Source organism: Brachionichthys hirsutus, chromosome 16 (assembly GCF_040956055.1).
Source record: "Brachionichthys hirsutus isolate HB-005 chromosome 16, CSIRO-AGI_Bhir_v1, whole genome shotgun sequence".
NCBI lineage: Eukaryota > Metazoa > Chordata > Actinopteri > Lophiiformes > Brachionichthyidae > Brachionichthys > Brachionichthys hirsutus.
The window spans coordinates 10,390,364-10,450,271 of record NC_090912.1 but is presented as its reverse complement, the minus strand read 5'-3'; the positions used below and the strand labels follow the sequence as shown (position 1 = coordinate 10,450,271).

The 59,908-nt window shown below is 49.1% G+C and overlaps 7 protein-coding genes across 15 annotated transcripts; 1 reads left to right on the top strand and 6 right to left on the bottom strand.

Moving 5' to 3' along the window:
• Window positions 1–2,725: 2,725 nt before the first annotated feature.
• Window positions 2,726–14,184, bottom strand: LOC137905824 (rab11 family-interacting protein 4A-like). Its single transcript, XM_068750088.1, is given in 14 exon segments — window positions 2,726–2,842; window positions 2,939–3,082; window positions 3,162–3,308; window positions 3,385–3,522; window positions 3,670–3,751; window positions 4,073–4,213; window positions 4,304–4,407; window positions 5,881–5,989; window positions 6,063–6,098; window positions 6,448–6,573; window positions 6,775–7,178; window positions 8,415–8,503; window positions 8,601–8,688; window positions 14,032–14,184. Coding segments are annotated over 14 exon segments (1,878 nt in total).
• A 649-nt stretch (window positions 14,185–14,833) lies between these two features.
• coil (coilin p80) lies at window positions 14,834–20,683 on the bottom strand. The gene is made up of 7 exons (XM_068750220.1): window positions 20,433–20,683; window positions 18,391–19,366; window positions 18,122–18,211; window positions 16,528–16,575; window positions 16,378–16,447; window positions 16,062–16,150; window positions 14,834–15,216 (listed from the first exon to the last, which is right to left on the bottom strand). The coding sequence occupies exons 1-7, from the start codon at window positions 20,681–20,683 to the stop codon at window positions 15,169–15,171; spliced, it is 1,572 nt and encodes a 523-aa protein (XP_068606321.1). The 3' UTR covers window positions 14,834–15,168.
• A 2,574-nt stretch (window positions 20,684–23,257) lies between these two features.
• Window positions 23,258–29,296, bottom strand: aldh3b1 (aldehyde dehydrogenase 3 family, member B1). Its single transcript, XM_068749609.1, has 9 exons — window positions 29,135–29,296; window positions 28,834–28,944; window positions 28,551–28,671; window positions 28,149–28,234; window positions 27,983–28,064; window positions 27,037–27,429; window positions 26,713–26,879; window positions 26,535–26,634; window positions 23,258–23,997 (listed from the first exon to the last, which is right to left on the bottom strand). The coding sequence occupies exons 1-9, from the start codon at window positions 29,294–29,296 to the stop codon at window positions 23,810–23,812; spliced, it is 1,410 nt and encodes a 469-aa protein (XP_068605710.1). The 3' UTR covers window positions 23,258–23,809.
• Window positions 29,297–31,279: 1,983 nt separating this feature from the next.
• Window positions 31,280–35,508, bottom strand: LOC137905884 (serine/threonine-protein phosphatase 4 catalytic subunit B). Of its 9 annotated transcripts, XM_068750167.1 has the most exons (11): window positions 35,384–35,508; window positions 34,567–34,766; window positions 34,069–34,120; window positions 33,943–33,993; window positions 33,500–33,601; window positions 33,224–33,397; window positions 33,015–33,141; window positions 32,911–32,927; window positions 32,738–32,824; window positions 32,342–32,447; window positions 31,280–32,075 (listed from the first exon to the last, which is right to left on the bottom strand). In XM_068750167.1, exons 2-11 carry the CDS (start codon window positions 34,674–34,676, stop codon window positions 32,062–32,064), a joined length of 840 nt encoding a protein of 279 aa, XP_068606268.1. In that variant the 5' UTR covers window positions 34,677–34,766; window positions 35,384–35,508; the 3' UTR covers window positions 31,280–32,061. The 9 variants fall into 9 exon arrangements, with proteins under 9 accessions (XP_068606268.1, XP_068606269.1, XP_068606262.1 ...); XM_068750168.1 differs by lacking the exon at window positions 32,342–32,447; XM_068750165.1 differs by lacking the exon at window positions 31,280–32,075 and having other exon boundaries at window positions 32,262–32,447.
• A 462-nt stretch (window positions 35,509–35,970) lies between these two features.
• On the bottom strand, window positions 35,971–44,588 carry cln3 (CLN3 lysosomal/endosomal transmembrane protein, battenin). The gene is made up of 15 exons (XM_068750063.1): window positions 44,458–44,588; window positions 44,335–44,371; window positions 43,376–43,504; window positions 43,227–43,281; window positions 42,929–43,008; window positions 42,557–42,642; window positions 41,985–42,057; window positions 41,734–41,877; window positions 41,344–41,483; window positions 39,735–39,787; window positions 39,577–39,645; window positions 39,406–39,461; window positions 39,227–39,320; window positions 37,905–38,045; window positions 35,971–37,108 (listed from the first exon to the last, which is right to left on the bottom strand). The coding sequence occupies exons 1-15, from the start codon at window positions 44,507–44,509 to the stop codon at window positions 36,992–36,994; spliced, it is 1,326 nt and encodes a 441-aa protein (XP_068606164.1). The 5' UTR covers window positions 44,510–44,588; the 3' UTR covers window positions 35,971–36,991.
• A 1,856-nt stretch (window positions 44,589–46,444) lies between these two features.
• On the top strand, window positions 46,445–49,542 carry LOC137906062 (tryptase-2-like). Its single transcript, XM_068750354.1, has 5 exons — window positions 46,445–46,496; window positions 46,569–46,743; window positions 47,478–47,755; window positions 48,005–48,144; window positions 49,354–49,542. Exons 1-5 carry the CDS (start codon window positions 46,445–46,447, stop codon window positions 49,540–49,542), a joined length of 834 nt encoding a protein of 277 aa, XP_068606455.1.
• A 225-nt stretch (window positions 49,543–49,767) lies between these two features.
• dus1l (dihydrouridine synthase 1-like (S. cerevisiae)) lies at window positions 49,768–58,043 on the bottom strand. The gene is made up of 13 exons (XM_068750065.1): window positions 57,557–58,043; window positions 57,331–57,439; window positions 57,152–57,202; window positions 55,997–56,109; window positions 55,745–55,827; window positions 54,449–54,552; window positions 54,208–54,355; window positions 53,490–53,586; window positions 52,450–52,538; window positions 51,751–51,920; window positions 51,626–51,663; window positions 51,448–51,523; window positions 49,768–50,904 (listed from the first exon to the last, which is right to left on the bottom strand). Exons 1-13 carry the CDS (start codon window positions 57,851–57,853, stop codon window positions 50,723–50,725), a joined length of 1,557 nt encoding a protein of 518 aa, XP_068606166.1. The 5' UTR covers window positions 57,854–58,043; the 3' UTR covers window positions 49,768–50,722.
• Between the last annotated feature and the right edge of the window lie 1,865 nt (window positions 58,044–59,908).

Genomic DNA, 59,908 nt, shown 5'->3' with positions numbered 1-59,908 from the left:
CGGCGTCTTTGGCTCTTTCTTCTACCTGAACAGAGACAGGGCCGCTTTGTAAAGAGCTTCTTCCGAAAAGAAAAATATTTCTTCTGTGAATTGAGCGTTTTGGCGGCGGACATTTGGAAACACACGGTGCACTACCGCCGCCTGCTGGAGCGGAGTGTGATGACGCGGACCGCGGTCAACAGGCTGGGCCTTTCCGCTTCTCACGAAATAATTCTAGATTAAAGATTTTAAAATGAAATCAATTAAAATATGATGATTAATAAATTTGTAAGAAAATGCTATTTTTCAGACACACGTTCTTGGATCTAAAGAAATATTTTTAAAAGTGCAGAGTGATGGAGAGAATGTGGAAAGGAGGTGAAGAATCGTGTGCAGGCAGGCTGGAACGGGGGGAGGAAAGTATCAGGTGTGCTCTGTGATAGGACGAAGGGACAGACGGTGGTGAGGACAGCCATGATGGACGGCTTAGAGACAGTGGTGAGGACAGCCATGATGGACGGCTTAGAGACAGTGGCTCTGAGGAAAAGACAGGAGGCGGGGCTAAAAGTGGAGGAGATGAAGATGCTGAGGTTCTCCTTGGGAGTGACCAGGTTGGACAGGATTAGAAATGAGACAATAAGAGGGACAGTGAAGGTCAGAGAGACCAGACTTTGATGGTTTGGACATGTCCAGAGGAGAGACGGACTATATCGGTAGAAGGATGCTGAGGATGGAGCTGCCAGGGAACAGGACTAGAGGACGACCCAGGAGAAGAGACATGGACGTAGTGAGGGAGGACATGAGAGTGGCTGGTGTTGGGGAGGACGATGCAAAGGACAGGGTGAAGTGGAGAAGGCTGGGTTGCTGTGGCGACCCCTCACTATATCTGGATGCACACCAGAATTTAATAAATGGTCCATGCCCCACCCCTCCACCAAGAATAGACACAAATCCTGTTACCTGTTCTTGCAAAATGAAACAGGAGTCAAAGTTGAGAATAGAAGTGTGAACACTTACCTGAGCCAAGACAGCAAGATATTTCCTAGATATGAAGCATGAATCCGAACCAAAAATCCTCTAACTTATTCCCTTTCACAGGGAAAATGGGAAAAGGGGAAAAGGGGCCGCCTCATTGCACATTCATTATCCTTTGCTCTTGTGTGACAGTAATTAAAAGCATCAGGCAACGTCATCTGCCGTCATCGCTCGGACACAACGGCGTAGAAGATGAGGGAAGACATTTATTCTGGTCCCCAGTTTCCACGCTGGAGAGACGGGAGACAAGCAAAGGCAGCAAAGCTCCGTGCCAAAGTGACGTGACTTTATTTACACGTACGTGATCGCTGCATGTGAACGAGAGCCGCGTGAACGCCGACGTTGTGACATCATCATCGTCGTCGTCGTGTTAAGCATCGCTCCCGGGTGCGGCGCCGTTCAGTGGGCGGGGCAACACATCTACAGCGATTCACAACAACTGACAAAAACGCCACGAGCAAAACCTGAGCGGCGTAGACAACGAGAGGAAGAAATGACTTGATCAACCGAGCAAAACTGGGGGGGGGGGGGGGGCTACACCTCGGATGTGTCGCCAGCGGGGCCACGCACAGACAGACGAGAGTTCACGGACACACTACGGACTCTCTGGAAGAACCAATTCACCTCCATTGTTTGTTTTTTGGGAGGAAACCGGAGAGAACCCGGAGAGAACCCACGCAGAACCCGGTACGTTGGTGCTGTCGCCTCACAGCAAGAAGGTGGCGGGTTCGAGTCCCATCTGTGTGGAGTTTGGATCTTCTCTGTCCACCCAGCGTCTCGCGTGTCCCATCCCAGGGACAGTAGAAAGACGTTCTGGCTTCAGGAAATGAAGCTCATGTCATGAGTTTCGTTCCATGTTCAGGGAATAATGATGGAATCGTCTATAAACTGGTTCAGATCGTTAGGAAGCAGATTTATGGTGGAAATCTTTAGACACAACCTACAAAAGATTCAGATATAAAATAGAGTGATGCGCTTTGTTTGTTCTCCACCTCACTCAACGTGCTCCATCCAATCCGCCGGCTGCTCCTCCTCTTGCTTGCTAGTTTCTATCTCAGCTCAATGTCATTCAAACACACTTTGCTTTTCCAAATGGCCTTCGGGTCCTCCGAGCTTTGAGGATCCTTCGAGTTGAACAAAACGAGCCGACGATGACTTTCCTGGTTACCGCTAAAGTCCTGGTCCCGTGCGGAGTGACCAGCGGGACACACGCGCGTCCGAAGCGTCACGCTTCAGCTCGGTGCGGTCAGAGCACGAAGCAACATCCCATAATAGCACGCGCTGCCTTCAGGAAGCCGTCCCCGGCCTGCTGTGATTATGCATGGAAACATTTACTGAACATAAACACATGTAATCTATTACTCTTGAACATTTAGTGACGTTTATTGCAGCGCTGCAGCAGGAGACTCATCCTGACGGCTGGACCAGGAGGAGGAGTTTACGTTTATGATGATTATAATCTGTTTTTGGTGTCGTTTGTAACGTCTCTCTGGGGACTACAGACGTCCAACTCATTCATGTGGACCGTCCCTGCTAGACGCAGGACACGTCCCGTCAGTGTGGGACTCTAACGGCTGGAAAAGCTCAGAACAGTTTAAAAATTAAAGCAAGCGGCTGAGCGCTCTCAAGCATCGCGACGCTAACCTACAAGCTAATGCTAACGGGAGGTCTCCACGGCGACAGGCATACGGGGGGGGGAGTGTGTGTGGTGTTAAGCCTTAATCTCCAGGATGGAGGGGTTGTGATCCAGAATGGCCAGAATGATTTTGTCCATGTACTTCCTCAGACGCAGGTTGATCTCCTCCTGCTCCTTCAACGCGTCCACCAGCTGGGGGGGGGGACACAGGGGGGGGGGGGGGGGATGCAGATGACCATGAGGCCACCTCACATGAAACGTCATGGTTACAGCCGGCGGCCGACTGACCTCGTCCCTGGATGCGTTGTCGATCTCCGCTGCCAGACACTGAGCCTTGCTCTGGCAGCCGAACGGGCTCCGGGCCTCGTACAGGCTCAGGCTGAGGATCTGAGCGTTCAGGTCATCGTTCTGGTCCCGGAGCTTGTGGTTCTCCTACGGAGCGAGAGGAGAGACGGCGCTCGGGGTCAAACCGCGGCGCCCTGCTGCGTGGAGTTCAGCATCGATTCGGTACCTGCTTCAGTCTCGTCACTTCCTGCTCCATTTCCGTCTCCCGGGCCCGGGCGTGGCACTCAGACAGCCCCTTCCCCGTTCCTGGGTGCTCCATTTCCAGCTTGAAGCACAGCAGATAGTCCAACTCCCGGCGGAGATCGTCGATCAGCTGCAAACAAGAACTTTGACTAGATGGACCTCCGGAAAGTTGTTCGTGGAGCCCGTCGGCGCCCGGAGGCCCTCACCTCCTGCATGGCCTCCTTTTCCTTCTGGAACTCGTGACGGTTGTGCCAAAGCTTGTCCATTATCCTTCTGTAGAGGTCCACCTCGTCTTTCAGCCTCAGACTCGTGTCCTCCAGCTTGTCCGTCATCTTCTGCTTCTCCTGCAGAAGGCGGTAGCGTCCCGACACGCCACGGGTACCGCGCGGTTCCTTTGCAGTTACCGTTTACTCATCGCAAACATCGGCGTGAAGTCGGACGGGTTCTGGTTCTGATCAGAACCGCCCACGATCGATGATTCAGCCACTCACCTGGTCCAGCTTCTCAGTCTGAGACTTCAGTCTGCACACGTTTATCTTCATATCTCCATTCTCTTCATCTAACTGCTGCACTCTGTATGCACACACACACACACGCACACACACACACACACAGGTTCTGGATCAGGTGCTGGTTCTAGCTTCTGATGACCTTTGGAGACTAACACCATTCGCAGCTCAGGAGAGCTTCTCTACATTGCCCAACGACCAACGAGCATTTATCGGGGGGACGTTGCTCGGCCTGTCAGAGACAGCGAGGACCAGGCCGGCTGCTCGGCACCTCTTTATGCGCCGGGGTTTTGTGGCACAGGTGAGCTCCAGGTGAGCTCCAGGTGAGCATCTTCCAGCGTCTGAATTATCTCCTGACATTGGATCGTAAGACGAGGTTGAGAACCTGATACACAGCAGGTCCATCTCCAGGTTCCGGTCTCTGTCCATCCTGCTGTAAGCTTCCTGGTGCCGTTTGCTCTCCTCCTCCAGACCCTGATCAGCTCTGGCCTCTGCATCCTTCACATGTTCCTCCAGCTCATGCACCCTGGGACGGAGACGGAGACATCAGGTTCAACTCTGTATGTTGGTGCGATGCAGACTATGCAAAACAGCATCTCACTACGCGGCTTCTAACCTGTGCACAAGCTGCGTGTTCTCCTGTTTGAGTTTGGACTTGAGGTCCCCATTGGCCAGGCTGTCGCTTTCCAACTCTGAAACCTTTGTCTCCAGAAAACTGACCTGAGAGAGACAAAAAGGGCTAAAGTTCATCCGCTGAGAAACGACATTCAAGACAACCGACAAGCGTCAGAGAGCTGCTCAAGACCAGGACCAATGGTGCAGAAGAAACCAGACCAGACATCTGCCGGCCCTACCTCCATGGGCGTAAAGCCTCTCGATAGAATGAAGGCTGGAGATCAATGGGGATAACATGCTGTGAAGGTTTGTAGTAAAGAAAATGCTTCAAGACACTGGATCAATCTCTGGAGCTGCGTAGATTTCACACCTTCAGTGAGAGATCAGGGTTCAAGGCCCGGGGGCCAAATGTGGCCCTCCCAGTCATCTTTGTGGCCTCCCGAGAGCTGTGTGCAGACATTTGTTTTTGTAAAATGCTGCATCTGTCACATGTTCTTAACAGCCAACATTTGTTGTTTGTTGGTTGTTCTGCAGTTCTGCTCCTCTCAACTGTGACAAAAGAGTTTTGAACAAAGTTATTGCCATAACTTGTGTTGGATGATATTTTTTATTCATTTATTATTTAATATTATTTACTTGAATAAGTTTGATTATTGATCGATGGAGTAGTGTGGTTTTCTTAACCTGATCAATTGAAAGGATTTATGTTATAATAACAGCAATAATCTATCCATATATTTTTACAACTATACAATTGAATACGCAATGTTTGTAACTTAAGTAGCGAACTGATCAAACGGAAAAATTCAGCAGCATGGCAATAACAATAGCAACACGCTGCAGTCAGGAAATCAATAATCTGCTGGAGGTGACTATTGAAAGATATTTAAACTTTTTAGTTTTTTCCAGCATGTGCTGAAATGTTGATCCCGGCTACATATGGATCAGGATCAGCACTGGACAGCTCCATAGGTAGCCGGCTACATATGGAGCTGTCCAGTGCTGATCCTGAAAGTGACGTCTTTTCCGTGGCATTGACTCGGGGAATGTTCTTTATCTTGCCCACTTCGGTTGGTTTTTTTGGTTTTGCTTTGATTTTGTATCGATTATCTTTGTTCCTGCGTGATGATTGCATTTGAATGGAACTTTTCCACATTATTAGATGTGTTCATTTATTCCCATCACAAACTTTGGTTCATACTTATGATTTTTCTCATTTACAGTTTGGCTTTATCTCTAACAATTATTAAGTTACAACCTTTTAAAAAAGTGATATCAAAACGGAATATTTTATTATAATTACTGTGGCGGCTAAAGAGTTAAATAAAAAATAAATAGTTATTTAACAGCATGTTAAGGAGTAGTTACATTTATTTTACATTAGATTACATTACATTTAGTTACATTTTTACTGTGTTTTACATCATCACTGGTCTCTGATGAGGTTCTGTTCTATTCTGTTTGGTTAAAAATTAAAAGTTCTAAAAGGAAAAAACAGCCAGTTTGCAAACGCTCTTCAGTATATTACCAAATATTAATATTTTTGACACAGTCTCGTTTGTGTGTGGATGTTGGTACCTTCTCGGTGATGTCGAGGTCGCAGGAGTCGATGCTCTCTGTGAACAGATCCTCGGTGCTGCTGGCCTGACTGGACCCAAACACGCTGTGGTTGGCATGGAACAGCTGGCTGCAGGGGGGGGCAGAACACGCTGGTTAAATGTATAGCAGCACGAGTACAGGAGGAAGATCGGGTCGCTCACCGTCCAAACGCTGTGCTGGAAATCTTTCTATTCGGGCTGAAACAAGAGAAACTCATTAGTGGCGCGGCGAGGAACGCGGCGGGGAGCGCGGCGAGGAGCGCGGCGAGGAGCGCGGCGAGGAGCGCGGCGAGGAGCGCGGCGAGGAGCGCGGCGAGGAGCGCGGCGAGGAGCGCGGCGAGGAGCGCGGCGAGGAGCTCGGCGAGGAGCGCGGCGAGGAGCTCGGCAAGCAGTTCGGCGAGGAGCGCGGCGAGGAGCGCGGCGAGGAGCGCGGCGAGGAGCGCGGCGAGGAGCGCGCCGAGGAGCTCTGCGCTTTGGGCCACCGTTAATCTCTTTCACACAGAACGTCTTGCAGCCCGATCGAGGTGGGACGACGGGTCATCCGTACCTGTTGGCCTTGAGGTTTCGGAGTCGCGCCTCCAGGTCATTCAGCAGATTCACCTTCTTGCAGCACTGAGAACAATAGATGTCCAGCAGCTCATTGTTAAACATCTTCTGAGGGGTGTGTCCAGCACTGCAACGACAAGCCAAACATCCACGCTATGAAACGCTTCTAACGCTCCTGCAGGCGGGAGTAGAGGAGGAGGAACAGACGCGGGCTCTTCTGAAACGCTGCAAAGATTCTCCTATCCCGGCCTTTCATGTCTGGTAATGCGCTGTAAGCATCAAAGCCTCACACACATTTAAAACACGTGCTTCCGCCGCAGGGACCCACCTGGAGGTCAGCGAGGAGCCCAGGTCCGAGAAGCCATTTGTCCGTGTGTCGTCTTCAGGGCAGGGGCTGCCGGGTGTAAAATCCACATCCTCCCCTTCGCCATAGTCCTCAAACTGCTCCTCGCCAGAGACGACGGACGCCGACGCCGGACCAATCCCGTGGCTCGAGTCGCGTAGCAGGAAGTGAAGGTTAGGAGGCCGTCCAAGTGACGATCAACCGGCGCACAAAACCAGCGCTCACCTGTCCTGCTGTGTTGGGTTCAAGCACCTGGAGCTGTGGGAGTTTTCAGTACTGCTGTCCATGTCACACTCCCCATCAGCGGCGCAACCGTCCCCACACGCACTGCATTCTGGGTAGGATCGTGTACACATGATAACGGGGAGGCCCAACTTGGCCTCGCCGTTCTACAGGTACACAAAGAATCAAACGTTAGCGTGAACAGAGGCACTGAGGAGGAGGCGCGGCATTAACCCTTTGTTGTGGACGATGACCTGCGTGTTGTTAACGTGTCGTCGTCGGACACACACACAAGCGTTAGCAGCTCCGAGCCACACATCAGGAGACAAGCCTCCGTCAAACACACGGATCACCGCAGCGCCAACGCCTTAGTCTCCACGGCTCTGCCTCTCCTGTTGCTAAGCAACTGCTCAGATGGACTAATCTCTCGCTAATGTTAGGGTTTTCCTTAACCCTCCCCGGTTCTTGTTCTCCGTGTGGGTGCGTGGTCAATAAAGAGGATTTGGGTCATGATTAAGATATTTATATAACATGCAGATCAATACAAGTTGGTTCAGATATCAGCGCTGAGGTTCGATCCTGTTCCGTGTGTGTGTCTCAGGTCCGAACAAAAGGGGCGCCCTCTGCGTCCGTGTCTTTCTATGTCCATGAGTCCGTCCCCCCTCAAGGTGGGGGTCCCGCCCCAGCCAATCTAAGCCCATGTTTATCTGCGTCATTATGTGTCGTCACCACGAGGCATTCAAGTGAATCAGTAATAATAATAATGTTGTTCTGTCGGCGTGTATTTACGTTGTGGAATCCCATCTAATATGGAAATTCCCTACACTAAGACTTGCGCATGCACTACAACAATAATATCTAAATAAAATATAAAAGTCATTATCAGTCACTCCACTGGCTTAAGAGCATCTGGGCCAGCATCTTTCTGAATAAAGGAAAAAACGTCCCCGTGGCAGGACACGCTCTGTGCGCACAGAGCACGGCCCGCAGCACACCGATAACCACGTTACACAGGAATCGGTTCGGTATAATGAAAGCAACGGGACATACGTTTGATACCCTCTGTCATGAGAAAGGTAAACAGTTCCTGTTAAGGACCCTGAAATAGAGGAAGTCCCAGGACACAAAGACAAAGCTTCATTAAGGTGGAGATGAATGTGTGTGTTTCTGGAGCATGCTTTATGAAGTCTGTCTGTTATAAATAAATGCTCCTCTGGGAGGGGTGGAGGGGTGGAGGGGTGGAGGGGGGGGGGGGGGTCCAACAGCTGATATTTACACAGCAGGACTGCACAGTCTGGCAATAGCCACCATGCTAAACTGTGTTCATGGTGGATCCAAACAGGTACTAGGATATGGCACACAGAAAATCATCATTCAGAAAAATACACCTTCAAAGACTGTACCTGATAAACGTAACCATTATCAGTCACCGACGGCTGATTGGAGGCAACGCCACGGGGATCCACAGCTAGCTTCAGGATCTCCTCATAGCCTGATGGGAGGAGGAGAAAGGAGTCACCCTCTGCTCTGCTTCAGGGCGAGGAGCCATCAATCATTAACAATCATTGCACCAACTTGACATTTTCTACCTTTGATGGCGAACACTCCATGACAGAAGTCTTTGAAGTTGATCCTCCCATGAACGTTAGGATCCAGACACGCAGTCAACTTCTTCACCTGGCAGAGACAGAGGTCAGCAAAGAGCTGCTTGGACAAATCAAGGCAAGCGTCGAGGATAGTCCACATTCAAGGAGGCCGTTCCTGATCAGTCCCAGCTCAGGATGGGAAGAGTCCACGTGGGCGTGTGTCGGCCCAGACCCGGAAATAGCTCCAGCACCAAGTGGAGAACGTTCCCATTTAAAGAGAAGCCTCATGAGTCCAACCCTCGATGACAGCATACTGCATGCAAACAAATCTTTCCATTGTCATTATTATCTCATAATTCCTCTGCACATTACGCAAAAAGATGTGATAAAGGTTCAAAATTAAAAATTACCTTTTAATTGTGGTCTTCCAGAGTAACCAGGTAAATAAAAGTGAATGAATCAAACAGATTCAGTGTGAAACACGAGGATGAGTGGTAAATTAGGGGGCGTGGCCATAAGCATATTAATCACAGGACAGGCGATGACTTTACTCTGGAAGGGGAGATTACAGGCGCCAGCTTGGGAGCCCCTGACCACGTCTTCACCTTTGTGAAGGATGCAGTGGGACGGCTCTGGGATTCAGGCTGCTGCTTGTGGCCAATAACCAATGAGAGTGCAGTGGGCGTGGCCGTGGGCGAGTCCACAGAGGCGTCGCTACGTTACGGTACATCAATACTGATCAAATGACCAGAGATGGGCACTAGCCAGCCAATCCCTAAATGACTATAACAGTGACCTAATTGTTAAACACAAGAACCGAATGTAAAACGAGCACCATGTGGTTCGTTCTTCAGGGAACCGCGAGACCCTCCGAGTGTTTAACACCAAGAACGTTTTCTCGGGATGAGCATTGATTTTCTCAGGAAAGAAAACCAAATCAATCAGTTCACACAATTACAGTCGGGTCATCAGAAAACGTGTTTTTCTCTTGCGTTTTCCTGGGCCTGGTGTTTGGAGTATTGCTGGATGCAGTGGCGGGCGGTCAGGGCCTGCAAGGCCTTCTCTGCTTGCCTAACATAACCAGAAATCAAGAATACATGATCATATTTATGATAAAATCAATTTAATTTTATGTATATATATATATATTCTTCACATTCATGTCATATTATATTCCAGTGATGTATTTTTAGGTGAGAGTTTTTATCCAATCAGAATTCAGCTAGCTTGTGTTGCCAGGCGGATTTCATAGCACCAGTGGCAAGTACTATCCGTCCGAGACCTTCAGAATCAGCGCTGCTTGCCGTCTGTGTTGTGTGAGTGAACGGGCTCGTAGAGTTGAGTTGATAGACAGTTGCGATAGCCAATCAGATCACGAGTTAGTGAAACAAGTCCTTCCTGCTTGTCTCACGTTACAAGTCAATAACGCGTCCTGTGATCGGCTCTTAGAGTTGATAGACAGTTGCCATAGCCAATCAGATCACAAGTTGGTGAAAGTAAGGCCTTCCTGCCTGTGATTGGATACTCCGTGTGAGAGGGCAGCGCTAGGCATATTGCGTCATCAGCTAATGCACACCGGTACAGACGGACCTTTACAGAGAAGCTAGCTCTCGTGAGCCGACGTCGTCCAACTCCGGAGCTAGCTAACCTGTCCCGGGTGGGGAAAGGATTGGTACGCCACTTCCAGGCTTCAAACGTTTGGCTTGCAGCTTCCGAGAGTCACTGCAAATTGTTCTGCTGGGAATGCCTTTTGTTTGCAAGGGATCGATTTAATGTTTGGAGCAACACTGGATTTAGGAACTTTAAGAAAGGAGAATGGATTTTGTTTTCAAATAACTGTTTTGGGGGACAGCCGTTTTGGTGAGTACCAACATTTTATTTATTTAGCATGATAACGAAATAAAATCACAGATATACCGTAAATGCAATGTGTGTAAATAATGTGGTGCGCCGGTGCAGCTGTGTGATTGTAGTGGAAGTACAACACGTTGTGTTGCAGTCTTTCTTATATTAAACTGCAAGTTTGCAATTTAAAGCTTGCCTATATTCTTGGTGGACTTTAAAACGTTTTGGACAAATAATGTTAAATTCCCTTTTATTTATAACTTTGATAGTACCACGTATAGTGATAAGTTTTAATTGCTGATGCAGTTTATTGATTTTTAAATGCTCCAGAAAAAATATACCGTGTTGTACACGATTGAGGTGATGCAGCACCCAGTAGTGCGTAAGTGTGTGTTTGTACATTATTTCTAAAGCCGTGGTGTCATAAATGATGGTATTATGAGGGGTATTTATTCAAGTCGGACTGAGTAGGACTTCACTGAAGGCCTAGGTGTAAAATGCACCGCCCGCCACTGGCTGGATGCAGCCTTCATTACCAGCAGAAGAAGAATGCAACATGGCAGCAGGAGCACACTGGCCTGGTTTCATATTATCACAGAGCAGAGGATCGTCTGCAGCCGGAAACAACAAAGCTTGAGATGTGCAACCTAATATCCTCAGTAAATAACAAACTCATAAATATTCATTACATTATACTATTACAAAAGGAGAGCATCCATCAGGTTCAATCAGACAGTTATTCCGTAATGTACACAACACTGAGTCTGACCACAGTGAACATGCAATAGAGCTCCACGATACAGAGCCCAACAATACAGAGCTCCACAGAGAGAGCCCCACAGACACAGAGCTCCACAGACAAAGAGCTCTACAGACACAGAGCTCCACAGAGAGAACCCCACAGACACAGAGCTCCACAGACACAGAGCTCCACAGACAAAGAGCTCTACAGACACAGAGCTCCACAATACAGAGCTCTACAGACACAGAGCTCCACAATACAGAGCCCAACAGTACAGAGCTCCACAGACAGAGCTCCACAGACACAGAGCTCTACAGACACAGAGCTCCACAATACAGAGCCCAACAGTACAGAGCTCCACAGACAGAGCTCCACAGACACAGAGCTCCACAGACACAGAGCTCCACAGACACAGAGCCCCACAGACACAGAGCTCCACAGACAGAGCTCCACAGACACAGAGCTCCACAGACACAGAGCTCCACAGACACAGAGCCCCACAGACACAGAGCCCCACAGACAGAGCTCCACAGACACAGAGCTCCACAATACAGAGCCCCACAGACAGAGCTCCACAGACACAGAGCCCCACAGACAGAGCTCCACAGACACAGAGCTCCACAATACAGAGCCCCACAGACAGAGCTCCACAGACACAGAGCCCCACAGACAGAGCTCCACAGACACAGAGCTCCACAGACACAGAGCCCCACAATACAGAGCCCAACAATACAGAGCTCCACAATACAGAGCCCCACGGACAGAGCTCCACAGACACAGAGCCCCACAGACAGAGCTCCACAGACACAGAGCCCCACAGACAGAGCCCCACAGACACAGACCCCCACAGACACAGAGCCCCACAGACAGAGCCCCACAGACGGAGCTCCACAGACACAGAGCCCCACAGAGACAGAGCTCCACAGACACAGAGCTCCACAGACACAGAGCTCCACAGACACAGAGCTCCACAGACACAGAGCTCCACGGATCCGTTCATTATTTAATATCGGTCCAATCCTCTCAGGCTCTGTGAATCTCCCGTTCCCATGGTGACAGAACAGAGAGATGAGGAGCTGTGAGGGGAGCAGGAAGATGAAGAAGTAGCTTCCTCTGTGTACAGCGGTTATTTTTAGTGGCGTGTTCTCGGTGCTCGGCCGCCATGACAGCTTCAAGAGAAATGCCTCTCACTGTAATGTCGTTTATCTGTGATGCTTTGCGGTTTTGAAATACTTCTGTAGTACAAATACCACCACTCCAGTGGGTTCATGTTACACAGTAGCTGCTAAATAACAAAACGCAGTTACAAAAGTACTTGAGGAATTATGAGGTATTCCTCTTGAACACGGAGGAGATCGTTTACCGCCCGACTCGAACCATGACCTCCAGAACAACTTGTGCACGAGGCAGCGTGCTTCTCGGCTTCCTCCATTCAGCCGGGCTGAGACTAAAAGCACATTCAGAGGCAAAGAATGGCTCCGGTGTGTCCAGAGCTAAACCAGGAGCACAAGACGATCGCCAACGGGGGGCGTTTCTGCTGCTAGCATCAAATATGGAGACGCTGGATCCATAGCTCCCAGCACAAAATGGACCATTCCAAGTTTGAACCAAATCCATTCATGTTCATTCCTGCTCTCTGCCTCCGTGGCTCCAGAACTTGTGATGCGACATCATCAAATGAAGGGAGCCGTACCATCCCCGGGTTCGAGCCTGTGAGCCTGGCGAGCCGGCTGGGTGCTCAGCCTGGCACCATGGCTCTGGTGAGCTCATCAACGGTCTCAGTCAGGGCCGGTACTTAACCACTATCAGAACCGGGTCATCAGAACCGCGTCTGGAACATCGCTGCTGCATGCTGGGTATCTGCTTTGATGTGAAGGAACTGTGTTGTCTTGCATTTTCTTGTGAGATGCAGACGAGGCGTTTTAACTGGTAGCCATATATTTTTACAACTATACAATTGAATATGCAATGTTTGTGACTTAATTCAGCAACATGGCAATAACAATAGCAACATGCTGCAGTCAGGAAATCAATAATCTGCTGGCGGTGACTATTGAAAGTTATTTGAACTTTTTTTTTTCCAGCATGTGCTGAAATGTTGATCCCAGCTACATATGGAGCTCAGGATCAGCACTGGACAGCTCCATAGGTAGCCGGCTACATATGGAGCTGTCCAGTGCTGATCCTGAAAGTGACGTCTTTTTGTGACTCAGGGAATGTTCTTTATCTTTCCCACTTCGGTTGTTTTTTTTGGTTTCTGCATGTCCATGACAAGACAAGGTGGTGGCTTTTTGGTTTTGCTTTGATTTTGTATCGATTATCTTTGTTCCTGCGTGATGATTGCATTTGAATGGAACTTTTCCACATTATTGGATGTGTTAATTTATTCCCATCACAAACTTTGGTTCATACTTGTGATTTTTCTCATTTACAGTATGACTTTATCTTTATCTATATATTTTTAAATTACAACCTTTTAAAAAAGTGATATCAAACCTGAATATTTTATTGTAATTCTGTGGCAGCTAAAGAGTTAAATAAAAAAATTAATAATTATTTAACAGCATGTTAAGGAGTAGTTACATTTATTTTACATTAGATTACATCACATTTAGTTACATTTTTACTGTGTTACGGTTTACATTTGGCCTTTGGAGGGCAAACATGATGCTAATGTGGCCCTCGGAGAACATGAGTTTGACACCCCTGATCTACGTCATGACTGATGCTAGCACCTCTGGCCCACCTGTGACGGTGAACACCGAGCTCAGGTGGGACAGAACCGCCGCTCGGTACCGAATGAAATGCCCCCCCCCCCCCCCCCCCCGCTAGCTAAAGTCATCTCACCTCGTCTCCCTGCCCGAAGCGGAGCCCCAGATCCATGAGGTGCTGCACCCGGATGGAGCCATCAGCATCCTCGTCACAGACGTCGAACACCTCCTTGAGCCTCCTCAGGAGAAGCCAGAGCTGCTCTGGGTCGGGGAAAGCCCGTCCGTCCATCGTCCGGCCGCCGAGCCTCGTCTTCCAGCCCGCCGGCGGCTAAACGTTCGTCTTCACGGCCGCCAATGTCGCTCCGCCGGCCCGCCTGCTGCCGCCGCCGAACCGAGCAGCACGGCTTGGTGGAGACGCGCGAGTTACGGAAAAGGACGATGATTTCCGAGCGGGACACGAAGCGCTGTGTGACGTACAGGCTGCTAATTAATAACACAGCTGCGGCGTCACGCACCTGCTGCGTTCACGCGAACACGTGACACGGAGCCGCTGTCTGTAATATAAATGTAATAATCATGCTATAAATAAACGTAATAATCATGTTATAAGCCACTGATCTGCATGTATAACGGTAATAAGCGTGTGCAATACCAGAAACACATGCGCTGTCTCTTGCACTATTTCATATGTGCAGCAGCTAAATTAAAATGTTTATGTACTACAGCCGATCTGATTAATATTAACTAGGAATACTCATTCTGTTTGATTATATTTTAAAATCCATACTTTAATCATTCTTTTAGCTATTTTATGTTTCGTGCGCGTCGACATTCAAAAATGTTTTGATTTTATTGGCAGAAATGAACTTCCATAGAACAAGACGATTACATGTGAGATCTAACCTACAGTAAAAACAGGGTTCAGTGCTTTACTCAAAAAACACGTTTATTTTAGTTACACTCTGCACAAATCAGAAAACCACTTTTTCCTGGAGTGCTGGAAATAATCGTTTATTTCTCCCACAAATTTAAAAAATGGGATTCAAATGTAACCCCAATTTAAATGGTACCATTTGTCAAAACTAGTGCCCGACCTCGGCGATGCAGTAATATTTCTGTGTGAAGTAATCTACTTAAAGAGAATAAAATAAACCATTAAGATGATCACAGTGAAACTTTGAGTCCACGTCGGAGTATTCCAATATAAAGTACACGTCAACGCGAATCCAAATTTTACGAAGCTGGTCCCAAGTTCAAGGTCCCCGCTGTGGATTTACAGGATCAGCCTCGGTTCCAGCAGGGAGTCCCATCGTTCCGTCACCTGCAGCAGGGAAGTGAAAACGTTCCCGTTACTCCGCTTCAGCCGAGATTAAAACTACGTCAGCGCGAATCTTACGTGACGACACACAAAGGGAATTTGTTTTTGTGCCCCACATTTCCCGTTTAATTGAATAATTAGTCGATAGTTGATGATAATATTTTAAAACAAACTACGGAATGATCCAAGGCGAGAGCACGGTGAGAAATGTGTTGCTATGCAGGGAGATTTCCATCAGAAGCAGCTCCGGTGAGCGGAGGAGTACAGATTAATCCCGGATTACAGGTACTGCAGGAGGGCGTCCCGAGCGGCAGATTGAACCCGATCCTTGGTGCCACCTTCGGGGCAGAGCCAGGTTCACTTGTTAACGTGCCCAATCCATACAGGAAAGGCTCCCGTCCATTGTGTAATGTATTTACATAAATCAATGAAATGTTGACATCCTTCTTTAATAGTAATAGATGTAGAAATGCTGCATTAAAGGTCCACTGGTGGTACTTTGGAGCATCGGTTTACACGATAAAGATCTTTCTCTCCAAAAGACAACCGTAGTTGTTTTGTATTTGCAGTGTCAATTAAAAGTGGGTTTTGTTTGGGGGGGGGGGGGGGGGGGGGGGGGTCATATTAGTAGTAGTTGTGCTTTCAACACATCAGTTTTTCCACATCACTACTTTACCTGCCTTACTTTAGAACACGAGCCGTCTTACAACTCAACGATTGGCCAAATCACCTAATCCAGGAAGCACAAGATGAACTCGCGCAGCGTGATCATCTTCCATTCCTGTCGGGTTCCAGCCCCCTACGCGGCGACACCGTCGCTGAAGTAGCAGCTACATGCTAAGGCTTACCAGCGAGCCCCGGGTCACTGCATACTCCACCGTCTCGGACCCGTCGGCGTTCTGATAGACCAGGTCAAACTTGCCAGGCTCTGCAGGAGCTGATGGAGAAGCAGCGAGTCACCAGCGAGTCACCAGCGAGTCCAGCCTCAAAGGGCTGGGGGCGCTGTTGTGATTTCTGAGGACGGGTTTTACTGTGGCAGCCTACGACACCGCTAACAGTGACAACGACGCACGCTAAACAGAAATCTCTAGCCTCGTTTCAGAAGCTAAAATGGCCGACTGCGAATGCGAGCCCGGAGACGGGGTCAGGTGAAATGGTCCTTACCCCGGGGGGCCGACTGCACCTCCAGTTCAACCTGTCCGGTGACGGGATCGGCCCTCACGATGCGTCCTTCCTAAAGCGGACAACGACAGCGCGGTTCAGCGCAGAGCCCCCCCGGCCGCCGACAGGTCTGGGATCAGTCGATCCACTCACCTTGTAGTGCGACACCTCGGGCGAGTAGTTCTCCGTCAGCTCCAGCAGCTGTGAACGCAAAAAGGCCGGGGTGAGGAAGCCGCGCCCAAACAGGCGAGTCGATGCTCGTCCTCAATGTCGGCGGGTTGGACAGCAAGATAACGAGAATGCAGATCTAAGTCCGCGAGCCATCGGCCGCACGCCAGCCAGGGAGGGGCCCTCAGGGCGCCATGAGGCCGAGCTGCTGAAGCAGAAGAAAGAAACCGGCGAACTTGGAGCCTCAACCTTTATAGAGAGTAAAATGCTCGTCTCTCTGACCTTGTCTCCAAAACATCTAACCTTCACTGTCCCTCTTATTGTCTCATTTCTAATCCTGTCCAACCTGGTCCCTCCCAAGGAGAACCTCAGCATCTTCATCTCCACCACTTCTAGCTCCGCCTCCTGTCTTTAGCTCAGAGACACTGTCTCTAAGCCGTCCATCATGGCTGTCCTCACCACTGTCTCTAAGCCGTCCATCATGGCTGTCCTCACCACTGTCTTTAAGCCGTCCATCATGGCTGTCCTCACCACTGTCTCTCAGCCGTCCATCATGGCTGTCCTCACCACTGTCTCTCAGCCGTCCATCATGGCTGTCCTCACCACTGTCTCTCAGCCGTCCATCATGGCTGTCCTCACCACTGTCTCTAAGCCGTCCATCATGGTTGTCCTCACCACTGTCTCTCAGCCGTCCATCATGTCTGTCCTCACCACTGTCTCTAAGCCGTCCATCATGGTTGTCCCCACCACTGTCTCTCAGCCGTCCATCATGTCTGTCCTCACCACCGTCATGTAGACCTTTCCCTTCATGCCTGCTCTTGTTTCCAAAAATGTCCAAAAGCAACCAGGGGGGTGGAGCTTTCAGTTATCAAGCTCCTTTATTGTTGAATCAGCTTCCTGTTTCGGTTCGTGAGACAGACACCGTCTCTATGTAGACTAAAGACTTTCCTTTTTAACAGAGCTTATAGTTAATCAATACAATAATCAATATGCTGTCATAGGCCAGCACTGGTGGCATTACCTCCTATGACACACTGAGCTCCTCGCTCTACTATGAGCCTCAGGTTCTGTCCAGGGTTTCTGCCTGTTAAAGGGAAGTCTCTGCTTGCCTCCAAAGTTCTTGCTCTTGTGGGTCAAGTTGGGGTCCGTCTTTCCCTGCTACTCCTGTAAAGTGTCCTGAGACGACTTCCTGTTGTGATCTGGCGCTATATCAATAAAACTGAGTTGAATTGAATTCCTCCTCCCACTCGCTTCCCACTCGGCTGCAGCCCGTCCCGGTACACGCTGGAGGTCCAGGCTTGAGGAAGCCAACAGGATGCGTTCCCCACACCAGACCCCCTGTCCATAAAGATTATGAACGGAACAGGTGATAAAGGGACGCCCTGCCGGAGTCCAAGGAACAGGTTTGACGAACCACTGGGACGCTTTAAACCGCAGCAAATGAAACCACTTCCTGTTATGATTGTTGCATACCCCCCCCCCCCCCCCCCCCCCAGACAGCCAAACGGCGCCTGGGTGACGGCCCTGGTTTATCTGGGATGCAGACACACTGCAGCCAATGAGAAGAGAGGAGGCTCACCTTGAAAGCAATCCTCTGGCCCACCTGGGGGGGGGCAGCGAGCAGCGGCAGCGAGCTGTAGTCCCGCTCGGAAGCGCCTCCCGCTCCTCTCTACAGACAAACGCAAGACAATTCGGTTTTCACGACCAGATGACATCACCAACAACTCGTCCCTTAACACCCCCCCCCCCCCCCCCCCCAACAGCAAATGTCCAATCAGGACAGAGCACAATCCTCACGATGACATCAGCATTCAGCTGCAACTTGAAACAAAGATTTCACAGGCTGACCTGGAGGACCGTTGACATGTTGCTCAGCGAATCAGTAGAGTAGGACGGCTCCTTGGCTCCGCCTCCGTTACAGCGGAACGCAGAGTTGCCCCCTCTGCCTTCAGGCCGCCCCCCCTCTCCACGGCCACGGCCACGGCTCGTCCCTCGGCCGTGACCTCTCCACGGCAACGGACTCCCTCCGCCGCGGCCCGGCTGGTGCGCTGGACGCCGGATGACCAGTTTGATCTCCTCTTCGCTGCTTGGGCTCCCGGGTTTTGTGGTCTCACCAGGAGGGGGCGCTGCTGGGCTGGCAGCCTGTTCCTGGTCACAGTTTGTGGGCTGCAGGGCTGGGGGAGCCCGCTTACCACGTGCTTTCCCTTTGGGAGTCGTAGTTCTCACCACTTTGTTTTGTGACGAGAGTTTCGTGGAGGAGGAGGAGGAGGAGGAAGAGGAGGATGATGATGAAGGGGGGTGTGGTGTGACCTTGTTGGAAGAAGCAGGAGTGGAGGAGGGAGTCTTGGCTGCCGGCCTCTTTGCAGCCGCTTCATTCTCGTCACTGCTGCTGCTGGAATCAGAAGAGACTTCCTGCGCCACTGGGGGCGAGACTTCCTGCGCCACTGGGGGCAAGACTTCCTGCGCCACTGGGGGCAAGACTTCCTGCGCCACTGGGGGCTTCCTCCTGCGTTTAACTGGCTGCTCTTCCGTCACTGGGCTGACTGGACTCGATGCAACCGCCCCGGCAGCGACAGCGGAGTCTTTTCGTCTTTTCTTTCTCTTCTCCGTCTTTCCTTGCGTCTCCTTCCTCTTCTGATCACCCAAAGTTGGACGGTCGATTCTTTCCAGGCTCTCCCCGCGCCTCTTTTTCCTCTTCTTTTTCTTCCATTCCACACCCACTTCATTTTCACACGTCTCTTCCTCTTTGTTGGATCTCGGTCTCTTTCCGTGGTTTTCGACGCAGCTGGTTTCGGTCATCCGAGGCAGATATTCCACCTTCACGCTGGGGAAATTAGAACGAGACTGAGCATCGCAGCAGCATCGCAGGAGCATCTAGAGCAGGGGTGTCAAAGTCATTTTCTCCGAGGGCCACATTAGCATTATGTTTGCCCTCCAAAGGCCAAATGTAAACCGTAACACTGTAAAAAATGTAACTAAATGTAATGTCATTTAATGTAAAATGGGCAAGATAAAGAACATTCCCCGAGTCAATGCCTTGGAAAAGACGGCACCTTCAGGATCAGCACTGGACAGCTCCACATGTAGCCGGCTAGCTATGGAGCTGTCCAGTGCTGAAGTTCACCTTCAGGATTAAGGCCCTGCGAGGAACTGGCGGCTTGTCCAGGGTGTACCCCGCCTCTGGCCTGTACTCAGCTGGGATAGGCTGCAGCAACACCCGTGACCCGGCGTTTCAGATAAACGGTTGTGAAGGTGAATGATAAAATAGGGACGTCCCGATCTCGTGATCGGAAATCGGGCCCAATCGCGTGCTTGCAGACTCGATCGGAATCAGACGTTAGCTCCCGTGCTGCGTGACATCACTTCCTGTGACGCTAAACAGGAAGCAGCTTGAAGCCAGTCACCTGGCGATGGAGCTGCTGGTCATTTAAATATTCGTATGTAATATTTCCTGCTGCACTAGCCCAAGTCCAAAGTGAACAAAGTATTTTAACCCTAACCGCTCTGTTTAAGAGTTAAACATTGAAATAAGACGAACAGGATAAAACCGGATCGTATCGGTTCAAAATCAAACGACTCAACGGAACCTGATCGGGACATCCCTAGAACGAATGTTTCAGAAAATGTGGTGCACATCAAAGAGAATAACAAATCAGATCAGAGTGCACCTAAGGGTGCTTTCACACTGCACCAAAGGAACCGAATCCTCTTGGCGCAGTGTGAAAGCACCCTAATGGAGCAGCAGGTGTTTCTGTCCCGAGCTCTACTACGAAGCTCAAACCTACATCAGACTTATTTCATCGAGCAGATCCCCATCATCAATGGAACGCGCGTAACGCGCGTAACGCTCCGCCCCCCCCTACCGCCACGCGTCACGACGCCCTGCACACCTGACGCTGTCGTTGTCCCGAACCACGTGGACGCTCTCCGTGTGCGGCAGGTAGAAGTCGTCCACGAACAGGCTGATGATGCTCCTGCGGCTGATCTCGAACCTGTCTCTGATGACGCTCTCCAGATCCGCCACCACGCGGCACGTGTTCATGTTGACGAGGAGCCAGCACATGCGGCAGCCGACGGCGGCCGGCGGAGGGTAGTCGAAGTTCAGCCGCACGCGGATGACGCCGTTACCGCGCGCGTCCATGTGAGCACCGGAGAAACACGAACCACGGAGGAATGACCCGGAACGAGAGAGCAGCAGCCGCATGCAGACCCGGAAGTTACGCACGCCTCGCATCCGCTTGCCCCGGAAGTAGTACCGTCATTGAGATTATCACTAGTGCAGAAATGTTTTTTTTTTTTTTTACTTTATTAACAAAACTCACCAGCACAAACTCACTGAAAAGATCTTATACAAAACATTCGCATTAGTGCAGAAATGTAAAATACAAAGACACGGTAACTATCCAAATGAAGTTAAAAGCACACCGAATAATGAAAGATCAGTCGGGACTCCAGGCCGGCCGCGTGTTTCAGGAGCAAAGTCCTAGAAACAGAAACAGGAACCGCTTCTCTGCTCTGGAGAACATTCTGGACTCCAGTCCAGTTTCGTTATGATCCTGTGATGTCCCCAACGTTCCCCGTGAGAGAGAGCGTGTCAGTGATGGAGACACGCCAGGACCGTTTATACACACACGCCTTCATCGGTTAGCCTTCACGCCTTCTCATCATCATCGGCTCTCCTGCTTTTTGGTTTTTGCCTGCTCAGGACACAATCTGCGTGTCTTGGACTGCGTCTCTTCCTCCCCTTGATGCCTCCATGTCCTCAGTTTATGTCATTGAACCTCCAACCTGCATCAGTTCTCGGTGTTTGGTCCAGAAGCTCGAGCCATAAACGTAAACTACAGAATAAAGGGAGCTACTGTGAACTTTCTCCCTTCACATTTTGTTCTTTCCCCCTTCCTCCTCTTCAGCTTCCTCATTTGGTGCTGCGCTGTCCACCATGTCCGATCATTGGCTCGGTTCTGCTCGTCCGGTCCAACAGCTGGACCCTGATGCTGCGGGGAGGACAACAATCCACCAACATTTAGTCAAAGTTTCCTCCCCTCACAGCTGAGCTTCGGTATCGGGTTGGTGAAGTGAAATCAGGAGTGGCAGCAGTATTCCTACTCCGCTCCCAGCCAGAGGGACTGAGCGTGAAGGTTTTCCAGGTTTTCCAGGTTTTCCAGGTTTTCCGTGGAAGACTCCGTCTGCAGCCGTGCATGGGAGCAGGTTTGTGAGAAAACAAATAAATGTTGAAATACATTAAGATGAATAAATGTTAAGTGAATTATAAGTATGTTAATGGTCCCATACCTTCATGAGTCTTTATGTTGCTGCAGACACATCCACTAGAGGGCAGTGAAGAGCCAAAGGTTGTACTGCTATAAATAAAAAATGTAAAATAAAGTGGAGGCAGCAACGTAATCCTGTCTATGAGATCATTAAACACTTCATCACTTCAAAAAAAAAAAGAAAACGTCCGCTGAAGTGGCTTCGACTCAAAAGCAGGTCCGGTTCAGTTCTGATGTCGTCACTGTTATCCGTTCTCGTGTCAGATAACTGGCCTCCATCCGCCACCTCATCGCTCCCTAATACAGCTTGCTTCCAGTCTGAGCGGGAATCACACACAGAGACATCACACACACACACACACTGATCAGCATGCAGCGATCTGCACTGCTCTGGTTTGTGGAGCAGGTTCTTCTGGGGGGGGGACTCAATCACTTCCCCCATTGATGAAGAGCAGGTTTTGTTGTGGAGTCGAGCAGCAGGAAGGATTGACCTGCAGAACCGGTCCTTCACACACCTTGGGTGTAACATCCTGTCGCTGATGAATGGATGCAGAGAGTGTGTGTGGGAGGGGGTGAGAGCGGTTAGCTATCATAACTAGTCCTCCTCTCACCCACCTCCTCCACAAATTCTAGGCTTCCCTCGACCCCAACCCTAACCCGCCCTTCCTCCCTCAACCCTAACCCGCCTACCCTCGACCCTAACCCGCCCTCCCTCGACCCCAACCCTAACCCGCCCTCCCTCCCTCGACCCCAACCCTAACCCGCCTTCCCTCGACCCTAACCCGCCCTCCCTCCCTCGACCCTAACCCTCCCTCCCTCAACCCTAACCCTCCCTCCCTCGACCCCAACGTTAATTCAATGTGTTTTTTCTTTTTTCGTAAATGTGTTACTTGTGCAATGCAGTTTTTTACTTGGAATACTAATCCTCTTCTTTAACTTTACATTTTCACCTGAGAGAAACACGGAGCCTTCATAAAATAAAAGACAAGACGGTTGACCGATTCAGCGGTACTATTGGTTAACAAGGGGGGAGTCAGCGCTCGGGAGGCTTTTGATTTGATTTTCTTTCAGAACATTTTATGCAGCTCGTCTTTGTACTTCTGTGTCAAACTTAGTTCCCTAAATGAGGAATCAATGATATAAATCTAAAGTTCTCGATGTGAGATCAACACATTATGTGAGCCCGTAAAATACTTACTGAACCCAAATCAGATTACAGCAGTGGTCCAGATTGTAGGGCAGGTTTCCCTGTTCAGGTGTCACACGAGGGTCAACCGATCACCGGACTGTTACCTGAACGTTAACGGACACGAGGCCTGTTGCCTGTGAATGTTGAGGTGTTTTTTTTCTTTTGGTTCCAAACAGAGTTTCAATACACACATTTTATATTTGTAAATGAACACAGGACTCGAACATGAAAAAAACTGGAAAAAAACGGATTTGAACAAATTTAAAACACATTTTCAGATTTATTTATAGATTTTCATGGAATGAAAATATACACAATAAATGTGAACCCCACGACTCCAAAGGGAAAATAATCAGTTCATCTAAACACTACAGAAGACTTACAGAGAGTTGAAGCAATGATGAGCAGACTGCAGGAATACAATCACCCTGTGAGGCTGGATGTATGTGATGCATAGGAACAAGCGTTGTAACAAACCCCAACGCTTTGGGCGCTCCATGATGAAGTATACGCTTCCTTACCGATGAATACAAATATTAGCTTACTTTTACGTCAATTCCCAATCGTCCAAATATGTACACAGTATTAAAAGCTCCACTATGTAAAAGGCTTTAATCCTTAACTCGTATTCATGAGACTCGCTCTATGTTGTAAAATCGCTGTCTGAGCCGAAGTCGAAGCGCCAGCCAGCCCAAACCACCGTGTGCGTTCCTTGAGCTGCTGACCATCGGATAACGTCAAAAGCATCACCTCGGTCCACCGGGGCAGGACGTCCCCCCCCCCCCCCGCGGACACTCCCGTCCGGCCATCACATGAGAGAGCAGCTGGTCTTTGGGGAGGCGGTCCAGCGCAGCCAGTACAGCTTATCCTCCGAGTACGGCGGGTACCGCAGGCCGTTGAGCCGCTCCAGCGCCCAGCCTCGCAGCATGCAGGCCTTCCGGTGGCTGAACGTGTCGAAGCTCCAGCGGCCGTGATAGTTGCCGAAACCACTGGCCCCTGGGACAGGAGCAGAAATCAGAGGCCAACCCCTGAGTCCAGGCAGCGTCCACTCAGCTGCGTGATTTTGCTTTACAAACCACGGAAGGAACATCTTTACATTGTGATCAGTGTGCAGAAGAGGGAGGAGAGACAAGCAGCAGTCGTCAGTGCAGGCCTGCATGAAGAGCGATTGACCTGCACCCAACGGTTTTAGCAATGCCTCAGGGGGTAAAAGCCAAATAGTATCCGGACATACAACTTTCCTTCTTTCACTTCAATTCAAACTACTTGATTCCACTCAGCCCTCTGAGATCATGAAAAATGACGGGAAGCATCCCGGAGCAAATATGACATCATAATAGACAGAGTTCGAAGGTCACTGTTACGGCCCCAGCCATTAGCGTTTGTTCTGGGGGGGCTTACATGGGACGCTGTACGACTCGGCAGTCACACCATGCTGCTTCTTACCATGTGCAGCAATGTCACAATACAACACACAATACTAACAAGCAACACAATCTCAGTCTCAGGCGCTCTAAACAATCACAGTCAGTTCAATCTCTAACCAGCAGAGTGCAGCGGTGCAAGGCGACTGGGCAGCGCAGTTCTGAAAGCCACCCCTGACTTGCCAAATGGGTCTAAAAACACTCTTCCACTTTTTTGGCTTTAATGGGTCAGGCAAGTTTCCGGAGTCTGTTTCAGCTTGCTGCGGGCGAGAGGCGGAGTTCACCTCGGCTGCATCTCTGGCGTATGGCGGTCTCGGTTCCCCTAGGCCGGTTGTAACAATCATCAGGAGAGAACATTCATCCGAGGTCAAACAAGCTTCTGGTTAGATTTCCAGAATCATTCCCTGCTCTCTGCCCACCCATCCATCCATCCATCCATCTTCCACCACTTACCCGGGGCCAGGTCCTGGGGGCAACAGTCTCAGGAGGGATTTCCAGACTTCCCTGTCCCCAGCCACCTCCTCCAGCTCTTCCAGGGGGATCCCGAGGCGTTCCCGGGCCAGCTGGGAAACATAGTCTCTCCAGCGTGTCCTAGGTCTTCCCCGAGGCCTCCTTCCAGTGGGACATGCAGGGAACACCTCCCCAGGGAGGCGCCCAGGAGGCATCCTAAATAGATGCCCCAGCCACCTCAACTGACTCCTCTGGATGTGGAGGAGCAGCGGCACTACTTTGAGTTCCTCCCTGGTCCTGAGCTTGTCTCAGGGTGCGTCCAGCCACCCTGAGGAGGAAACTCATTTTAACCGCTTGAATCCGGGATCTTGTCCTTCCGGTCCTGACCTAAAGCTCATGACCAGAGGTGAGAGTAGGAACGTAGCTTGACCGGTAAATCGGGAGCTTCGCCTTTCATCTCAGCTCCTTCTTCACCACGACGGACCGATACGACGACTGCATCACTGCAGCTGCTGCACCGATCCGTCTGTCAAGCTCACGCTCCATCCTTCCCTCACTGCTGAACAAGAACCCGAGATACCTGAACTCCTCCACTTGGAGCAAAGACTCCCCATCGACCCAGAGTGGGTAAACCATGGCCTTGGATTTGGAGGAGCCGATCTTCATCCCACTAGCTTCAGACTCAGCAGCAAACCGCCCCAGTACACACTGGAGGTTGAGGCTTGAAGAAGCCAACAGAACAACATTGTCTGCATAAAGCAGAGATGAAACTCTGTGGTCCCCAAACCGGCCCCTGGCTGCACCTCGGAATCCTGTCCAGAAAGATTATGAACAGGACCGATGATAAAGGGACGCCCTGCCGGAGTCCATCATGCAACGGGAACAGGTTTGAACCAAGCTCCTACTTTGATTGCACAGGGCCGGACAGCCCTCAGCAAAGGGCCCCCATACTCCCGAAGCACCACCCACAAGATACTACAAGGGGCGTGGTCAAACGCCTTCTCCAGATCCACAAATCACATGTGAACTGGTTTGGCGAACTTCCGCGGACCCTCAAGCACCCAATGGACAGTGTAAAGTTGGTCCAGTGTTCCACAACCAGGACTAAAAACACATCGTTCCTCCTGCATCCGAGGTTCGACTATCGGTGTGATTCTCCTCTCCAGCACCCTGGAATAGACTTTCCCCGGGAGGCTGAGGAGCATGAACCCCCCGTAATTTGAGCACACCCTCTGGTCCCCGTTCTTGAAAAGGGGAACCACCACCCCAGTCGGTCAGTGCAGAGACTCTGTCCCCGACCACCATGCGGTGTTACATAAACGTGTCAACCAAGACAGTCCCTGCACATCTAGAGACTAAAGAGTAAATCTCATCCACCCCCAGTGCCCTGCCACCCAGGAGCTAGACAACCACCCCGGTGATGTATGAGTCCACCTCTGAGAGCTCTGCCTGTGCTTCCGTTATGGAAGACATGGTAACGGGATTGATGAGATCCCCAAAGGATTCTTTCCACTACCCAACGATGTCCCAAAGCAAAAATATTAACTAATAAAAAGACCACCCAACAAAAATGAGTGAAAACATGACACTCCTGACAGAAGTAAGAAAGAAAATCAAAGTCTCATGAAATTGATCTTGTGTGTCTGGTTTCACACCTACCTACACCTCCAAAGGGCAACGAAGGCAAGGTCATTTGGACGATCCCGTCATTAGAGCAGAACCCACCACTGCTGGTCTTCTCCAAGACGGTGTTCACCACCTTCAAAAGGAAAGGAGCATGTAAAAACCACAGAAGAAGATCAACCTGCAGGCATCGCTGCCGATTGACTGTCCTCACAGATGAATCGTTGGAGAAAGTGTAGACGGCCAGCGGCTTCTCTCGTCTATTCACAAACTCGATGGCTTCCTCCAGAGACTCCACGGTTAGGATGGGCAGGATGGGGCCGAAAATCTCCTCCTGCATTAGAGCGTCATTTTCACTCACGTCCACCAGCACCGTGGGGGCTGTGGAAAGCACGACGACACAAAGTCTTACATTTCTGCAGAAGAAGAAGAGCACTGAAACTACAGGTCCTATGACATGTCATGGTCAGTAATGAAGTCTTTCAAGCCTGAGAGTCAGACCATGCAAGTCAGACCAACAAGAAGCCACTCGACTCACCGATGTATTTGTCCTCAAGGCAGCCTTCTCCTCCCACCACAACCTTGCCACTGGAATTCTTGAGTAATTCCATCAGTCTTGTCCAGTGTCTTTGAGACACAATGTGGCAGAAGTCAGGGCAGGTCTGAGGATCTTTGGTGTAGAACTGTTCCAGCACCTTAGAAAGTTCAGGAAGCATCGTGTCCCGGGTGGCGGCCGTACACAGCAAGTAGTCTGGCGCCACGCAGCTCTGACCAGCATTAAAGAATTTTGCCCACATCAAGCGGCGAGCCGCCGCTGCGATGTTCACCTGTCCAAATATCATGCATGGACATTTACCGCCCAGCTCCAAGGTTACTGGGGTCAGGTGGACGGAGGCGGCCTGCAGGATCCTGCGTCCTACAGTCTGAGAACCTTGAAAAAAGAGCAGGGAGGGTTCATCCTCTGGTGAGCAGGACAGCAACGTCTATGTTGTCTGGACAAAGATGCAGAATATTTGAAACCTAGCCAATGATGCCAGCGTTTTGAAAGTCACTGATCATGTCTGTATTCTTCTTCTACTTCTTCTTCTGTGTAGTTGTAGCAGCTGCTGCTAGCCTCCTTTAGAGTAGTCTTAAAGAATAAGGGCTCTGCTCCAGGATTCTGCCTGTTGCAGGCAGCTTTGGCTCACTGTGACCAGGGTGCTGATGGGTATTTAATGCAGGAATTCCATTTCCTGTTTGCCCAGTTCGACTGACAATGCCATTGCTGGAGGTATGTGCTCTCTGCTTATTGAACAGATCCAAAGTATGATTACTTTGTTTGCTTGTTAAGCTGCATCTACATGACTTAAAGCTGGAATATTTCCATGTGTACATGTACTTGGTGAATATCAAATGCCTATTGCCAGAGTCCAGCGTAAAAGACAATCCACTGAGGTCTACAAGTGAAGACGGATTTGCAGCGATCTGCACTGTGTGCGATTTACCTGTGAAAAAGATGTGGTCAAAGCGATTCTTTAAAAGGGCCGCGGTCTCCTCTGGTCCACCGCAGACGACGGCAAAACAGTCCTGTCACAACAGTCTGGTGTCAATGGGAGGCTCGGCGCTACCGTGGTGAGCGCCGGCTCATCGTCAAGTCAGCATTCCATTTACCTGAGACAAATACTTGGGGACAATCTCTGCCATCAGACTCTCCGTGGCGGCGCTGATCTCTGAAGGCTTGATTATCACACAGTTTCCTGTTTAAGAAGCCAACGTCACTCAGACAGACACGGTTCATGCTAGCTATGCTACCGCCTTTCAGGGAGTCTGGGAGTTCTCTCTCAGCTTTGATAGGCCGGCTGGGACCGTGACATCGCAGCGGATCGGAACGCTGGACTTACTGTGAAGGTAGATCCAAGTCACTACGACCATGTTGAGGCAGTCAAATGGGTTTTTAAAAACTAGCCTCAAAACTGAGCCGCAGATTAATGATCACAAGCGGAAGAGAACTAGCTGTAGAGTTCATATTCTCCGTTTGCGATGCGAGCTTTGTCACGTGGGCGTGGCCGATACCTGCAGCGATGGCTCCGATCATTGGCAAGAGCAGGAGCTGTATGGGATAGTTCCACGGGCCGATGACTAACACCACCCCCAACGGTTCCCTCCTTACGAAGCAGTCATCAAACGTAGTGGCCTGGAACAAAGATCAAAACACAGCAGGTGTTATACGCAACTACCAAATCTACTTCAAATGACTGATCAGAAGTACTACTAAAGAACATCATGTGTAGTTTGTACACACTGGTCCACGGACCAGCCGCAGGATGAACGCGCCCTCGCCACCGCCTAACCCTACCATGTTCTTAGAGACGTACTCCGGCTTCATCCAGGTCGACAGGTTGGTGCTGGCGTGATGGATCTCATTCAACACCATCTCGAACTCAGACAGGACGGCCTCGAACTTCGGCTGGTGTGGGACAAACAAAGGCATTATGGGATCGAAAGGTCTTGGTGTTATGTTCTGGAAACGACAAGATGAAACTGATGATGGAACCCGTTCCTTATCAGCCTCTCTTCTTTGCTGGTGGCTTTGTCCTGGCTGGTTTACGGACAGATGTGCGGCGTGTGCTGATGCTCTGTGACTCAGAACGCCGTACCTTGGCGAGGTCTTTGTGCATCGCCTCTATGACCCGCTCCTCGTTGTCCTTCAGCATGGACATGACGTTCTTCAGCTGACTCTGACGAAAGGCCTCTGGCTTGGTCACGCCCGAGCGAAACGATGACCGCAGCCTGTCCACAACGTCGCTGTAGGCGTCCATCCTTCCACCTGCACACATACGCACACATCAACCAAGTCTCGGCTGTTATTATTCCTCCTTCCTCTTGGAGGCGATGACATCTCGACATCGCTCACGAGCTGAAACTCGCAGCTTCTCGAGAAAGTCTCCGTGGCACGGAGGTTTGGCCGCGCCCGTCTTTAAGGATGCTACCGCTCATTGTTCTCCTGTAACCTCCATTCCTAATATCTTTTCTATTCGGGAGAGTCTCTGTAACTTCTTCAGCGGCTGCCCTCCACCTGCTCATATCCTATAAATAATCCAGGAGTTCCACACACCCTCAGAATCTGGACCTCAATCTGAAAGCACTCTTGGGCGGACTTCTGGCTCCCTTCACGCCCTGCTGATCTAAAAGCATTCGTTTATTTCTCCCGTCTCCGAGACCCAGTGCTAGCAGCGGTGCAGAAAAGGCTTTTTATCCGTCACTTCAACAGTTACAAGTCGAAGCTGACCTGCACCAATCACTTTGGTTTCGGGTTTCGCCGCTAACCCTAACCCTTTCCCAGCCTCTCAGTCAGTAGTTGGGTCAGAACCGTTCAAGGAGGGCAGGGCTTCCACTATTTAGAATACGCATTCATGTTTAAATTGTACCACTTCTGTTGATTATGCTAGAGCAGCCTGGATAAATGACTGAGACGTATTGATCACAGATGGACTTTGGACCCAGATGTGAACCCTGCATCGATGGACGTCACCAGCTTCACCAGCCCATGTGCTCTGGCACTGCCCAAAAATAACAACACAAGCAAAAGATCCTCCGGGGTGTTTCAGTCACTGATCCAAACCCACTGATGGTCCCGCGGGTGAATGCATCCCCCAGGTGAATGTCCCACAGGTGAATGTCCCACAGGTGAATGCATCCCGCAGGTGAATGCATCCCGCGGGTGAATGTCCCACAGGTGAATGCATCCCGCAGGTGAATGTCCCACAGGTGAATGCATCCCGCAGGTGAATGTCCCACAGGTGAATGTCCCACAGGTGGATATGTCCTGTGGGTGAATGTCCCGCAGGTGAATGCGTCCCACAGGCGAATGTCCAGCAGGTGAATGCATCCCGCAGGTGAATATGTCCCGCACGTGAATGCGTCCCCCAGGTGAATGTCCCACAGGTGAATGCGTCCTGCGGTTGAATGTCCCGCACGTGAATGTGTTCCGCACGTGAATGTGTTCCGCACGTGAATGTGTTCCGCAGGTGAATGTGTTCCGCACGTGAATGTGTTCCGCAGGTGAATGTGTTCCGCGGGTGAATGTCTCTCAGGTGAACGTCCCGCGGGTGAATGTCTCTCAGGTGAACGTCCCGCGGGTGAATGTCTCTCAGGTGAACGTCCCGCGGGTGAATGTCTCTCAGGTGAACGTCCCGCGGGTGAATGTCTCTCAGGTGAATGCGTCCCGCAGCGGCAGAAAGCAACCTCTGCTGTGGTCGCGCGGGCTCTGAGAGTTGCGGCATGCCGGATATCGAACACGCATTTCAACACGTCACAGCTTAATGATCGCTAACGCTGCCGTCCATCCGCGGGACCTACTTTCTGGCAACAGAACGGACATGAACGGACCGGACAGGTGAGCGGAGTCTACCTGTCGCGTCGCTGCCGGGTCCAGAAAGCGCGGTGGTTCCGGCCGTCGCTGCTTCTCAGGCTTTCGGAGCTGCTGGCGGCGGGAGGCGGAGAGGTTGTCGCTCATCCAGAAAAACCAGTGGAATAGTGGGCTGTCGTTAACGACCGGTTTACCGGCAAGACCGGGATGTCGCTGACAGATCCGGATCAGGAATGTATTCTGGACACGATCCAGAAGAATTTAAAAACTCAGTTCACCTTCCCCATTTATCCACTTACTCTTTAACCCCCCCCCCCCCCCAGATCTGATTCAAACGAGTTAACCGTTTCATCTTCAGAGATCCAGTTTACAACCAGTGACGTCAGTACGAACCCCCTCATTAGTATGCATGCCAGTGAAGCACACCCGATAATCAGCAGTGATACAAAAACTTTATTCTCACAATATCAAAAACGACAGACCTACGGAAACGTGAAGATTAAAAGGAATCGAGAGCGAAGGGGTGAACGTCGTGAGCCCCGCCGGCCGGTTCGTGTGCGATGGCGGCGAGGAGCGGCGCCGGGTGTTCGATAATGATGCACCAAAACACGTTATACTAAAAAGGGCGGGTGGAAAGTTCAATCTGCATTTAATAGTGGTAGCAACAATGATACAAAACTCAAAAACAAACAACATATGCCATGACGGATACATTTCCTACATCTGCATATTTTTGGGGAAACAAATCCTTCCAAATCCTTCTAAAACTAAACAACAATGTTCATCATTTAAAAAAAATACTACACGAGTGAGGGGGGGGAGGTCCGGGTGGGGGAAGCATCGTATCTACAGAGCGAGAGCGAAGCGGCTGAAACGAAGGGAACGAGAACAGTCACGGCCCAGAATGCACCTGGCCACCGACACCTTTCACAGCGACTGCTCCGACAGGTTTGGGCAGCGTGGCAGGTTTCCCGTCCAACCGCTCCGGGTTCAGGCTGACGGCGCCGCCCAGCAGCGGGATGGGGGGGGGCGACGGGGGGGGCGGCTGGCGAGTAATGGTACCGGAGAGTCCAACATCACGGCCGGCTGCTCAAACACGTCACAGGAAATAGTCAGCTACTGGCTTCTTGGAGGGGATGCCTCTGGTCTCTTGCGGCGCTGCCTCGAAAATGATGAACTCTCTCTGTAGATGTTCATCCAGCTCCAAGATGGCCGCTACGTTGCCACATCTAAATGAGCAGAGAGAGAGAGAGAGAGAGAGAGCAACAACTGGGTAAATGCAGAGGGGAAAGCAGCATCTTGTACTGCTCTATGAAGGAGAGTAAGCCCCCCCCCCCCCCACCACACACACACACACACACACACACACACACACACACACACACACACACACACAAAACTAATCCATACTGTGATACACCTACAGACATTCATAAACAGAATCGTTTTTTTTTACTGCATGTATGACAGTAATTATTTTTTTTACAAAGATCACCACGAGTGAAGTCAGAAAGGCGATGAAGAGGATGAAGAAGGGGAAGGCAGTTGGACCGGACGACACACCTGTGGAGGAAGTGTGTGGAAGTGTCCAGGAGAGGTAGCTGTAGAGCAAGGTACTCGACTAAACGTTAGAGGTCCAGTTAGAGAAAGTGTCTTGAAGCAAAGGTCACATAGATATATTTAAGTAGCTTCATTGTATCTGCAGGTAATCAACACCCGACTGTCAAAGCAAAATAATTCGGCACAATACTAAAACCTTTTGACGAGATCTATTGTCACGTAACATAAAACTTAAAATCCCAACAGTTTAACCCCCCCCCTCCAAGTTGTGAGTGTGACTTTAACATCGTGCGGGGAGGTGTTGCCATGGCGTCCATTCACACAGGCCTACCTGTAGCAGTAATTGGGCGCCGACCACACGGTCAGCACCGTCTCGTTGAAGTGCCACTTGTAGCCCTCCATGACCAGCTGGTGGGCTCTGCAGATCATGTGGATGTCGTTGGCAGCGTTGAACTGAGCCACCACGTCACTCCCGAACAGGTAGCCGGCCCCCCTGGGACTCACCCCCCATCCAGTGGTGTCTGAGGGACAGAACATCAGTGTGTGTGTGTGTGTGTGTGGAGTACCGTGACCTTTAACCTCCACAGGCCTGGAGGCCGCCAGTATACCTTCAGGGTCCGACCACAGGAGGTCACACATGGGCCCGTCGTGAGGGACTTCCTGTTTTCGGTCAATGGTCCGGATCTGGTCCAAAGTCTGGATGGATGGAGACAAGCCGCCGTGCACGCAGAAGATCTGAGGGAACGGAGGGACACATCAAACGGCAGCGGATCGGCAACATCAAAGGAACACGCGGCACGAGCCGGGTTAGGAGTACCTTGCCGTCGATTATAGCAGAAAGGGACAAGTAGTCGAATATCTCCGTGCAGTATCTCCAGACGGTGACCGAGCCGTACTTGCGGAGACATTCATCGTAGAAGCCGTACACCTGTGTGATTTGCCGTGACTCGTGATTTCCTCGAATCAAGGTTATCCTATCTGGATAACGTACCTGAGGAGCAGAGCAGACAGGAGGGAACTGGGAGACCTGCTCAACAGTTCACACACACACACACACACACACCGGTAAAGTGCATCAGTTCCACCCCCGTACCTTAAGCGCTAGCAGAAGGAGGAACGTCTCCACGCTATAGAAGCCTCGATCCACGAAGTCGCCCATGAAGAGGTAATTTGTCTCTGGAACGTCACCCCCGACCTGTTTTATGGGAAGGTTCAGAATGGAGACCCACAACGACGACAGCAGTGACTGGTTCGGGTACTTCCTGCCCCCCCCCCCCCACAAGCCCGATGTACGTACGTCACACTTCAAAGCATCCAACGGCATGCGGCTACCACAATAACAAGACATTGTAAAAGAAGCCCCTCCCCTTCCCGCGAGCAGCTGGAACGAGTACATTAAGGGACGCTATCCTACGACAGGGACAATTCCTAGATTAAAATGATATTTTCTGCTACGAAAATTCAAGTGTGTCACACTGAGGCCATGCTAGAAGGTGAACAACCTACTGACAGGCAGAAACTATAAAGGGAACTTACTCTGAAGAGCTCTTTCAAGTCATAGAACTGACCGTGTATATCGCCACACACCTATTTAAAGAAAAACAAGACGGAATATTACAACCGCACTCGGGACACGAAGAGACAATTCAAAATGTCACTCACTGTGACGGGAGAGTCGACTCTCTGGACGTTACTTTCCTCAACCAGAATTTCTCTGGAAACACACAAGCACATTCCGCTACAGTACAATATCCAGCCTTCCTCAAAGTATTTATTCAAGTATTTATTTTCAAAAGGTATAGCATTTTTATCTTTGTGTCACATTAAACAATTATTCTCAGCGTTAAGATGACGATAAAATAACGAAAATTGCTTTTCAATAATGAAACTTCACGGCGACAGAACGCATTACCACCGCATATAACAGTGTAATAATGCAGTAATTAGTCAAAGTGTAGCTTCCAACAACACAAATCAATATAAAATGCGTTGATCATATAATAAAGTTAATCGATCTTCTCCAGAATGTTGAACTTAATGCTGCACAAGCGGTGTAATTACAAACGTGCTGTGTACTGACTATCTGCGCTCTTGTCCTTCTGACACTAGTATTACACAGTAATAACCCGGTAATAACCCTTTCCCATCGCTCTCCGTTACCTGGCTTTGGCACACAGTGCTTTGACTTCGTTTTCTTTGATGAGCTCGCAGCGTCTGAGCTGCTCGATCTGTCGGTCCAGGTCGCTGATGTCCCCCATGGTGACGCACATAGGGAGGGCTGCTCGCAGGCTCCGGGGGGTCGCGAACTCTCCTTCCTCGGGGGGGGGGGGGGGTACAAACACTCCTTTCTTCGAGTGTCACTGTAACAACGGACGTTTTGGCAGACTCTTGTTAAGGAGCTGGATGGAACGAACATCGCACCGATCAAAAAACCAACCGAAATAACCCAAAAACAATGTATGGAGGGTACGTTAGCCGAGTGACGCAAGATGGGCCTCGGCTTCCTCAGAGCGGCTTCCAACTCAACAATAACGATCATTTTAACAGTATGCGAGAAGTGTACTTCCTCGACTTCAATAAAATACAGACCAAAACCGACCAGCAATTCGTTATTCGTCAAGAAACATAAGGCCTATGGGTGTAGCTAGCGGTAAGCTAACTATTAGCATTTTAGCTGACACCACTGCAGACTACGTCATCGAGCAACTCTCGTTGCTAACTTAGCTAACCCCTTTTGGGGCCTCGAAGATCAAGATAAAAGCTCCATTTTGACCACCGCTTCCAATTTAGTTTACAAGCGTGTGGTGTTTATGAATAAATACGCATGTCGGGATACTGACGACGTCGTTGTTAGCCGGCTAGCCATAGCTGTAGGAAGGCTAGCGCTGCTTGGCTAACTTCGTGAGCGAGCAAGCTAATGCTATCAAGAAACGATCAAAAAGATAACCAAAAGGCCGCGAATATATAGAGTAATTACCGTGGAGTAAGAGATGGGTAAACGTTTCATTCCATGGATCTGCGTCCGTTCGCGGTCCACCGGATGTTCTTCCCCCGGTGTCTGCCGGTTCTCTCGGGAACGCTAACGACTTCTGGGGAACTTCCGGTTCGGGGACGCGCGTCGCTCCCAGTTTCCGGTCGTCTGAGTTCAGCGTGACAAAACTAAGGAGCTGCTCTGCTGCATGTCAGGAAACGACACAATGCCTGTACCGTATACTACTACTACTATATTTCGAGGTATTTCTTTCCAGAGCTTTGAGGCATGAGTGTCATAATTGAAGTACTTGTACTCACATGTAATTGAAGTAAGTACATTAAGCTTTAGTTTAGTTTTATTTCGAGACGCCCTCCAGATAAAACATTCAGCCTCTGGTGTTTTTAACTGTTGACAAATATTCTTGTATCCATTGATAACTCTGTGCAGCTCTACTACTGTTCTGCTTAATGATCTTTCTCATTGTAAAGATTAAAGGATTGCAGACAAGGCTCCGTTGTTCAGAAGGGCCCCAGGTGTGCCTTGTATATGAAGTATTCATCAAGGTAAAAATAATAACCACAGTACGATCATTGAGCTCTCTCATCTTTATAGCAAAAACCACATTTACATTTGTTAACAAAAACACAAGCAGTAAAGTACAGAACCAAGAAAAAATGTTTGGGACACGTTAAAATCTGTTCTAATCTGGATCCATGAACCTGGAAACATTTGGCCTTATATTTGGTTGAAACATTCTGAAGTTGTACAATCTCAGCAACACAATGCTATTTGCTGCATTTATTATTGACTTACTGCAATGCTTTTCCAGAAGTATTTCCCTAAGAACGTTTTTCCAGCCCGGTCGGCGTCCAATACGGATTCTGATGACGAGCCCGAGGACGAAGAGAACGTCCACCAGTTTACAGATTTGGGTCATGATTTCTATTCGCATCAATTTACAGATAGCTGTAGTCCAGAACAGGCTACTGTAGCTTTTACTTTTGTATTTTTTTTCCCAGTAAAAAATATTTATGAAAAATTCCCTCACAATGACAAGCACTCAGAGAGCACAGACCTCCCCCAAGCAGCTCGTTCCCCTCCTAACTGGATCTACACCGTCCACACGGTGATCTGGATCAACGTGAATCAGAGCTGAAATGTGTATTTTTAACTGATTTTTTGATCCATAAATGGGTTTTAATGTTAAAATGTAAGATTGTAACAGTGAAATCCTCGCTCTGCCTCATCCAACGCCTCGGTCCCTTGCTCCCCAGCCCGGCGCCCCCCCACAGGAGGCACATCCTGCGCTGTAACAGCCCTGATCCTTCAGGAGACACGCTTCCCTTCTGTGTGGTGAAACGTCTTCAGTAATGTTGGTCCAGACGACACGGCCCAAACAAACGGCGACCGGAGCCAATGACAGCAGGCTCGTTACATTAGCTTCATAGCCGGGCTAGCCTCGCCTCCGGATGCTCGGCTGCGCTGAGTCAATATCCGATGGAGGAGTAAAATCAGAGGGTCTCCGAAGCGCTTCAGACACACAAAGAACCCTGTAAATGGAATGTACCCACGTCTTGGTTACTCATGCTGCAGGTCAGCGTGTGGGCGGGGTCAGAGCGAGCAGAAGTATCTGTGCACAGGGAAGGAGGCGAGTGCTGCCAGAGCGATGCCCAGACTGTCTCCTACACTGGCAGCAGCCAAGGAGAACTCCCTGTGTCTGTCCTCACTCTGGGGGGGGGGGACACACACACACACAGAGACACCATAGCTGTTCAGAGAATACTCGACATACGGAGGCTTCCCATAGCATGTCGGCTTCACTCTGAAAAAATACATTATCTGCGTGTCAGATATAGCGTGCATACACACGCACACACACACACGTGTGTGTACAAAGATCATTTAAAGTGTAATAGTGCATCTAGAAAATAAAACAGAATGCTAAACATTTCTATGAGGTCTAAAGGCATGCGTGTCAATGATAGATGCGTACATAAGGACTTGTGAAACACTGGAGACAGACAGACAGACAGATAGAGGGACAGAGAGACAGAGACAAACAGACAGTTAGATAGAGAGACAGAGAGACGGGCAGACAGGTAGATGAGAGACAGACAGACGGGCAGACAGGTAGATAGAGAGACAGACAGACAGACGGACAGATCACATCAGAACCATTTATCAGAGAAAATTCGAGGTCTAAATTGTAACCACGGAAACAGGAATAAACAACAAAAGTGCTTCAAAATCAAAAGGCGTCACTTCAATACTTGGTTATTGTACTTTTAAATGTTTTGAGAAGACCTATTCAACAGTTTGACTTATGATCCATGAAACGAGGACGGATGGAGGGAAGGGAAGAAGAGATTCCTCCTCCTCCTCCTCCTCTTCCTCACTGTGGCAATGGGATAGAGAACAAACTGAGACCTCCTTTACTGAAAGCAGATGAGCAGGAGAGGAGAGCAGCGGAGGACAAGACCGACCCTGGTGCTGATGGGCGTATGAAGGACGAACTTGTCCTCACCTCCTTACTGATGAAGTAAAATATGTTGACGTAGGAGGCTCCGCCCAGCAGCCCCTCGTAGAAGATGATGGGAAACACCACCCAGGCATTGGGCAGGAACTGGTATCGCACCGCCAGCAGCAGCAGCACGGCATTCACCACCTGAGGACAACAGGAAGTGGGCCCAGAGGCCCTCTAGCTGTTCATTTCTTATCATTATTGATTTATTGAGATAAATGAAACCGGATCAGTAACTTTTCAGTTTCGTTCACAGTCGGGTCTCAGTTCAGTCTGTCGCTATTATTTCTGATCTCACTGCGGTGAAATGTATTGATACATGCACGTATTACGCATGCATGAATGAATCCTCTTCCGGTCTTTGGACGTGCTTCGTCCCTGCTCCTGATCTGCTATCTTTTGTCTCGTCTCGTCTGTCTTCTGACTTTTTCCTTGGACAATAACTGAAATCACGGCATTGATTAGTAATTAGTTGGTCTCTCAGTAAGTGGCAAGATGGTTTTCATCGAGGAGCGGCAACCCGGGGGGGGGGGGGGGGGGGCATGGGACCTTCGTGGCGGTCTACATAAGGGATGCCTGGGACAAACGGAGAGTCGTCTGTCTCGCGGTCCCATCTGTGGAGGACATTGGGGATATTTGGCTTACTGCTAGTGGGCATCTGCTAATTGGGATGGGAGTTGCCCTGGTGCACCGGAAAGTCTCTAAGACGGCGGCTTTTCAAGAATTTTTTATATTTCCCATTGATCTAAAAGTGCTTTCTTGGGCTTTGGGGGACCGGGTAGGGGACCCGGATCGAGGAACTGTTCCGTGACCACACGGCTCGATCCGTGGAAGAACAGGAGAGGCTGGATATCATCTTGCGCCAGCAGGCGGAACTGTATCGGCAGATGAAAACTGAAGTCTCTCCTTGGTGCTGGAAATGCAGCTCAACTGGGAACCAGCTGCCAAATCGGATCGAGTTAAATTCCCCCGTTTCACCTGAATATTGGGATTATTTTACTCCCCAGACTGTCCCCATCCCGTTTCCCCAGCGAGAGCAACACGCAGCTGGCCCATTACGTGTCTCTGTAACCATAACATCTTATCCCAAGGACGTCTGTCCCCACCAACTCTGTTCTGTACCCTGTACCCTGTACCCTGTACCCCCCACCCCCGCCACCCCTCCCTGCACGTTTCCAGTGCAGTTTGTTTGGTGTGGACTAAATGTGCATCCTATCCTAAAGACGCATAGCAGCATGTTAGCGCGCGTGTCCAACATGTTCAGACACGTTTAAGGAAACAGCCAGTCTCAGACTCCCCCCCCGTCTGCTCCTCATCTTCCTCACCTGTAGCATGGAGAAAAGAAACACCTTCCGGATCTTCACACAGCAGAGGGAGGATCGAGACACAAACACACCGATCTGGTACAGCAGCTGGTACCTGAGCACAGACAGAAGCAGCGACCGGAGTGAAGCGTCGCCCTTAGACAACGCCGCGCGGGAACACGCCAAAGAGGCCGACTAACCAGCGGTACTGCTCTGCATGGGACAAGAAGGAACCGGGAAAATACAGGAGCTCCATCTGGAAAAAGAAAACATTTTGGGATTCAATATCACAAAGGCTAGATTTCCTCTGGTCTCACGTCGTCTCACAGACCCGCAGACGGCGGTCAGATGAATGTGAGGGACCGACTTACCAAGCCCTGGTTGATGAAGTATTCAGCAAAGTAGACCAGCAGCAAGGGGACCACGAAGCTCATCAACCCCTGGACGCAGGAATGAAGAGGAACACGTCTGTAGTACCCCGACGAACACTGCAGCACGCCGCTCTGAGGTCAAGGCAGGCCTCACTTACCTTCAGGGTGTGCAGCATCTCCGTCAGGGTGAGGGGGCCTGCATTCCTGACCTCTGTTACGTGCAGTGGGAAGAGAACACAGGCCATGAGCTCCTCGGCAGCAGCGGGGGAAACCCGAGCCTGACACACCACACCGCGACGCTTCGTCACGTGCAGCGCCGTCTCAGAGCAGATAACATCCGTCACGTTTGAAGGCGTGCAGGATCCGATATCGCTGCGGACGGGTCCAACGATCGGACACCAGCGGTGGACCCGGCTGGTTATCAGCAGCAGGACGTCCTGTCATCGAACAGAACGAGTCATGCGGAGTTTCAAGTTCGCGTCTAAATACAACCACAAACGTCCTTTCAACATGTTCTAAGAAGTAAGATGGAATCCTCCGAAATGGACCAGTCCCTTTCTCTGTTATCTGATTAGATTAAAGAAGCGTTCCTGAAGCACCAGTTTCACAACTGCCGTTAAGCTGCCACCACCCAGGATGTGGCTCACGTACACGGGTTTATTCTGAGCAGTCTGACAGCCAGTCGGTAACAGATGATCACGGTCAACAGCCGACCAAAATAAATCAGGTGAGAAACAGATGAACAGGACGACGGTTCATGTTGAATCCTTACAAGCCGCCCTAACCGTTTGGAAACAGAAAGCTCGTTTCTCCATGCAGCTAATATGCTTCGTTTTAGGTGAGTCCTAGGGCGGGAGGGATCAGTCCTAGGCTAGAGAGGTAGGGATCAGTTCTAGGGCAGCAGGGATCAGTTCTAGAGAGGTAGGGATCAATTCTAGGGCGGCAGGGATCAGTTCTAGAGAGGTAGGGATCAATTCTAGGGCGGCAGGGATCAGTTCTAGGGCGGCAGGGATCAGTTCTAGGGTGGCAGGGATCAGTTCTAGGGCGGCAGGGATCAGTTCTAGAGAGGTAGGGATCAATTCTAGGGCGGCAGGGATCAGTTCTAGGGCGGCAGGGATCAGTCCTAGGGCGGCAGGGATCAGTTCTAGGGTGGCAGGGATCAGTTCTAGGGCGGCAGGGATCAGTTCTAGGGCGGCAGAGATCAGCGCTGCCTCATTGATCACACGATGTCTTTCTGTGGAGAGGACAGACAACCATCCTGAAAGTAACGTCTGTAGTCCTGGAGCTGCACCAATACCACTTTGTATTCGAGTATGAGCACTCACAATTGAGTATTTACTGATACAGAGTACTAATACAAGTACTTATAAGATTGAAAGCATTTGACTTTCACCAGATGTTGCGCGTTTCTCCTGGAGGACACTCAGTCAAACGTCACCACTTGTCGGACGCTCACCACGTAACTACGACGATAACTCATCACACAGCGGCTGATCCAAATGCTACCGTTACAGACCCTCGGCTGTCTCTCGACATTTTCTCCAGCTTAACCAGCGAGCGTAGCCGCTAGCATGGTGCTAGCATGGCGCTAGCGTCAGCAATCTCCTTGAACTCGAGCACGAGGTTAAACGGCACGCGAGCCGGATACCTGAGACCGGGCACAAGTTAAATAAGTAATCACCTGTGCTGTGTTGCATGATTGAACAGTTCTTGGTCCAATCTAGTCTAGTCTAATCCAGTCCAGTCGAGGGGGGGGGGGTCATGTACCTGTGGCTGTTTTCTCCCACTCCTCGTCTTCTGCCCCGTCCATCAGGTGGCGTCCTTCCTCCGAGCCCACGGCTTCATACACGCGACTCGCCACCGTCCACTGATGGAACGACGGTGGAGGGACCAACATGACGAAGTAGCTGGGGATCGTTTGGGACAAAAGACAAGAAGCAGGAAGAAGGGATTCATCAGCATTCGACCCAGGGAGGGAGGGCGAGAGAGATAGAGAGGGGGGAACTTTATGAAGATTCAAACAGGCAGAAAGCAGTCAGCAAACAGCCGACCATCCAGGCCACAGGCGCCGGCCAGGTAACTTTGGTTTACCTTCAGAGACGTCAGATTTCATACCGAGGGTGGCAGGTCTGAAATAAAACCGTCTTCCGCATTTACCTGATCAGCAAAGCCAAGGGGAACACCAGCATGAAGAGAAGTGAAGTCTGGGGCGACAGGCCGGCTTGTGTGAGGACGGAGTAGAGCAGAGCTCCAGCAACACCGGCCCCGCCGGTTCCTGAGCCCCACCCTCCCAGGACGTCCCTGTGGAAGCAGAGAAACCGGGGTTTAACCGGTCTGCAGCGCAAAGCCCTTCCGTTTGCACTTAAATGGCTTAGAGAATTTCAAGAGAGGAACGAAGAAATGTTTACCTGCTAAAGTAGACACTGAGGGAGAGGAAGGACTGTTCCCCCAGCCCAGACCCAAAACTGGCAAAGGACACACCTAGAACACAGAGCATGGGGGAGCCTGGTGTCAGCGCAAAGAGCACCGGACGGGTCGGCGCAAAGAGCACGAACCGCCGGACGGGTGGTACAATTCCAGACGTAAAGATAATTCTAGAATCTGGATCCAGATCCGGATCAACGCCATTCTCGGGGAGGACCGAGCCACGGACAGAACCTTGCTTGTGTAAAAATTTCAAGTCGATTGTGTTACTAGTTTTTGAGTTATGTGCGCGGACAGACAAACAATTGCAATACCCTCGCCTGCCCTTCGGCGGGGGTATTGAGCAGCGACAGGCGAGTCGCATTTTGCCCCGATCCAGCGACTGATCGGGACGATGCAGAACCAGAGTCCCAGAACGACGACTGGCATTTTGACAGGAAATGAACGCGATGCAAAAGATCTGAAGTTTGACAACCCAGCCCCCCCCCCACCCCCCCCAGCTCTGATAAAAACTCAAATTAAAAATGAGAGCGTCGATAAAGAAAGATGCCTTTACCCAGAATGCTCATCCACACGGCCGAGGAGAAAGACACCAGGAGGAAACTCGCTGTTGTCGCAGCGCTGCTCAGCAACACTCGGATCCTGCAGAGAGAGACACAAAATGGCACCCAGAAGCTCGACCGGCAGGTTTCTAGATACAGTCGGCATGTTTATCATGGAATGGAAACTCTGGAACGGTTTTTACATGAACCACATGTTAGAATAAGATAAACGGAAACGGGTCTCCCTTTGCCGCGCGTGTCAGTATGCCCACTGCGCTGCCTGAAAGGCACTCAGAGATTCTACATTTGTTGTGATCGTTTTTATTTGTCCTCCACTCAGCGAGGAACGTCTCAGAGACACAAGACGGCACAAAACGCTGGCTTACCCATAAGGCACCTTGAGGATCAGAAAAGGAAAAAACAGCTTGATGCAGAGCGACGGGAGGATGTCGGCTAACAGCACAGCCTGAGGAGAAAAAAAACGCAGCGGCCCGTCACAGACCCCGAAGAGACCGACAAATCCCTTCTCGCATCGTGCTGTCGCCTCAAACGTTGGTCGTCAAAATCGGACTCAGTTATTTTAGCATTTCTTTTTTTTTGGAGCTCCATTTCATTATCTGGCTAGATTGGGCGCGTCTCAGGAATGTTCCATCGTTCCTCGCCGCCCAGAGACGCTGCCTTTACCCCAGTAGTGACAGGGTTGCAGTCGTAGAGGCTGCTGCTGTTGCTGCTGTTGTTGCTGCTGTCCCCCCCTCCTGGGAGATCCGATGCCGATGAATTCTGGGCCGGAAACAACGAAAGCAGCTCATAGGAAAACCGTTTGCTTCAGCGACTTCTGCCGCTCCTGTGCACGCCTGCCTCTTACCGATGCTGTGGCGTTCCCGGACTCTTGCTTCTTGAGGATATCATAGGCGGCGCTCAGCATGATCACGTAGGGAAAGTTGTTGCACAAGCCGAGGAGCCTGGAGTCACAGACGGCACAGGATGAACACGGCAGCACCCGAGCTAATCAGACAGTCACCAGGGCCGCACGCAAAGACGAGGATTAAACCAGCGAGAAATGAAATCTAAAAGACACGATTAGTGCAGAATGTGGGTCTAATTTATACTGAAAAATATATTTATTCTTTGTTCAAAGCGTCGTTGAGTTTTCAGAAAAGCGCTATATAAATAAAATGTATTATTATTATTATTCTGGATCAGGATTTGCTTTTACAATTTAGACATTTCACGTTCAATTTTAGAATACAAAATGTTGATTAATATTTATATTGGAGATGTATTTAAATTGCAGTTCTGTTTGTAGTATTGCACCTTGTGCACAACTTCTGTGTTTCTTGTTATTCTTATTCCACTAATGTGCGTATTTTGTTTGCACCAGCGCACGTTGGCCTCGTGGCCCAGCAGCACTTTGGGCTCCTTGTCGGCTTTAATAAACAACGGAAGTCGTTCAAAAAGTGTGTTTCAACATCAGTTTGAGTCCAGATGTGGTTTCATTTAGTGAATATAAGAAACATCCGCTAATGTTGAACATGCAAAGTGAGACTTTAGGGGAGAAAGGAGGCAATTATTGAGGGAGAGAAGGAGAAAGTAACTCAAGGTAATAAGTAACGAGTTACTTTTGGCAGGGAGTAATAAGTAAAGCAATGTAATTACGTTTTTCAGCAGTTTAGCAGCAGGTGAACTGATCGACCATCGATCGAACTTGTTTGTTTTCAGGTAACCACGTCATCAGTCAAAGCTCGGCTAACAGACTAGCTGCTACTAGCTCAGACTAGTGTTAAACACTCACCAGAACCCAATCCAGTTGCGCCACTGCGTGAAGCGCTCTGAAAACAACAGGTAAACGACACGCAGCGTGCATTAGCGTCCACTCAGGTGAGCCGCGGTGACGACACGCAGGTGGCGGACTCACCTGGGCCGTCGCGGGGGACCGGATCTGCGTTAACGCTGGCGGGCCGCTCCATGACTGAAGAGGAGGAGGCGGAGGAGGCTGGTAGAGCGTGAAGAACAGCTAACACCGAAGCCAGTGTTGGACCTGTTGAACATTCACGTCACATGACCCTCCGTGTTTCATGTAAGAAGGTTCGGGCGGAAACAAGCCAAACCCTAAGCGTTCCCCTTCGAGCGAACGAATAACAATAATAACAATAACAATAATAATAACACTAACAATAATAACAATAACAATAACAATAACAATATAACAATAATAACAAACAACATTAATAATAATAACAATAATAATAACAATAATAACAATAACAATAATAACAATAATAATAACACTAACAATAATAACAATAATAATAACAATAACAATATAACAATAATAACAAACAACATTAATAATACTAACAATAATAATAACAATAATAACAATAACAATAATAACAATAATGATAATAATAACAATAATAACAATAACAACAATAACAATAATTACAATAACAACAATAACAACAATAACGACAATAACAACAATAACAATAATAACAATAATAACAATAACAATATAATAATAATAACACAAATAATAATAATAATAATAATAACAATAATAATAACAATAATAACAATAGCAACAATAACAACAACAACAATAATAACAATATAGTAATAATAATAACAATAATAATACAATAACAATAATAACAATAACAATAACAATAACAATAATAACATTAATAATAATAACGAATAATAACAATATAATAATAATAACAATAATAACACGAATCAATTAAGCATTACAATAACGGACACTGCATGATAGTAATAAGATTCACAATTATCGGTCGACATGAGGTCTGATGACAATTTTAGTAAAATGACACTTTGATAAGGATAAAATATGAAAGGTATTTAACATCATTCATCAGTATTTACATACATCATATGAAAAAATGACCAAAACATTCAAATGTACCAACATTTCTGGAATTACATGAACTAGAGAGATTTAGTCACCATAAATCTTGTACATGTACTTCTTCCCAAAGTTCCATTTAAATGGAACAGAAATGGGATCAAAAATGTCAAACGTATCCAGAGGAAGTTCAGTTTTCATAATATTAAACCATTTCATACGTCCAATCACTCGTTCCACGTGTATCCTGTGGTGGTGTAACTAACCTGGTAATGGTGGTTAACTAACCTGGTAATGGTGGTTAACTAGTCAGGTAATGGTGGTGTAACCAGTCTGGTAACGTTACTACATTATACCTAATAAAACGCAGTACTAAATTACACATAATAAAACACGTTACTACATTATACATAATAAAACGCAGTACTAAATTACACATAATAAAACACATTATTACATTATACATAATAAAACGCAGTACTAAATTACACATAATAAAACACATTACTACATTATACATAATAAAACGCAGTACTAAATTACACATAATAAAACACGTTACTACATTACACATAATAGAACACCTACGGCTGAGGACTCAGATTTGCAGGTGACATTCTGGTTTGGCCCATAAAGATTTAAAGAGTATTTCTGAGGATGTTTATGTTTATAAATCTATGGGGGGGGGGGGGGCTCTGTGTTTCAGATGCTTGTAATGTTCAGCTTGAGGTGCTGGTTCACGGGACCGTTATTATGTATTTGCTTGATATAAATTATGTATTTCACAGACTTGAAAGGTTCTGGTGAACATGAACCTGCTCCTTTTTGAGTACAAGTGTTTATTTTTCTGCATGTTTGGAAATGTATTGCTCAAATAAATAAAGTAAAGGGAAGAGAAGAAACGCTGCAGTGAAAGTACTTTACTAGTGTGAGTCACAGCGCTGATGGAAATCTGCATGGGCTTGACAGGAAGAGGAAAACTGACAGGGTGTATAAAAAGCAGGCAGCGCCGCTGCCCCGCTCCATCCCAGCCATGGCTGTCTGCAGGTCCGTCACGGTTCTGGTGCTGATCCACAACATCGGGGGTGAGCAGTGAGCTTCAAGCAAAATACACCCGGATTCCACAGGGTACGTTTGATTCATGATTGCTGTTGCAGGTTTGCTTGCTGCTGAGGTGAAGAGCGCCATAGTGGGGGGGCAGAATGCTCCGATAGGCGGCTGGCCCTGGATGGTCCACCTGAACATCACATCTTATGATCATGAGAAGTGGCGCTGTGGAGGCGCCATCCTCAGCGACGAGTGGGTGCTGACTGCTGCGAACTGCTGGGACACGTGAGTGTATGAAGACCCCCCCCCCCCCTGGTCAGGACAGCTGGTCTTCTGAGCCTTTAATACAGGGGTGTCAAACTCATTTTCTCCAAGGGCCACATTAGCATTATGTTTGCCCTCCAAAGGCCAAATGTAAACCGTAACACTGTAAAAAATGTAACGAAATGTAATGTAATTTAATGTAAAATAAATGTAACTACTCCTTAACATGCTGTTAAATAACTATTAATTTTTTTATTTAACTCTTTAGTCACCACAGTAATTACAATAAAATATTCAGTTTTGATATCACTTTTTTAAAAGGTTGTAACTTAAAAATTGTTAGAGATAAAGCCAAACTGTAAATGAGAAAAATCACAAGTATGAACCAAAGTTTGTGATGGGAATAAATTAACACATCTAATAATGTGGAAAAGTTCCATTCAAATGCAATCATCACGCAGGAACAAAGATAATCGATACAAAATCAAAGCAAAAGCAAAAAGCCACCACCTTGTCTTGTCATGGACATGCAGAAACCAAAAAAACCAACCGAAGTGGGCAAGATAAAGAACATTCCCCGAGTCAATGCCACGGAAAAGACGTCACTTTCAGGATCAGCACTGGACAGCTCCATATGTAGCAGACTACCTATGGAGCTGTCCAGTGCTGAAGTTCACCTTCAGGATCAGTTTCTGGATTAGACTACTAAGAACAATAACAGAGGCAAACTGACGTGTGTGTGTTCCTGTTTCCAGGCGACGTAAGGCGAAGGTGGCCAGATCGATGGCTTGGGTGGGAACCAGCGACCTCCAGAAGGCCTCTGTGCGCTACATGGGTATACTCTATGTCGTCTCTCACCCACACTACAAGGCCCAGGGCGGCGGCTACGTCAACGACATCGCCCTTGTGCGGTTGAAGAAGAAGCTCAGGTTCTCAGAGCGAGTCGGCCCGGTGGGTCTGCCCAGCGGCAGCGACGCCTTTGGGTCATCGTCTGAGTGTTGGATCACCGGCTGGGGGGACATCGGGACCGGTGGTGAGTTCTGGCCCGGCCCGATCAGTGGAACCCTGTCGATTACCGAGACTGTAGACTTTCTTCTGTTACTTGTCAGATTGATCTTTGTCAGAGTAGAGATTCAAACCTCTTCTTTAACCAGCCGCTTTTAAACGGACTTGGGTTTTACATTTGCAATCCAAGACGTCAACAGGAAGACACTGGCGTATTGTATTTTATGAAATACGTTTCAATCATAAACTGATCCCTCCCACCCCCACATTCATCCAGTCCCACTGCCAGATCCAGAGCCCCTCCAGCAGCTGAGGATTCCCATCATCCCTCGGAGCGAGTGTCGGGAGGCGTACCCCGATCTGACCGCCGACGTGTTGTGTGCAGGAGACATGGCTGGAGGGAAGGACGCCTGCAAAGTGAGCTTCAGCTATTGATGGCAGCTTAGAGAGCATCCATCTTTGAAATAAACCTACGGCTCAAACCGACCCGCAGGAAGAGTTCTGGTTAAACCGTCTAAAGTATCACAGCTTATTCCTAATTCCAGTGTTCTCCTCTTCTAGTGTAGCTGCTCCTTTGTTGTGGTTGTTCACAAGTCAATTCTAAAACAAAGACGTCGTTCGCGTCTTCCTGAGTTTGACCCATTTCAGCTGCACGCCGGACGCTCGCAGGTTTCTGGCCAGGCTTTCTCTAACAAATCAAAAAGACTTCCTCCGAGGAAAACAGATTCAAACATGAATTTAATATGACATCATAATAATCAGCACGGTGGCGCAGTGATAGCGCTGTTGCCTCATAGCAAGAAGGTCACAGGTTCAAGTCAGATTTGAGGCCTTTCTGCGAGGAGTTCATGTTCTCCCTGAGTTCTCCGGGTTCTCCCCGTGTCTGCGTGGGTTCTCTCCGGGTTCTCCTCGTGTCTGCGTGGGTTCTCTCCGGGTTCTCCCCATGTCTGTGTGGGTTCTCTCCGTGTCTGCGTGGGTTCTCCGGGTTCTCCCCGTGTCTGCATCGGTTCTCTCCAGGTTCTCAGTGTCTGCGTGGGTTCTCTCCAGGTTCTCCCCGTGTCTGCATCGGTTCTCTCCGGGTTCTCCCCGTGTCTGCATCGGTTCTCCCCATGTCTGTGTGGGTTCTCTCCGTGTCTGCGTGGGTTCTCCGGGTTCTCCCCGTGTCTGCATCGGTTCTCTCCAGGTTCTCAGTGTCTGCGTGGGTTCTCTCCAGGTTCTCCCCGTGTCTGCATCGGTTCTCTCCGGGTTCTCCCCGTGTCTGCATCGGTTCTCCCCGTGTCTGCGTGGGTTCTCTCCGTGTCCTCGTGGGTTCTCCCAGTGTCTGCGTGGGTTCTCTCCATGTCCTCCTCGTGTCTGCGCGGGTTCTCTCCGGGTTCTCCCAGTGTCTGCGTGGGTTCTCTCCGGGTTCTCCTAGTGTCTACGTGGGTTCTCCTCGTGTTCTCCCCGTGTCTGCATCGGTTCTCCGGCTTCCGCCACCAGAAACATGCAGCTTAGGCGAACTAAAAGTGTCCGTAGGCGTGTGTGTGTCTTCCTGCGATGAACTGGCGCCTCGTCCAGGGTGCGCCCCGCCTCTCACCCGTTGACTGCTGGGATAGAACTGAAACAACTGCTCCTATTGGTCCACAGGGGGACTACGGCGGCCCGCTGGTGTGCCGTGCAGCCCGCGGCTTCGTGCAGGCGGGCATCATGAGTTACGGGAGCGAACGCGGCTGCGGCCTCCCGGGCCAGCCCGGGGTCTACACCCAGGTCTCCAGCTACCTGCGCTTCATCAACGACTACGTCCACCAGGGGGAGGAAGCCTCTGCCGAGGTCTAGGCGTTGGGAGACGTGGACACTGTCCAGCGGGACGGCCTGCTCCTCTTCAGCTCATCCAACCGATTTCTGTTCAATAAAGCTTCAAAGCATCACTTTGTTCTCAATGTTTTCATTCGACCCATTTGTTGTCCGTTAGCAGGAATCCCCAAAGACGATTGGTTAAATGTTTTATAGAAGGTCGGGGACGGTCCAAAGAACACTCGACCAGATGGGATTCATTCCGGTCATTTATTTCCTCACATCCTTCGTGGGGGAGGATGAGAAGTATAAAAATAAATGACAAACACCCGTAATGAAAATGAAGGGCTGAAGTAAACACCAAATGTAACCTGATGCTGACGTCATTCATCGTTCAAGAACGGCGCAAATATAAAGTATTCTTGTTCAGAACAGTTTTTAGAGCGACAAAGTAATAATTAAATGAATATAAGAATACAAGAGTTTAAATCTAACTCCACTTCGAATGTTCTACATTTGCTTGGATATTTCCTGGGAGTAATTAACAACCTGCAGGCTCCTGTAGAACACGGCTCCTAGCAGGAAGACGTGGAACCTCCAGGCTCCTGTAGAACACGGCTCCTAGCAGGAAGACGCGGAACCTCCAGGCTCCTGTAGAACACGGCTCCTAGCAGGAAGACGTGGAACCTCCAGGCTCCTGTAGAACACGGCTCCTAGCAGGAAGACGTGGAACCTCCAGGCTCCTGTAGAACACGGCTCCTAGCAGGAAGACGTGGAACCTCCAGGCTCCTGTAGGAACACGGCTCCTAGCAGGAAGACGCGGAACCTCCAGGCTCCTGCATGAAGAAGCTCAGCCTGAAGGCTGAAGCTCTGAAGAGTTGACCTTGGCGCTGACCTTCAGTGGATCTTTCTACTTTGGTGTCTCTGCAGCAACTTTGGATCAAACACTTAACTTCCTAAATTTTTGTCATCAAATTACAAGTTGCACAGATGAAAGGAACTTCCATTTCTAGAAAGAAATCAAATAAAATCAAAAACGTTTCTTTCTGGTTTTGGGGTTTTGGGCAGGAGGTCCATCGTTCAGAACGCAGGATGTCCCGCCTGATGACCGGCGACCCCGACGTGGAAGCGCTGACCTTACATGAACAGGAACCAGAAGCTGGTCTTCCTCCGTGCGCTCATCAGCACGGAGGAAGACCAGCGGATGGCCGAGGACCCGAGGTCAGGGTTCAGCGGTAGATGCAGTCCTGCTCAGAGCGGCAGCCGGGCCGGAGGCTGAGGACCGCCGCTCCTCCTCCTCGTTCTGCTCCTTCTCCTCCTTCTCCTCCTCCTGCTCCTCCTGCTCCTTCACCTCCAGCTGAGCTTTCTGCTTCTCTGCTTTGGTCTTGAACCTCAGTCCATGGCCTGTCAACAAAAATGATTTTCCTGATTCCACTGATGGCTTCCCCCCTTTAATTATTCCTTTTTATCGCCTGCTCATTATTTCTTAACTTGTGACTGATGTCTTCTGCTGCCGTAATGAAATACTTCCCCAGGTCTGGGATAAATAAAGTATTTCTATTCTATGATTGGTTTAAATCTACACGAAACAACGTGAAATGAAATGTCTTCCTGTATGACTGAAGCCACATTAACGGTTGGTTTCCATGCCGTTTAAAAAGCCGCAGACACAGTGGCCATCATCCGAAAGAGACCCTACGTTCTGAGACCCCCCCCTTCTGGGAAGTCAGTCACCATGAGCCCCTGGTTAAAAGGAACGCTGCCTATTAGCAAAGCTCTGGACGGAACCAGGCAAAGATGACCTGAAGGGGGGGCTAACGCACTGCAAAAGAGCGCGTGTGGTGAGTTCTTCTGGTAAGACGGTGAAAAGGTCAAAAGATCACATCCCGATATTCTGGACACGCGCTTACAGGACAATCGTCTCTGTGTATGCATTCGTGTACTGACTTGGACAGTCCGCCACCTCTTTGAAGGCCTTCTTCTTACAGCAGCCTCGACACAGGTTGAAGACACATTTGTTTCCCTGCAGAGAAAAGAGAGGCTGAAACTCTCAAGCTCACTTTGTCATTAGCACTTTATTTCACTGACGGGCGTCGACCCATCGTCAGTGGGTCTCGGGGCTCACCTTCGGGTTCCCACACTCCTCACATTTGATGTACTTGGCTGCAGGAGCACAAACGACAGACGGGTCAGCCGCATTTCTACCTGAACGTTTCAAACAGGAAGCAGCCGCTGAAGCTGACGACTCACGTTTCTGCTCCGGACAGAAGTTCTTGTTGGGGTTTCGGGATCTCTTCTTCTGTTTGTTTTTGGACAGCGTGTCAGCCGTTCCATCGGAGTCCTCCAGCGCCCTCTTCTGACACGTTGTCTTCTTCACCCCTGAACCCTGGCTGTTACCGTTGGTGACGGGCTCCTTCGGCCTGTCAGGCGTGAGGTCAGTAACATTAGTGTGTTAGTACTCGTGTATTTTTGCCAATCGCTGCCCTCTTCTAAAGTCGTTTTCACACCAAGGCCGTTTGGTCCGCTTTAAACGGACCAGAGTTCGTTTTCCTCGGATGGTCCGCTTCGTTTGGGCAGGTGTGAAAGCTCATCCAAACTCTGGTGCGGACCAAACGAGCAAATTCTGGTCCGCCTGAAAGCGTGGCGTCTCGGTTCGCTTGCAAGGGAACCCTGGTCCGGTTCGTATGCGGTGTGAAAGCTCACCGGACCAGATGTACGTAGCAACGCTATACGCAGTGCGTCCAGGGGAGAGGGAGGGACTTCCCCTCCTACTTTGTCCAATCAACAAGCGGCCCTTTCAGCCACGTGATGCAGGAGGTTCTTTATAAACCACAGTGTGAAAGCAGAACCGCAACAGCAGCTCCCCAATCGATCAGAGTCCGCCTGGAAACGTGTGAAAACGACCGAAGGCAGCTAAAGTAGTTTGAAGGTGCTCTAGACCTGACTCACGCTGGCCTGACGTACGGCTGGCAGATCCAGTGAGGGAACGGCAGGACGCTGCTTTCCTCTTCCACTTCCCTCCCTTCAGATATTTCCACCTGTTTCCGACACAGAAGAATCCGTAAGGGGAGCAAACGAAGGCCGGCGTCATTCCTTTGTGCCATCTTCATGGTTAATGTCCAAGGCAGGGGTGTCACACTCATTTTCTCCGAGGGCCACATTAGCATTATGTTTGCCCTCCAAAGGCCAAATGTAAACCGTAACACAGTAAACATGTAACTAAATGTAATGTCATTTAATGTAAAATAAATGTAACTACTCCTTAACATGCTGTTAAACTATTTATTTTTTTATTTAACTCTTTAGCCGCCACAGAATTACAATAAAATATTCAGTTTTGATATCACGTTTTTAAAAGGTTGTAACTTAAAATTGTTAGAGATAAAGCCATACTGTAAATGAGAAAAATCACAAGTATGAACCAAAGTTTGTGATGGGAATAAATTAACACATCTAATAATGTGGAAAAGTTCCATTCAAATGCAATCATCACGCAGGAACAAAGATAATCGATACAAAATCAAAGCAAAACCAAAAAGCCACCACCTTGTCTTGTCATGGACATGCAGAAACCAAAAAAACAACCGAAGTGGGCAAGATAAAGAACATTCCCCGAGTCAATGCCACGGAAAAGACGTCACTTTCAGGATCAGCACTGGACAGCTCCATATGTAGCCGACTACCTATGGAGCTGTCCAGTGCTGATCCTGAGCTCCATATTTAGCTAAACAAGAGTTTCTGGGTCGGAGAACGGATTAAATCCTTGAGCCGAGGTTCACCTGTACAAAGACAGTAAGCACACCTTCCTCACAGAGATGCTCCGTCAATGGGGATTATCAGAACACCTTATTGATCCCAGAGGGATATCCTATAGTCTATATTAGTCTGCTTCTTTGTGTCTCATCTCCTCCCCGTAGTGCTGCTGAGCATTTCAAATGTTAAATTCAGAGAAGCGCCTTCCCAGTCAGCCATCTTTAAAACGCTGTTACCTGGCAACGCAACCGCAGCTGTTTGCTGACATCAGCTAAAGCGTTGACGGTCTTCACTTTGGCCAAGTCTTCCCTCAGGTCCTGGTGAATTTGTAGCCTACACACACACAGACACACACACACAGACAATAATCTGATCAGACACTATGAAATATCTACAGATTAAAACTGATCAGAAACAAAGTAACTAACAGAGTGAACACTCCTTTCATTTTAGCATCTATACAGTGAAAGTTTGGGCTCCCCAGGTAAAAATGTGAAGCCAAGAAAGCTGAAACAATCTCCAAAAGGCATCAAATTACAGACGAGACAAGCCCATAACATGTAAAAAAAAAAAAAAAGGGTCTTCAGTTCCATCGTTTACATTTTAAAAATAACAGAAAAGGAAAAAGTCGATATAGTTACATGACCGACAACCCTGAAAGCAACATCTGGAAGTCCAAGAAACGCATCAGAACATCTGGCAGGGATGTGAGAAGAGCAAGTCAGAACCCGCGTGTCAGTCGTGTAACTATCGACTTTTGCACGGACCTTTTTCCTTTTTGTTACTTTGAAAATGTCAACGATGGAAATGAAGCCCCCCCCCCCCTTTTTAATTAATGTAATTCGATGCCTTTGGAGATCGTTTCAGCTTCATTATTCACATTTCTACAAACTTTGGATCGCCCCTGTGCTGCACGGCCGGTCAGCCGGATGAACAGGCCAGACGGGGACGTACGTGTGGTGCCACAGTTTGAAGAGGTGGGCTCGTATGTAGGACAGGCTGCAGGGGGGGTGCTGCTTGACCAGCTCAAGGTATTCCTCTGCCATCTCCCACACTGGGGGGCTGCAGCCCTCAAACAGCGCTGGGTTGTGGAGGTTCCCCTCTGAAACGTAGCGCCGCATTTATCCTCCATTATCGCGAGCAAAAACGTCCTGAACGCGCGGCAGCCATTTTAGAGGGGGGGGGGGTGTCCCACCTGCACTCATCACTCCCTGGACGCCCGTCTCTTGGATGCAGCGCTCCACGTCACTCAGATGCTGGATGTTGCCATTGGCGAACACTGGAATACTTACAGCCGCCCTGCAGTGCAAACAGGAAACAGGAAACAGAGTGCAACCGTTAAACTAGAAAGACAATCAGAGACTGCAGACCCTCGCCTCCAATAGACTATTGGATCTTGTGAGACAGTAAACAGGGCTTCCGGATCAGAGGGGCCAAACCTGCTCTAGCTTGCTGCTCCGGAACAGGAACAGATACAACTAAAACTGTAACATACATGAAACTAGAATGAACTATGAGTGTTCACACCAAATTTGAAGTCTCTAGCTCCAAAATTGAGGTCAGGGTGGACTCCCGAAAAATGCAGATTTTAGCATGAAAATTAGCTCTCAGATCCGGATTGTGATCCGGATCCGGCCGAAATTAGTCGTGGTCATAGACCTTTAAGGAGTACTTGTGTGTGATTTTTTTCAGATCCATGCCGCCATGCGTTTTGAAGAAATTAAGAAAAATGTCAAAAAAGTGCTCGCAATGTTAAAGAATCATTAAAAGAATTCTAGAATCTGGATCCAGATCCGGATCAACTCCATTTTCGGGGAGGACCGAGCCACGGACAGAACCTTGCTTGTGTAAAAATGTCAAGTCGATTGGGTTATTACCCTCGCCGAAGCGGAGGCGAGGGTATTGCAATTGGGTCTGTCTGTTTGCTTGTCTGTCCGAGCGCATAACTCAAAAACTAGTAACCCAATCAACTTGAAATTTTTACACAAGCAAGGTTCTGTCCGTGGCTCGGTCCTCCCCGAGAATGGCGTTGATCCGGATCTGGATCCAGATTCTAGAATTATTTTTACATCTGGAATTGTGCCTCTGCTGTAAAGTGCCACTTTAAGAGGGAGGGACACAAATGGCATGATGGGAAAAAGAGTCCAGAAGGAGTCTTGTAGTACGTTCCGGAGCAGCAAGCTAGAGCAGGTTTGGCTCCTCTGATCCGGAAGCCCCGTTTACTGTGTCACAAGATCCAATAGTCTATTGGAGGCGAGGGTCTGCAATCTCTGATTGTCGTTTTCCAGTTAGTTTTTGAGTTATGCGCGCGGACAGACAAACAGACAGACAAACAAACGGACCCAATTGCATTACCCTCGCCTGCCCTTCGGCGAGGGTAATAAAGGCCAGATACAAATGAAGCATAAACGTCTCTAGATGATTGGCTTAGACCCGTGGGAAAGTGGGACAGACAGTTCTGAAACAGCACGCAGACTGACGGTGGGCTTACCGCACCGCCTTGATGTGCTCCCAGCTAGCGATGCCCGTCACGGCTCCTTTCTGGTCTTTGGTTCTGCCGTGCACCGTCAGTAACTGGAGAGCGGTGACCCGGTTAGGACATTTGGGGCGTTTGTAATGCAGCTGGTCCTCACTGAACTGTTAGCAGCTCGGCTAACAGATTCACTGCCGCTAAACATTTAAATCCTTTAAGGGCGTTTGACCAATCCGAGTTCAAGCAGAGGAGACTTCTTAAAAATCACACCTGACATCCGGCGCGCTCCAACATCTGGGCGTAGCGGACCGTCTTCTCCACCTCCTCAAACACTCGGATCTTACACGTGATGGGCACCGAGAGCTTTGCGTCGGCTAACCTGACTGTAAAAAAAAAAAAAAAAAAAAGGGGGGTAAAATATAAAAGGCTGAGGGCGGCCATTTAAAATCTGGGTCTGATTTTTACACGTTGGATCATGCCGAGTTGACCTTCTGGAAAAGGAAGGAACTGTAACGGCTCATTTTAAGAGATCTCAGAGGGATTTGGACAGAATCTCCTCAAAAGCCATTTAAAAAATGTGATTCTAATGATTATATCGTCATTATAATGTCATCACACACTCTGAGCAACAATATCGGTCAACCAGAGGCAGATATAAAAATCAGAACTGCAGTTGCCCCAGAGGATTCAGGTGGACTCACTGCAGCTGCGTTTCACACACCAAAAAAAGACAATCCGAATAATCGTGCAACCCGAACAAAGGACAGTAGAGGCGGACGGCTCAGAGACAGTGGTGAGGACAGCCATGATGGACGGCTTAGAGACAGTGTCTCTGAGGAAAAGACAGTAGGCGGGGCTAAAAGTGGAGGAGATGAAGATGCTGAGGTTCTCCTTGGGAGTGACCAGGTTGGACAGGATTAGAAATGAGACAATAAGAGGGACAGTGAAGGTTAGACGTTTTGGAGACAAGGTCAGAGAGACCAGACTTTGATGGTTTGGACATGTCCAGAGGAGAGACGGGGACTAGATCGGTAGAAGGATGCTGAGGATGGAACTGCCAGGGAACAGGACTAGAGGACGACCCAGGAGAAGAGACATGGACGTAGTGAGGGAGGACATGAGAGTGGCTGGTGTTGGGGAGGACGATGCAAAAGACAGGGTGAAGTGGAGACGGCTGGGTTGCTGTGGCGACCCCTCAGGGGACAAGAAGAAAGTCCAGCAGCTTTATCTGTAACCGGGTGCTGCTGCAGTCTGTCCCAGCAGTCTACTGGCGAGAGGCGGGGCTACACCCTGGACAAGCCGCCAGTTCATCACAGGGCCACACAAAGACAATCATTCAAGCACACACTCACCCTGTTGGGGGGGAGGAAGCCGCAGAGAACCCATATATGGTCATACAGAATAGTACAACGTGTTCAGACTTACTCATTTTCTCCAACAGCTCCCACTCATCCTGGAGGTAAACGCCGTAGTGTCCTTCAGAACAAGCAAGACCAGATTCACTTCAGCTTCACTCGGGGTCCGGGTCTCAATAAGACCCGGAAGTCAGAATAAGACCAGGAAGTCTCAATAAGACCCGGAAGTCAGAGCGTCCGGACGCTCACCTCTCTTCGCTATCATTTGCGGACAGCCCAGGTTGAGGTCGATCGCGTCGCAGTAGTCCTGGGCCAGCTGGGCTGCCTGGATGAACACGTCTGGGTCATTGGCACAGAACTGGAAGAGAACGGAGCAGAGTTCAGAGTTCAGGGTCTCCCTGAGAGGAGCAGAGTTCAGGGTGTCCCTGTGAGGATCAGACATGTCCCCCCCCCGCCCCCCCGTAGAGCTTCTCACCTGCGCGATCAGAGGTCTGTCCTCCTCACACACCTCGCTGTAGAGGTTCTCTCTCCTGTAGTTCGCGTCCCGGACGAACACCTGGGCGTGCAGCATCGGGGTGTAGCAGAGCTGAGCGCCGTGGCGCCGGCTCAGCAGCCTCCAGGCCAGCTCGCTCTGATCGACCATCGGAGCCACCACGAAGCGGGCCCCCTTCAGGGTCCGCCTCCAGAACTCAAAGCCCTGCAGCTTGGCCATCGCCGCCGACGGCACAACGTTCCGTTCTTTATCAAGACCTGACGGAAAAGTCTTCCTCATCGTCTAACAGAAAGTCTTCCTCATCGTCGAACAGAAAGTCTTCCTCATCGTCTAACAGAAAGTCTTCCTCATCGTCTAACAGAAAGTCTTCCTCATCGTCTAACAGAAAGTCTTCCTCATCGTCGAACAGAAAGTCTTCCTCATCGTCTAACAGAAAGTCTTCCTCATCGTCTAACACGTTTTTGTCACGTTTGGTATCTCAGCTTTGAAGCCAATTTCAAACAGCTGTGACGTCATAATGTTACTGCCATGCGGCTTCAATTCTAACATTTTAGACTAAAACGCGATATTTTAAAAATGCTTTTGTCTTTCTGCTGTCAGGCCTCAGTAATAATTAGAATCAAACTAATGAGTTAGCTTTTTCCGTCATGGAGCTACCTAGCTAGCAAAGCTAACTAAAGGCGGTTGCATCACCGCAACACAGAAATAAAGCAGAATCATATTTCTCTGTGAGCCTCGGGAACTCCTCCGGTCATCAATATACGCTGGTATTTAGTACTTTAATCTGTAGTACTTAGATATTTGTAGAGTTCCTGCCAGGACGCGTTCCAAATGTGTGCCACGGCAAGAAAGCACCGACAGGAAACGTCCTTAAAATGTGTGCAACAGCGAAAGAGCACCGATTGGAAACGTTCTGTCTTGTGATGTGTTCTGTACCTGTTTTTTGTATCTTAGTCGTTACTGTTACATGTTGCACGAATTCCCCGAGAGAAATTCCTAGTCTGTGAACCCTCATTGACAATGGTAATAAACTGGTTCTGATTCTGATTAAAATGTGTGGCACAGCGAAAAAGCACCGATTATAAACGTCCTTTAAAATGAACATATTGTGAAAAACTCACTTTCCCCATGTTTCTACACTATTCTGGTGATTTTCTGTCCTTATCAATCCCAAAACAGCTAAATAGGTAGGTCTGTAATCACCTCCTGAAACACGTCTGTCTCCTGCATGAGTCGAAGAAAGAGAGCAGAGTGGATAAAGTTGACTTTGTGGTCATGTTCTGGCAAAAATTGCCAAAAATGTTTTCGTGCGACCCACTACAGCAGGGGCGTCAAACTCATTTTCTCCAAGGGACACATTAGCATTATGTTTGCCGTCCAAAGGCCAAATATATACCGTAACACAGTAAAAATGTAACTAAATGTAATGTAAAATAAATGTAACTACTCCTTAACATGCTGTTAAATAACTATTTATTTTTTTATTTAACTCTTTAGCCACCACAGTAATTACAATAAAATATTCAGTTTTGATATCACTTTTTTAAAAGGTTGTAACTTAAAAATTGTTAGAGATAAAGCCATACTGTAAATGAGAAAAATCTGTCCAGTGCTGATCCTGAGCGCCCATATGTATCCGGCTGTTGCTGTTTCGACCAAAGACTGGCACAGATATTTCATTGAAGTGTTTGGGAACTGCATTAACTTGTGGAAAAAGGGTACAATATGTCTCCTCCTTTGTCTTGGATAGATCCATCCGACTCTTCTCAACAGCCCGAGCCTGTGTCGGGTCACACGGGCTTGGGCGGCCATGGTAACGGACACTGTGATGGTATTACATATATTAGTACTGCTATCGAGATTTACAGATGAAACAGCGACGCTCAACGGCAGGTTTATTCCCCTCGAGCTGCAGGCCACGCTCGCTCGACCGTCCTTACGGATTCTTGCAGCTACTGCATCCTGATCATTTATCTGGAGCAGCTCTAGAGTGAACCACAGTCACACAGTGATGAAGACTATAATAATAATAATAATAAGTTTTATTTATATAGCGCTTCTCTAGATACAACAAAGCAATTGAGACAATAAAATACAAACATGAAAATAAATTAGAGAGAATTGAAGGTAAAATTAGACATTAAAAGCCATTTTAAACAGGTAGATTTTGAGCTTTTTCTTGAAAGCGTGGGAGTCAGAGCAATAATGAATATATGTACCCTGTAAACAAACCGAGGGGGCGTCACCACGCTGCCTCTGGACCAGCAGCATCACGCATGCAACAAGCAAAGGGGACCGCTGAATACTCGGCAAACACGTCTGGGATCAGCCAGA

Excerpts from the sequence above, each read along its gene's own strand:
- coil (XM_068750220.1), bottom strand. The coding sequence starts at position 20,683 with ATGGACGCGCGCGGTAACGGCGTCATCCGCGTGCGGCTGAACTTCGAC. Across the intron at positions 18,212-18,390 it reads ACATGTCAACGGTCCTCCAG|AGAGGAGCGGGAGGCGCTTC; the intron begins GTCAGCCTGTGA and ends GTTTGTCTGTAG. Across the intron at positions 15,217-16,061 it reads CAGTGACCCGGGGCTCGCTG|GTGACGGAACGATGGGACTC; the intron begins GTAAGCCTTAGC and ends TCCCTGCTGCAG.
- LOC137905884 (XM_068750160.1), bottom strand. The coding sequence starts at position 34,676 with ATGTGCGTCACCATGGGGGACATCAGCGACCTGGACCGACAGATCGAG. Across the intron at positions 33,602-33,942 it reads ACTTGAAAGAGCTCTTCAGA|GTCGGGGGTGACGTTCCAGA; the intron begins GTAAGTTCCCTT and ends CCCATAAAACAG. Across the intron at positions 32,448-32,737 it reads GCGCCCAATTACTGCTACAG|CTACCTCTCCTGGACACTTC; the intron begins GTAGGCCTGTGT and ends CTTGCTCTACAG.
- cln3 (XM_068750063.1), bottom strand. The coding sequence starts at position 44,509 with ATGGAGCGGCCCGCCAGCGTTAACGCAGATCCGGTCCCCCGCGACGGC. Across the intron at positions 43,009-43,226 it reads GCAACCCTGTCACTACTGGG|GCTGTGCTGTTAGCCGACAT; the intron begins GTAAAGGCAGCG and ends TTTTCTCCTCAG. Across the intron at positions 41,878-41,984 it reads CTCAGTGTCTACTTTAGCAG|GGACGTCCTGGGAGGGTGGG; the intron begins GTAAACATTTCT and ends CTGCTTCCACAG.
- aldh3b1 (XM_068749609.1), bottom strand. The coding sequence starts at position 29,296 with ATGGACGCCTACAGCGACGTTGTGGACAGGCTGCGGTCATCGTTTCGC. Across the intron at positions 26,635-26,712 it reads CTTTCTCCAACGATTCATCT|GTGGTGAACACCGTCTTGGA; the intron begins GTGAGGACAGTC and ends TTCCTTTTGAAG. Across the intron at positions 23,998-26,534 it reads GTTGCCCTTTGGAGGTGTAG|GGGCCAGTGGTTTCGGCAAC; the intron begins GTAGGTGTGAAA and ends CTCCTGTCCCAG.
- dus1l (XM_068750065.1), bottom strand. The coding sequence starts at position 57,853 with ATGAGGAAGACTTTTCCGTCAGGTCTTGATAAAGAACGGAACGTTGTG. Across the intron at positions 55,828-55,996 it reads TGGAGCGCGCCGGATGTCAG|TTACTGACGGTGCACGGCAG; the intron begins GTGTGATTTTTA and ends ACCGCTCTCCAG. Across the intron at positions 52,539-53,489 it reads AGCTGCGGTTGCGTTGCCAG|GTGGAAATATCTGAAGGGAG; the intron begins GTAACAGCGTTT and ends TGTCGGAAACAG.
- LOC137906062 (XM_068750354.1), top strand. The coding sequence starts at position 46,445 with ATGGCTGTCTGCAGGTCCGTCACGGTTCTGGTGCTGATCCACAACATC. Across the intron at positions 46,497-46,568 it reads GCTGATCCACAACATCGGGG|GTTTGCTTGCTGCTGAGGTG; the intron begins GTGAGCAGTGAG and ends TTGCTGTTGCAG. Across the intron at positions 47,756-48,004 it reads GGGGGACATCGGGACCGGTG|TCCCACTGCCAGATCCAGAG; the intron begins GTGAGTTCTGGC and ends ACATTCATCCAG.